The 72089-nt window shown below is 42.6% G+C and overlaps 3 protein-coding genes and 1 pseudogene across 9 annotated transcripts; 3 read left to right on the top strand and 1 right to left on the bottom strand.

Annotated features, from left to right (window-relative positions):
• Positions 1–13513: 13513 nt before the first annotated feature.
• Positions 13514–15059, top strand: LOC310855986 (E3 ubiquitin-protein ligase TRIM35-like; annotated as a pseudogene). Its single transcript has 2 exons — positions 13514–14564; positions 15035–15059. The product of its transcript is annotated as an E3 ubiquitin-protein ligase TRIM35-like (transcript).
• Positions 15060–16704: 1645 nt separating this feature from the next.
• khdc4 (KH domain containing 4, pre-mRNA splicing factor) lies at positions 16705–44358 on the bottom strand. 6 transcript variants are annotated; one of them, XM_083760973.1, is made up of 14 exons: positions 44211–44358; positions 40863–41067; positions 40041–40184; positions 36783–36862; positions 36412–36464; positions 34098–34315; positions 32700–32914; positions 30194–30254; positions 29031–29088; positions 25308–25519; positions 23609–23752; positions 21756–21880; positions 18645–18733; positions 16705–17605 (listed from the first exon to the last, which is right to left on the bottom strand). In XM_083760973.1, exons 1-14 carry the CDS (start codon positions 44237–44239, stop codon positions 17331–17333), a joined length of 1908 nt encoding a protein of 635 aa, XP_083617099.1. In that variant the 5' UTR covers positions 44240–44358; the 3' UTR covers positions 16705–17330. The 6 variants fall into 6 exon arrangements, 5 of the variants coding, with proteins under 5 accessions (XP_083617099.1, XP_083617100.1, XP_083617101.1 ...); XM_083760974.1 differs by having other exon boundaries at positions 21771–21880; XM_083760975.1 differs by having other exon boundaries at positions 18645–18730; positions 21771–21880.
• A 2012-nt stretch (positions 44359–46370) lies between these two features.
• LOC310855985 (E3 ubiquitin-protein ligase TRIM39-like) lies at positions 46371–48440 on the top strand (the record flags this gene model as incomplete). Its single annotated transcript, XM_083761201.1, has 1 exon — positions 46371–48440. The coding sequence occupies one exon, from the start codon at positions 46371–46373 to the stop codon at positions 47967–47969; it is 1599 nt and encodes a 532-aa protein (XP_083617327.1). The 3' UTR covers positions 47970–48440.
• A 4469-nt stretch (positions 48441–52909) lies between these two features.
• LOC310855983 (uncharacterized protein) lies at positions 52910–62026 on the top strand (the record flags this gene model as incomplete). Its single annotated transcript, XM_083761199.1, has 3 exons — positions 52910–54525; positions 58088–58155; positions 59509–62026. The coding sequence occupies 3 exons, from the start codon at positions 52910–52912 to the stop codon at positions 61122–61124; spliced, it is 3300 nt and encodes a 1099-aa protein (XP_083617325.1). The 3' UTR covers positions 61125–62026.
• Between the last annotated feature and the right edge of the window lie 10063 nt (positions 62027–72089).

Raw genomic sequence — 72089 nt, 5'->3', positions numbered from 1 at the left:
GTGAAGGCCTATTCATAGTCTGGATTTGTCGGTGGTGAGGTGACCACCGCTCCGGTGGTGAGGTGACCACCACCGGAGCTGAAATAACGTTGAGCGGTGGTGAGTAAAAACAGAGAGAAGGGCTGGAGCGGTGGCGGTGGTTTGCTCTTCACCACGGCTCGTGACGTCATGTTGTAGTTTGGTGGTCACCTAACCACCGAAAATCCAGACTATGTATGAGCCTTGTATGTCCAAGCTTGCCCCGAGTTTGACATGCCAGTGTTGAAAATCACCATGAAGGTAAAGCTGAGGACAAATTAACTCAAACTAACACAATTGTTATGTATTTAAATAGATGATGTTGTAATATTCATGAAATGCATAATTGTATGTTCCTTAAATATAAAAGAAAGATTGCCTGTTGATACATGGTACAAAGCCAAACTAAGAACATAATCGTCTTATTGAGAATAATTATGGATTTGAACCATATTATGTCACACAAAATGTATCAAAAGGCCACATTTCTGGTACCTGCAGCTAAGATGGGACCTCCGATCCAGACAGAATTTAGGCTCTGGTGGGTCAATTATGTTGATCTTCATTATTTGTGAACGTAATCTCCCTCTGCATCCTGTCAACAATGTGTAAACGGTGGTACCCTAAAGGCCTATTCATACTCCAGCTTTAGGTGATAAGGTGACCACCGAAAACTACAACATGACGTCACACCGCGGTGGTAAGTGACTCACATCTCATGAAAAGAAAAAACACAATGTTTTTCTACTCCGGCTGTGACATCATCGTTAGGCATTATTATTTAGATTTTTATTATCGTGAGAACGATGGCTTCCATTGTCTCATTGCAACTTTTCTAGAATAGAAGGCCTGCGGTTTCTATTATTATTATAATAGATGATGACAGTGGTAGACTGGTTTCTGAACTGCCCACAGCCCTCCCATGATGCGACCATAGACATAGAGTATAAAGAACTATAGAGACTGACCGGCACGATAGCCCCGCGGCCCCTGCTATTCATGTCAGTGTAATTTGCTCAGTGGCGTTTTTGAAGCACCCGGAAGAACCGTCTACTTCCGCATGTTCTACTTCCGGACACCAACATTTGGAGTCCAAAACGCGGAAGTGCAAACGAGCGCTCAACGTTAAAGCCCAGCTGCACAGGGTTTCCTCGTCATAACTCCACGGGTCCGCCTGCAGTCCCCACTCTACCACTAGGGCCGAGCGCCTCAACGTTGGAGAGCTTCACTGGGGCCTTGGATGAGACACAGACCGAGTAGAAACAAAATGGTGCTCATTCTATCTCAATGGGATAGTTCCAGCCATAGGAGCAATGTTTGGAACTATATCCCATAGGCACCCGCTTTGCGGCGAGATCAAAGCAGGTCACTACTCTCCTACTCTACACTCTGCTTTGGATTCATACTTTTGTGGGATCATATTATAGCAGAGTAGGCCTATATGTGGATTGCCTGGCTCCAGCCCATTGACCCTGCCAATGCCAAACAGTCTACATCAGGGCCTGGGTCTTCAACAGGTGCGTGCGTGGGCTGCGTGGCATGCGTGCGTGTGTTTTATTTAACCAGTAAAATCACACACGTGTGAACTGAGTGGTGCAATTCCCCCCCCCCCCCCCCCCCCTCTCTCTCTCTCTCTCTCTCTCTCTCTCTCTCTCTCACTCTCTCTCATTAGAGTCACTACCCCTCTCACTGTTTCTGGCGCCCCCTACTGCTATTATTAAGTCACATACTCGTGCTTAAACAGACAGACAGACACACACACAAACAAACAAACAGGTACGAGGACATTGCAAGCTGGTTGTAGGAGTGGTTTGCACCACTCAAAAAACACATTGAGACTAAAGTGTTAACTGGCCAAGAGAGGCAACATAAGTAACACAGCTGGGCCAGTAAGATGAGCCAGCGGGTAAGTTGTAAGTCTAAAATGTAATATCATACATGTTGGTGGTTTGCCAATGGATAGAAGCATGTGAATAATTTAGCTAATACATTGTATGAAGTATTATTCTAGTCATTGTTTTCCTAAATGGTGGCTGTGGGTAAGATGAACCAAATGTCCGGGGGTAAATTAAAATTGAGCCAATTTTTTTAATGTGAATCACTATTCATATTTTTTACTCAAATTATACTGAATGACCTTTAATTTGTTTGGTTCTGAATAACAAACTTTATTTAATTGTCTTTATATTGTTTAAATAAAAAATAAACAAATAAATAAGACTATTTGCAAAAGGTTATTACATTATGTGGTTCAACTTACCCCTTGACTTGGATCAACTTACCGCTTAGGCTACCTGGGGCAAATTGAGCCATTGAGCCATGACCATTTTTTTTTAAAGGTCATATTTTCATGGCCCTTTGTCATAGATGCTTACTCATCATTTCAATTGATATAAGACATCCTGACACATGTGTAGATCATTAGATTTTACTGCCATCTCATTTTGCCTTGCTTCCAGGACAACTTAAGCAAAAAGTGTTTCATATTACCCCGTTCTCCCCTACCCACTACTAACTAATATTGCGACCAACAAAAGCTAATGTCAAAAAAAGTGTGAATGAATGAATGAATTAATGAATTCCGTGTCTTGTCGTTAAGACCCATCCCTTATGGGATTATAAGACACCAACAACATAAATAAACAATATCACAAGTTCACTTCCCACACAGAAGTTTATATGATGAATTCCTGTTCTGTTCTTTAACTACATAGAAGTGTCTATTTGTATGTCTCTAAATGTTTTGATGAATTGAACAATGTGGACCCTGTTGTAAACAAGTGTAAGGCTTAATTGGGTCGTCCACTCACAGTTAAGTCTTTGTATTGAGTTTGTGCTTGAAATGTACTGTAATTCAGCTGTAAATAAATATTTCAATCAATCAATCAAAGTTACACCAAGTATTTGATCAAAACAAAAACTGAAAATTATCATAAAAATAAAATAAAATACGTCACATATAAGTTTTCTTTGTCAGTATGTCCCAAGCTTTCTCTATATATTCTGCTAATGCAAATATCTTTTGTTCGAAAATCCATCTCAGTCGCTCTGCATCATTTTTACATCTGTTAAATAACTTTTGACGTAGCTCATGATACAACGGGCAATAGAAAAGAAAATGGAACTCATTCTCAATATCATTTATATCACAATAGGTGCAGATACGTTCTTCTTCTGTAACTCCTCTATACCTCCCAGTCTCAAGGTGCAAGGGCAAGATCCCAGAACGAAGTTGGGCATGGGGATCTTTGTCTTTTGGATAATTGGGCACAAACTTACTTTTCACTAGCATAACAGCTTTTTATCGTAACAAATGTTCTCAGCTTTGGTTTGTACATTATGTCCTGTGACCATTTGCTCTGAAATAAACTGTAAAGTGTGTCTTTAACCGTGGAGATGTTTACAACCCTGTTATTTAGAAAACTGTCATGTAACCCAGTTCGTACAAGAGTGTCCTCTATTGCACTTGCCCATGCACCTTTTACTGATACATCCCAGTTGAAAATCTTCCTATAGCAACTCTGTTCTCTGGCATTCTGATTAGTTGGTTCCATAAGGCCATCATGCTGCCTCTCCACCTTATCTCACACGGCTCCCAACCCATGTCTCCTGTTATTGCCAATACAGGCGCAAATTTATGCACTCCTAGAAAGTACCGCATGGCTCTATTCTGAACCATTTGTCCCTTCATATTCATGTTTGAGCCCCATATTCCCGCCATATAATCCATGACAGGGCAGACACACGTGTGAAACGTGGAGTAGGAGTAGGCAGCATATCCCAAATCATCCAGCTGTTTAGTTTAGGCTATTATGCCACCTAGGGCCCTACCTGCAGATCCTGCCAATACCGATGTGCCATATTCATAAAGTAAATGTTCATCCAAGTTAAGACCCACATATTTTCAACATAGCCTACTGTAATTTGTGTTGAAAATGAAAACCACTCCTCTTTGTTCTGATTTGTCTGAAATGCATGATCTGGGTTTTACTATGAGATGTAATGTTATAAAAATGCATGTCAAGCTCTCCTGGACGAGAGAGGCTGACAAGAGAGTCTGACAATATCACTCCTTGTTTTCTTGAGACATATTAATGAAACGAAACATCCTACCTGCTTATATACAATCAACTTACACACAGTTCTAAATTACATCAATATGAGACTAGACATGCCACAAGACAAGAGGGTGCTATCAAGTCCCTAAAGCCAGAACAGGGTCTATGCAGCACACTGTATAGAGCCATGGCTGAGTGGAACAAACTGCCAGCTATAATCACAAAAGAAAAAACTAAATCAAGTTTCAAAAGACAATTGAAGAGGCATCTTGAAACCCAAAAACTGTAGGGCGCTCGAACGCGCACGGACATGCACACACGCACACACACGCACACGCAAACACACACACACACACACACACACACACACACACACACACACACACACACACACACACGCACAGCAGTCATGATCATGATTAGGATAATATTTTCAAATTTATTTTATTTTATTTATATATATCCTGTATATGTCCTGTAATGTATGTCCTGTAATGTCATGTTGAATGCCATGTTTTTATGTTCTGTGTGGACCCCAGGAAGATTAGCTTATGCACCAGCTAATGGGGAACCTAATAAAACTCTAAACTCTAAACTCTAAACTATGATTAACTGTCAGTTTCCAATTTTTACACCATGTCGTGTATTTGCGCCCAGACAACAGACAGTAAAGGCATATTTGTAAGACACAGAATATAGAATAAGTGGTAAATAGCCACACACATTATTTGGATTGTGCCAGACAAGACAGAGTACCATGTTGACCAAGTGTAACCGGAGTGTGCACATCTGGGCCCTGACATTCAGTGGACCACCGCCCTTTCCCCATGGAGAATGCAATTACCAAAGCTTAATCTGTCTTAAGATGTTCCTGGTTTAAGTTAGTCATAAATACACATAGAGAATACCTGTACTTACATCCACAAACACAATGTTATATGACATGACATGTATTCACATTGAGCGATGAGCTGTGGCTCAGATGTTTAGTATAGTCATGTTAATGAGTCAGCTATGATCATCAGAGTTGCACACAGTTAAAGATCCATACTGAAAGGTCTAGTGAGAGACATTCCTAAAACCTGGGTACCCCACAGGTCAGACAGGTCAGCTCTGGGAGGGCTAGGAAACAAAGCCTCTGTTCATTATAGCATGTGAATACTGATGTGTCCAGGGAGAGACATTCCTGGCCTGGGTGCTGGACACAGGTCGGACGGGTCAACTGCGGGAGGGCTAGGAAACAAGACCTCTATTCATGCAAACATGTGTTTATGATTTAGGTTTAACACACACATCCATCCTAACACACAATGTGTCTTAGACTCCTGAAAGTCTACTTACACGCACGTACACGCACGGTGTAGACTGTTGATTCATATATGAGCTGTTGGACAAAGAGAAGGCACTTGAAGGATTCATCTCGCCTTGAGAAGTCACTATTCGGCTAATCTGCAATAAATGAAGGTATTGGAAACAAAGAGATGCGTGGACCTCCGTTCCTTTAAACCTGCACTGCAATATTCTCCACCATATCGACATCGATAAACAACAAAACTGGCGAGCTAGCTACGGACGCTTTCAGCCTGTTATTTTTTAATTTTTTTGGGGGGAATTCGGTAAGTGATATTTGCATATTTGCATATACTTACTTACGGCTTCCATGAACAGGTTAACGGAAAGAACCTATTGGGTTTGGCGTCGGTTGTAATGGTGGGAAATATTGCAGTTATTGTGGGCAGCGAGGATCCATATAATGTTACTTTATTGCTAGGAATGGTGATTCCTAGGAATAAAGTAAATTAATATAAAAATGTAAAACTAAATGAGAGTGAAATTTAATTAAATTAAATTAAAGTGAAGCTAAATGAAATTGAATAAAAGTGAAATGGAATGAAATGAAATAAAAACAAAAAACAAACAAACTAAAATAAAAAAAAGGAAAACTATAAAAGGGGTGAAGGGGGGGGCTGCGCGTGAGCATGCATGCCCAGGGTTTTTTTATTTTTTTAACAGATTTGGGTGCGATATTGCGCCGACAGGAGTTTTTATGGCGAGAGCTGAAGTCAATTAATTCCATATACATCGTGCGGTGCGTGTCTGCGGCAGACCTGTTGTGGTTATGCAAATCTAATCTGGGGACTACACCCTATCATCCGAAAAAAGATTTCGCTGGAACGTGTTGATAGCGTCATGCCATGTGACTTTTATACATTCATTGTACAGTTTATTTGGATTTGTTTATGATGGCCGCATCATTCTAATGTGTTATGCTTGTGATGAATGAATGGTGTGTGTATAGGGCCATGTGTTTGTTAATGTTGGGATGTATTTTGACCTGTTTCATATAGGCTGTACAAATGAATTGATGTGGCATTTGGCGATGGTTGCATGCAGTGACGGCCATAAGCTCAGTATTGCGTTGTTGTACTACTGGGGACGTGGGATTGCGTCTTGATAATTGAACGATTATACAAGATAATCGTGGGGGGGGATTCCGTTCTAAAAAACCGATGACAAATAGCTAATGGATGTCGGCAGAACGGCGCGCGGGAGATCAAGGTATTTTCAGATGTTAAGACTAAATATGAAGGCTGGATGCCTCTTGGTGGACGAGTGTGAATTTGGCAAGTCCACGACTGGAGGTCCGCTTGCTGCGGGTCCCGTGGTGATGGCTGGGAGTAGCGTCTGTAATTGCCGTGGCCTCGGTTGAAGACGCGTGAGGGGGCGCCGGTGGTATTTGCATGTTTGCGTGTGTCTATTAATAATATATTTGACGGCGATTGGGTAGCATAAGGCTATGGAGAAGCTTTGATTCTCACTTGTGTGGAAAATGTCCCGATAATATGAATATGTAGGCAGGTAACGTGAGCGCCTTGGGGGTACATATATGGAGGTACCAGATAATTATGGATGTGATGATACTAGTTGAATTGAATTGAAATTGCAGTGGTAGGATGGGATAGGATGTTTTATGTTGTGTGGTGTCAAATGTGTGACCAGGTCTGTCTGTCTGTTGGGGTGTGTGGTCTGTCTACTTTGTCTGTGTGTGCGTGAGGGTGGATCGGTGGCTACGACTCCTGTCAGCCTCTGTTGCCGCCGATAATGGTGTTGTTTTCATATTTGGGATACTTGTATGTATTAGGCTGTTCAGCAAGTATGTTTTGTTGTTTTATGAATCTTGGAGCGTATGTCGGGATCCTTGTATTACACAGCAAGTGGTTCACACGGCCCTGTCCCTTTGTCTCTCTGTTTTTTTTCTCTTTTGTTTTATTTTTAGATATGATTTTTAGGTTTTGTTTTGTTCCCGCCCTGTCATTTACTATGGTTGAGGTGGTGGTATGCTGCGACTGTTGATCATATGGTTGATGGTTGTTATATTAAATAGGGGCTAGTGAATTGAATATTAGCCTGGAGTGGCATGCAGTTGTTGCTCTCTCTCTGTGTGCGCTTCTCTGTGCGTATGCCCCTCCGGCCGATGGGGTAGTGCCGAGGGGGGTTTAGGAGAGGAGAGGAATGTATGATCCACACACGCTCAGCAGTGAGAAGTAGAAATACTGGATTACTTTTTGCTGCATGCATGTGTGTGCTGCTGCTTCTCCCTGCCCGCTCTCCTCAGTATTGAGGGGGGTGGGGTGGGGGTGGGGGACCTGTCTGTCCCTCCCAGCTATGGCAACGCATGGCGCTGATGGGGTTGTGTTGAATGGTTTACTCTGTGTCGGAGTGGCCTGGGTACCGTTGCCTGGGTGGTTAACTGAGGGTTAAGGATTGGGGGTACAGTAAACTAGGGTTAAAACATGTTTCACAGGTTTTAAAAGGGGGATGGTATATTGATGGTATATTGAGTTGGGTTGGAACATTAATAATAACAATAATAATAATAATAAAAATAATAATAATGATAAAAATAATAATAATAATCTGTATACACGTATAAGGGAACAACATAATGAAACAGGGAGTAATTAAGAATCTCATTTGCATCCTTGTATGGAAGGGATGGTCTATTAAATCTACGATACATACTACTAAATTGTGGTGTCATTTTGAATCAACTTTGTGAGGGCTTATGTGGTTGAGTGAAGTGTCTAAAGAAGTGGAAAATTAATACTAATGACACTATTTTTGTATTTTTAGAAGAAAGAAAGCTGGATGCAGATCCAGAGCAGAAAAAGATCTCCGGTGATTTGAGGACTGCATGCTGCAGCATAAAAGAAACATATTAAACCTTTTTGGAAGTTTAGTAAACCACATAACCTACATCACATGTTAAAGTTGAATAGACCCATAAAATAGAGTATCGATAACAAACAGTGTCGTGGTTGGTTGTTTATTGTACTGATTCAGTGTTCAGGGTGCCTTTGGTGTTAATTATGAGTCTAAGGACTGCTGAAAAAGGGACACAAACGTCCATCAACGGAGCGGGCTGGCTGGATCTGTATGATAGAACTGTTCTAGCCCCGCTCGGAGAAGATGAAACACCAGGCATTTATGTGAATAGGATTCAACGGTGTTGGCTAAATAGGACAGGGGGAGACAGCTTAAACCTGAGTGTATTAGAACAGATGCTTATTTGGGATAAAATTGAAGAGGGTTTGCCATGGCCCTTGCAAAAAACAATGCGAACAATTAGGGATCTGGATAGCCGCATTACAAGCGCAGAGTATTCAGGGCATATTGTGGAATCGGTCGGTAGATACCGCGAAGAAATCCGTGAACAGAAAGACCAGGAAAATGCAGAATTATACGTTTTACAACGCACCCGTTGTATTGCCCAAGTAGGGGCGGTGGCCGTGGACCGCCTGATCCCCTATTTTGGCCAGGCCGTGACCTTGCCACCTGGGGCTAGGTCGCCCGAACAAGACGCGCAATTTTCTGTACCTGGGGTGGAGCCGTGGTGGATGGTGAAGCGATATGAGCGTAAGAGCCTCGGGAACCGTAAGGATGGTGGACCGTGAGGGCATAGCTATTTTGCTTCCCATGTGTGAGAGAGGACGTGGCAGATGAGTGTGTGAGTGAGTCCAGGGGGGTCAGTCTCTCTTTGTAGGGGAAGAAACATAACACTTATACTTGTCCTATGTGTGATGTGAATGTCTGTGGCATGTAATTTCCTCATTTAAAAAGGCATATAGCGACGGTAGACTGTCTACTGTTAACATTTTTTATTTTGGTGGTGGATAATAATCTGGTACACCTACGGTGTCAGAAGAAACAGCAATGTTTGCCAGGTTATATGAAGCTTGAATTGGGTAGAATGAGCCAGGGGTTAAGTGGGAAAATTGCAAGCCTGTGTGAGTGAAATCATGAGGTGACGAAAATAATGTATGTGTGAGTGAGCAAATTAATGAATGTCTGAATGAACTTTATAATACTCACAATACTTATAATACTTACTTGGGGACCTCCTGTCCTGTCCGTATCTTCTATACCACTATGTTTAGAAGACCCATTGTGAGCTCAGAGCAGTGTTTGAGGATCGTTGCTCTAAAGGAGTGAGGAGTGACGGGAGGAGTCTGATGTCAACAGTAGATTGTGAGGGCTCTGTCGAGGGGAGAAGGTATCTTGGTGTGAATTTGAACAATTATCGGCTTTAGTCAGGGTGCCCTCTATGTGTGTGTGTCGTGGTGAAAGCGGCGGCGGACGCAGCGTCACATTTTACATATAGTGATCATGGGATTCGCAACCCTGTGATCTGGCCAGCTGACTATAAGCTAGTAGCATGACTGAAGGGGTTGTATCTCCAGGAAGTGAAGTATTAGCCGAGGGATGATCAACCAAGGTTGACCATTTTCAGGGTTGAAACAATCTGCCCTTCAGCGTAACCGCCAGTCCTGCCCTATCATAAATGAGCTTGTTGATATGACATCAGTGAATTATTAGGTAGTTCAGTGAGAGTAGGGGGCCTGCATGCTTCCCTTTTAATAGGTGTGGAAGGGAGAGGAGTCCGTCCAGTGATCTCCAGGTTCCAGAGGATGTCGACAGGTGACATCTGGCAGTGCCGACAGGAAGATGGAATCATCCCAAGAGGACGGAGAGTCCAGGGGTGGGTCCGCAGGCAACTGTCTATGCAACACTACGGAGGAGCTCCTAAATCAGCTTCTACCGGAAGAGAGGTCACAGCAGGTGACCTCCACAGCTACTGCTGCAGTCGCTACAGGAAGGTGTCGGGAAATAGTACTATTCTGTGGCCAGGGCCTATGGGCTCATGTTACAATGGAGGAGGGCAGAGCATTCCAATGATCATGCTGCGATGGAGAAGAAGAGAGTTTCAATGCTATGGCTTTCATGATTGACATGACTGCACAATAAGCTGTCTACAGAGCCTTGTGATTGCTCAAGAAGAGAGTCTACTGTCAACGACAGGGCAGCTGTGGTTCACTTGTGCTGAAGCAGATGGTGACAAACTGTCTGCTCTGTATCTACAGATCTGAAAACTATTCTAGCTCTGAGAATCAAGAAAGATTTTCCAAGCGTTGTTAGTCTGTAGGCGAAAAAAGAAATGTGGGAACCATTTCCTACCGCGTGTCTGAAAGTCTGAACAATTTGTGTCATGAAGAAAAAGAAGAAATCGTGGTTCATCTGAATTGTGATTAATGTTGAGAAATCGTTGTTTCAATGAATGTTGAAAGATGTATGTTTTCATGTCTGTTGTTTTCTGTGCTGATACAGGTCAAATAGGTTTAACAAAGTATTGAAATAATACTCTTTTTAGGGATATTAGTTTTCATTTTGCCAGTACAATCAGCTGCAAGGCCAGCTAATGAGACAGGCCGTCTCTCGGATGGAATGAGAGAGGTATTTTCACATGTACGGACTGGATGTGTACTCAGGGGACCTCAACCCCATATGGTAATAGAGGATAATAGATTATTGCTCTAAACAATCAGGTTTAATACTGAACACTATTGGCATAGTTATACAATGAAGGAGAACTATAGGATACTCCGAGAATGAGGGGTTAATATGGCCCCAATGGAAGAAGCTCATCACATGCCCCCGCCCACGTTGGGCCGATGTGTGCAGGTCAGTGTTCACAGGTCAGTGGGGGTAGAAGGGCAGGAAACCGCTGTCAGTGGAGAGTTTACATTTCAACTGAGATGTTTTCACTTCATTTTGTGTGCTTGAGTGCATGTAATATTCGGTGATGTGCATTTTTGTCAATTAGTTATATTGTTTTCAGGTATTATGTGTTGAGTTATTGTTTGATGTTTATTTGTTTGTTTTATTATTTGTGACAGGTTTTGAGTGTCAACTTTTCATTTACAGGTATTTGAAGTCAGTCAATATAGGAATTTGATTTGGTTTAAATAGGGTTTCAGGTATAGGAGGAATGTCATTTCTGGGTTAACACATGTTTCTGTTTCAAATCTATCTACAAAGGGTTTGTCTGTTCTAATTCTGATTCAATGTAGGTGATTAACAAGACGCTCCTGTGTCAAGGGGGGTCTGAAATTAAGGTGTGCCTATCACGTCAAACTAAGGTTTAATGATTACATTTTGAAAAAGGCAGGTGATGAATTCTGATGATGTAAGTGTGTATATCTGTTTATACGATCAGAAATTCTGCCCTGCTCAGTCTGTTAATATAGCATGAACTACTGTTGCTCTATCTTTTCTACCAAATCTATCCCTCTATCTTTCTGAGGAAACGGTTGTCTATCTTTGAAACTGGATTTTGGGCGCTTAACATAGGGGTTTTCTACATGTTTTTAGATACGTGCCGCATGTGTCATGGGCTGCTGTGCATGGTATGATTGGTTCATGTCAGTTCTGAATGATAATCATGTAGTATGGATCAAGTTAAATAATAGCTCATGTAAGGTTAATAATGTTAATGTGTTTTTATCGGCTAATACTGTCAGAAGTTGCTGTAGTTTATGAGTAAGGTTAAATAATAGCATTGGTTGAACAGTATTTTGTTATAGTGTGTTCATTTATGCTTAGGTTAGTTTGTTTTTTAATTGTTCTCTATTTTACTTTTTGATTTACTCTTATGTTACTTTTTGAATTATCCTTATTTTACTTTGTGTAGTAGGCTTTCATCTCTCCAGGGGGGTCAGGCGGACACTGTGGTTTGTGTGGGTCAGTGGACGGGGGTCTGATAAAACATTGAGTCATTTAAGGGGCCAGATATGTAAATTGATGTTTAAATTTTGGCGTATCTGGGCTCCTCTGTCTGTCCTGGCACGGGTTTGTGCCAGGAGGGGGGTTTCTGTAGTTTATTAGAGCCCAGATCATCCCAAATGGACAACGTAAGATACAAGATATATATAATAATTGGGAACATGGCCACAAACGTAATTTGGGCTGTGCCAGACAGAGCTAACTGGGGGCCTGAGATGTTCACTGACAAACCACCGCCCTTCCCCCCATAGGAGAGAGGAGAACAGCCTAGATATGTGTTAGTAGGTCTTATAGTTTGAGTTAGTCATAAATACACATATAGAATACCTGTACTTACATCCACAAACACAATGTTCTATGACATGACATGTATTCACATTGAGAGATGAGCTGTGGCTCAGATGTTTAGTATAGTTATGTTAATGAGTCAGCTATGATCATCAGAGTTGCACACAGTTAAAGATCCATACTGAAGGGTCTAGGGAGAGACATTCCCCAACCTGGGTACCCACAGGTCAGACAGGTTAGCTGCGGGAGGGCTAGGAAACAAAGCCTCTGTTCATTATAGCATGTGAATACTGATGTGTCCAGGGAGAGACATTCCTGGCCTGGGTGCTGGACACAGGTCGGACGGGTCAACTGCGGGAGGGCTAGGAAACAAAGCCTCTGTTCATTATAGCATGTGGTTGTGATTTGGGTTTGAACACACACACATCCTGACACACCGTTCAATTAAGACTCTTGTAATTCTACTTACACGCACGTACACGCACGGTGTAGACTGTTGATTCATATATGAGCTGTTGGACAAAGAGAACTCACTTGCGAGACCTCATCCACCTTGTGAAGTCACCATTCGGCTAATGTGAAATAAAGTACAGTGATTGGAAACAACGAGATGCGTGTGGACCTCTGTTCTTTTAAACCTGCACTGCAATATTCTCCACCATATCGACATCAATAAACAACAACCACTTTGCTGTACACATCAGCATTGTCTGCAATTCATTTTCATTTTCTGCTACTAGAATGATGTGGTTTTTTTCCGCTCTCTCTGGCACACGCGAACACGCGACAGCCGAACACATGTAGCCTACAGTTGTACACCTTTATTTACGGAGAGACTCGCCTTCACATCAAACTAACAACTTCCAGTGAGAGTGAGGACCGACCTCCACAGCCACGCGAGCGGATAATTATTACTTAGACTTGTTGCTGGAGTTTAACGCAACAGTTACAAGAAAGAACCAGGATTCACGGTGAAAGTAAACTCTGGGTTGCATTCTAGACAGGAGACCTCAGACAGACTCACCACGATGGCTTCTTCCACCCCCACGGAGTCTGTTGCAGAAGATTATTCCTGTCCTGTGTGTCGAGACGTCTTTAAAGATCCCGTTCTCCTGTCGTGTAGCCACAGCTTTTGCAACGTCTGTGTGCAGGAATGGTGGCGAACTAAGAACACGGAGGAATGTCCACTTTGCAAGGAAGTCCATTCCACCACGGGTCACCCACCACCCCGTAACCTGGCGCTGAGGAACCTGTGTGAGGCCTTCGTGCAGGAGCCAGGAGGGAGGTCGTCAGAGAGCTTCATCTGCAGGGCCTGAGGATCTCTGCGGTCTGCACGCCGAGAAACACAAGCTGTTCTGCCTGGAATGTCAACAGCCAGTGTGCGTCGTGTGTCTCCATTCGGAAAAACACACCAGCCACAGTTTCAAACCCATCGACGAAGCTGCTCTGGCGCACAAGGATGCAGTCCAGAAATCACTGAACACCTTACGGGGAAAAATGAAGTTATTTGATGACGTTAAAAGAAAAAGTGACAAATCGGCAGCACACTTTAAGGCCCAGGTCCGTCACACAGAGGGATTAAGGAACAGTTTGAGAAGCTGCATCAGTTTCTAAAAGGGGAAGAGGAGGCCAGAATCGCTGCACTGAGGGAGGAAGAGCGGCAGCAGAGTCAGATGATGAAGGAGAAGATCGAGGGTCTTAACAGAGACATATTAACGCTTTCAAACCACATCACAGCCATGGAGGAGGAGCTGAGAGCCGAACACGTCTCATTCCGGCAGAACTACAAGTTCACCCTGCAGGACCCACAGCCGGTCTCGGGACCCCTGATAGACCAGGCCAAACACCTGGGCAACCTGGCCTTCAGAGTCTGGGACAAGATGAAGGGCATGGTCTCCTATGCTCCGGTCATCCTGGACCCCAACACTGCCCATGCGATATCCTGGGCTCCGAGGGCTTTGACTCGGGGGCTGCCGCTCACAGCTGGGACGTGGAGGTGGGAGATGGTGCGAGCTGGTTCCTGGGTGCCGCTCAGAGATGGGGAGACGGAGACCGCCAGTGGAACCACTGGGGAATAAGGTTGTTCAAAGGGGAATACGTAGCCCGCTTCACCCCGGGGCCAAATCAACACGGAAATGCAAAATATTGCTCATTGAAGATCAGGATCAGAGTCCAGCTGGACTGGAATGAAAGAAAGCTGTCATTCTCGGATCCTGATACTGACACACACATACACACCTTCGAAGACGGACTCACTTTCACCGAAGCACTCTTTCCATTCATTACCACTGGTCAGTGGTCATGTCCCTCTGAAGATACTACCAGGTCAGATCAGTGTAACTGTGGAACAATGCAGTTAGTCACGATGATGGATATCTTGTTTAGATAATGACCGACTGTCTATTTTAATCAATAATAACATTTCAATGTACGTTAGTAGTTACATTTCTTGATACTTCATTGTACAATAAAGAGAACTTATCCATATTTCCACTTATTTTGTATTTTTCATAAATGAATGCCCTATGTGATCATTCTTCACTCTACAGCATCACACACAAGTACCAAAGGTAGTCAGATCTGAAAGCTCGGCATGTGGTGCGAAGAGACTAATTTTGAGCTTGTAGATCTTATGTTTGCTATTTTGTATTTTGAAATCCTGAAACATAACAGTTTTGGACATTTGAGGTTTCCACCTGACCGAGACAATACTTACTTACAGTATATAATCAGTGTTGGGTCAGCTACATTGCTAACCCAAGTTTAACCAGTGTTAAGTTTTAGCTTAACTTGCTTAAAACACTGGTTTTAATTAATTGTTATCTGCAGTATTGGGCAAGTTTAGCTACATGTAGCTGATAATCAATTATATCAGTGGTTTCCAAACTTTGTCATGTCAAGGACCCCCAAATTGACACTAATCAGGTTGCAGACCTTCCATTTGAAAAGATATGCCAGGGACCCCCATAAGAGAAGATTTTTACGGCTCTAGCAGTGATTCTCAACCCGTTTAATTTCAAGGACCCATTTTGACATGCATTAGTCTACGGACCCCCATTTAATGGCATTTATTTCTCTGAGACCCCCCAATTTTTTTTTTTTTTTTAATTGTTGATGCCAAGACTTTTTGAACTTTGAATGACAATTGTGAGATTTAGAATTGTTTGGTATTGCTACTTGTATGCAATTAAACAAAACAGAAACAAATTGTCACTGATGGTAATGTCTAGAAATTCTGTTTTTTTCATGTCAAGGACCCCCAAATTGACACTAACCCTCATTTGAAGAGATATGCCAGGGACCCCCAAGAGATTTTTACAGCTCTGGCAGTGATTCTCAACCCATCAATGTGACAGCTGCTGAAAGTTGGGGTACCATTCATAACATTGTTCTGATAATATTCCCATCACAATAATACATATAGCTACTGTTGTATCTGCAGACAGCTGATGTCTCCCAAATGTCATGTTTTAACTTTGAACTCCTAAAATTAAAAGGGCAGGTGCCTAGGCAGTCTATAGGAATTTACATAGGCCTGAGATACTGTAGCTCTCCGACATCAGGAGTTTGAATTCCTTTCATCCTAATAGTTACATCTTCAATGCTCCGTTTAGCATGTATTCAAAAATTCAAATTCCAGATTTTAACCTGGATTGCTGAGCAAGTGCTGATTTGTTTTTAAACCATTGAGCTAGCCTGGGAGGCATACCATTTTGGGTTTATGATCTCATCATCTGGTCGGGAGTGGATTCTAATTTACGTTATATTGTAGTCTGGTTTGTAGTCATCAGGCCAGAACCCCCAAACCGGAACCAGAATGACCAAAAATAAATCCCAGCGATCAAAATGACCCAATAAAACCCTTGATATGGCGTATGAAGACAAGTTTCAGCGTAAGCTGTAAATGACCGACTGTGTGTTTTAACATGGCGGTCATGTTGGAAACGGCAGTAAATCAAGCAGCAGGTGCTCCAAGGGTTTGATTAGGCATCGGGTCTGTTATAGAGCAGAGATTATCCAGAAATTGAATGAATGAATAAGGCGATTGACCAATCAGAATCAAGCAGTCAACAAAGCCGTGTAATAAATTGCATTAACATACTCTACCATACGGATTGGACAAAATTACATTTTATTCATTTAAAAAAAAGAGAGAAAGTTAGTGCCGCTTTAATTTCCTTATAATCATAAGAACAATTAATGCAGACAAAAACCACACCATGCCAGAGATTAAAATGCAGCAATAAATTACGTTTATTCCACAAAAGTCAAAGTCTTCTACATAGAAGTCCAATCTGATCTGTACAAAAACACTACGTGACGGTTAAGGAAATGAGAGGTTCTAGAGATAAGAAGGAAAGTTAACAGATGTACAACATCGTGTTTGGACTTCTCTTTCTTTCAGTTTTGCGCTTTCCTTTCCCCCCATCTGGGAAAGGTTCATTATTCAAAAAAGGAAAAAAAAGGAAAAACTAGCCTAGACTGAAACCAGCTTCTAAATCCTCGAACACAATTGTTTAACCCATTTTGGTGTTAGCATCATGTCATGCTTTAGCTATTGAAAAATAGCAGATCTACAAGCTCATAGCACGCCACCGAGTGGCGCGCTACGAGCTTGTAGATCTGCTATTTTTGAAAAATCGAAGAGCGACTGACATAGAAGACATTTTTAGAATCTGATCTCAGGTCAGAATGAAAACTGTCAGGATGTAGAAGACATTTTTTAGAATCTGATCTCAGGTCAGAATGGGTAAAAGTGGTTCGCTCAAAATGCCTGCGTTGAGAATACAAGAGGTGCTTTCACAATGTCGCGGTTAGGGTTCGTCGTCGTCATCATCATCATCATCAGGGCGCCATCCAGAAAGGCATGGGCTGCTGCTGGGGGGTGTTGTGCGTTTTGGGGCGGGGGTGCGGCGGAGGAGGCGGCGGGAGGCCGCGGTAGGCCGGGGTCCAGGCTGAGGAGGAGGAGGTGGGGGGAGGAGGAGGGGGGCCGTGCCCCCTCCTGGGTGGCGGTGGGTTACCCGACCCTCCCCCCCCTGCCGCCAAGGGATCCTCCTCCTCGTCGGAAGAGTCCCCGGTGTACGCGACCAGGCCCGCCTTCATCCTCTTGGCTGACAACTCTGAGAGAGAGAGACGGAGAGAGACACACAGAGAGAGAGACACACAGAGAGAGAGAGACACACAGAGAGAGAGAGAGAGAGACAGAGACGGGGGAGACAAAACCAAACGGACAACGGACAACAAAACAAAACAAACAGAGCATGGCGTTGTGGGAGAAACGGGTTCCGTTAATGATCAAAAAACATTCAATCAAAACGTTAATTAAAACGTCACAAAGGCGAGCAGCCATTGGTCGGTAGGGGCGGCCGCCGTCCAATGGGAGAGCGCGTGTGTGGGCAGGAAGGCGTCGCGTAGGGGCAAAGTGCAGGCCCCGCCCCCATGAGGTCACATGGTGTCCACAGAGAACATGGAAGAGAAGGAGAAAACACAGAAGAAAGAGAAAAACACAAGAACAGGAGAGAGCCCGTGGTTAGCGAGGAAAGGAACGCACACTGATGATGTCATCACGGAGGACGGTACGGTGAGGTACAGGGGGGCGTGGAGGAGGGGGGGGGGGTGTCCGACCGAAACCAAAGGCAAGGTCCTATTTTGTCTTTTATTTGTCCGTTTATTTTTTATTAAACAGAACAGAAAAATTATAGTGCAACCGTTTGCTTTACGTATTTCATTTTTTACCGCAATTGTATGATTTGCTTTCTTTTTGCAATTTGTTTTGTTTCATGCAGTACGGTGCGACATTATATTTTAGTATGGTATGATTGTTTTAATAGCTGGATGCAATTGAATAGACTAAAACAAATGATTAATATATATACACCGGATGATTCATATACATATTTACAACTACCAATGTATTCACATTATTACGAGTATATTACCAGTAGATTTGCATCACCAGACATACTCCAATACTTTTACAACAACCCCAAATGGAGGCTGCGATTTTAGATCTAGTTTGCTAAGCATCTTCCAAAAGTCGTACAAGCCGATATCTTTCTGAAAGGCAAACGGGACTATAATATGAGGACTGATTTTATAGACTCTTGTCTGGGGTCGGGTTTGAGAGGTCAGACAAGGCCAAGGACATGAGGCCCTTACCCAGAGGGCTTTGCAGCACCCTCCTGTCGTCCATCATCTTGGGTCTCAGTCCTCCACTCCCAGGGATGGGAGGAAGCATCATCTGTCTGCTGGAGGAGGAGGAGGAGAGAGATAGCATTACCTTTTGTCAATCCATTTGAAGATAAATGGATCATTACATTACACATAATAATAATACATATTTTGTATAGCACCTTTCATCACATGAAATGCAGCTTAACTCATTCTGACCCGAGATCAGATTCATACGAGGTTTCCACTGGACACACACTGGTCTGATTAAAACCCATTCTGACCCGAGATCAGATTCTAAGGTTTGGGACATATCTAGGCAGGCAGTCATGTAGGTAGGAAGGTTTGGGACATATCTAGGCAGGCAGTCATGTAGGTAGGAAGGTTTGGGACATATCTAGGCAGGCAGTCATGTAGGTAGGAAGGTTTGGGACATATCTAGGCAGGCAGTCATGTAGGTTGGAAGGTTTGGGACATATCTAGGCAGGCAGTCATGTAGGTAGGAAGGTTTGGGACATATCTAGGCAGGCAGTCATGTACGTAGGAAGGTTTGGGACATATCTAGGCAGGCAGTCATGTAGGTAGGAAGGTTTGGGACATATCTAGGCAGGCAGCCATGTAGTTTGGAAGGAGTGTTGTTTTTGGCAGCAAATTTCTATTTTAGTTTTAGTCATAGTCTCCTGAATAGTTTTCACTTAGTCTTAGTCACATTTTAGTCACCTGGAATGTATTAGTGTTAGTCTAGTTTTAGTCGACTAAATGTCATAAGATTTTAGTCGACTAAATCTACAGGTGATTTAGTCGACTAAAATGTATTTTTGTGGGCCTTGTTGCCGTCATAATGACTTATTTTAACTTGCTGAAAATAGCCGATCTACAAGCTCACAACGCGTCGCAGCGCGACACGTTGTGAGCTTGTAGATCTGCTATTTTCAGCATGCAACCAAGTGTAAAATGACTTATACTGGATCTCATGTCCACTAGTCCCTTCCTAACATTTTAGTCTAGTTTTTATTTGTTGACGAAATTATCAGTATATTTAGTCTTAGTTTTAGTCACCATAGCATAGTTTTAATTTAGTTTTCTTCAGTGGAAAAGGTAGTCGACGAACATTTTTCGTCTTAATTTTAGTCGACGAAAACAACACTGGTTGGAAGGCTTGTGTTGTTTTTTCGTTATATGTGAAAAAAGGAAAAGAAATTCACACATGTCAAATGTCAAAGCAAATTCCTATGTGTTTTACACAATGGCCAATAAAGGTATCTGAATCTGAATCTTGGGACATATCTAGGCAGGCAGTCATGTAGGTAGGAAGGTACGAGACCATTGAGAGCTTTATATGCATGGCATATTAAGTAATAATTATTTTCCGTTTGTCTGTACCTTTTAAGTAGTCACCGAATATTTTATGTCCACTAAGATCGATCACAGGATCGTTGATAATTACAGTGCCGTTTGTTGGGCGTTCGAAGGAAAAAAGCCAACTCTTGTCCTGACAAATCATGACAACAAACACAATTTGTTGGGCCGAACAAATAATTAGAAAGAAGAAAAAAACGGCAGATTACAACACATTTGTTTGTTGTTTTTCTTCTTTGTAATTATTTGTTTGGTCCAAAATATTGTGTTTGTTGTCATGAGTTGTCACGACTCGAGTTGGCTTTGTCCGCGGTGTAACCGTCTTTAAATAAATACCTTTTGAAATGTCTATGGGAAAAATGCATTGTGAATCATTTCCTGGGCCTGGTGTCATCATGAAAGGGGGTGGGACTGCGACACTATTGAAAATCGGTATTTGATGGCATTGAAAGAAAATTGGAATTGGAATGGAAAACATGATATTTATTCCCTTTTGCAGACTTTTAGAAATCTTATTGGGATTTGGACAACATTATTATTATAATTGTAGCGACTACTTCTTCCCAATTATCAAACCAATTTAAAAGTAGTGCCATATGAGGCTGAACTTCGGCAGGAACTGCGTGGCACGTTTCCAAAAAAGACCAGAAAACCTCTTGCTGTTACGGTGATGTATTGAGACAAAAACATAAGGTCCAAAAGTGTTTTACGGAAATTATAGACAAAACTGAAGGCAAAAAATAATAATTAACGGCAAACTTTAAACATAGGCTAAACGGTCAACAGAAGATTTTGAGCCTAGCTCACCCCCATTCCCTCGCTGAATGCCTAGCTGCCTGAGACACACACACACACACACACACACACACACACACACACACACACACACACACACACACACACACACACACACACACACCTGACAGACTAAAGATAATTAGCAGACACCCTACGTTTTTAACAGCGACTCTGTGCGATAAAGTTTTAATAACGGTATGTGTACGTTTACGTTTGTATGTACCCTTTTTTCCTTTTATGGACCAAAATAAAATCTATCTATCTATAAATCTCCTAGTGGGTGTTGTTGTTGCCCGTTATTGTCCTTGTTTTGAAGCGCATGTTTAAAAGAAATAAAAGTACAGTAAATGCTGTAGTCCAGTACACCTCTCTCAGTTAAAGTCCAGTAAACTTTTCCATTTCGAAGTGGAACTAGGAACCACATTCTGGTGGCATTGTTCCGGGTGGAGGGTAAACAAACACATGAATTTGATTGGCCATTGCCGGACAATGTCATCCCAATAGATAAAATAATGTCGTGTTTTTGAACGACGTTCCTCCGCCCACTTTGACTATGGGCCTCTTCGCCCGTTATCGCCAGTAGCTGCCAGTTAACCCATTCTGACCTGAGATCAGATTCTAACGCACGGAAGAATGGTGGTTCTTTAATGCATTTTGACCTGAGATCAGATTCTAAAAATGTCTTAAAGCCTGACAGTTTAAAAAAATAACAGACCTACAAGCTCGTGCCACCGAGCGCGCTATGAGCTTGTAGATCTGCTATTTTTAAATAGCTAAAGCATAACGTAACGCTGTTAAAACGTATCGTCACACAGCAGGAGCTATAGCCCCTTCAACAGGGAGGAAGTGGGACACCGGACGTAGGAAAAAACTAAACAACAAAAAATCATGCAGTATATATATATATATATATGTATATTATTACAAAAAAACTATTGTTACCAATTATGAACTGACCTGTCCCTCTCACTCGGTGTGCCAGAGGAACTCTGTGTCGGGGGTCCTGAGGCCTCAGGGCTGTCCACTGGGAAGCCTGCACCTAAATGAGTCATATGAATGGGTCCATGCTATGAGCAAAAAGACACACAGGCAGGATTAGCACACAGCACTATATCCACGCACCGAATATAAATCATACCAGCCTAATTAATGTTTGAGAACACCACAACATGCCACTATTAAAGTCATTATTATGCACTGAATATAACCAGCCTAATGCTTGATGACAACACAACATCGACTTATATCCTTGTAATGGTTGCAAAAACACATTCGTTCCTGAAGCTTCCAGATTGTAGAGCTGATTATCAGTAGGGTGTAATCTTGGTAACTTGGTAAAGTCTACAACATTACGTCTCTATTGGAGGAAGAACGACACAGGGGTTTAACTGTAGACAAGGCAATGAACCAATAAGAGGTTAGAGGAGGGAAAATGCAGGAAAGAACAATATGAAGAGTTTCTTTCTAAAAAATCAGAGATCGGCTTTTAAATAGTTCAATTTACAACACTTTGACCATGATTATGTCCATCACCAAGCTAATGGTTAGAATCCCATCTACACAGCATTATCAGTTAAGACACCCTTATCAGCTCATCAAACGATTCAAGTTACAAACACTATTACACATTTTTACACACTTTCCAGAAGTTAGGGATCTTAGAATAAAAAGCACCATACAAAAGCAATTAAGCAACCAACACATTTACTTAACTAATGCTTGCATAAAAGGACTTTTCAACCCATCTTCGCTTTAACTGGTCCTCACTGAAGCTCATACAAATGGCATAGTTTAACAGTTCGACGGCCGCCAATTGTTTAATCCAGGGTTCAATGGTGCTTTATACGACATTCCCGCCTTTTGTTTTATGTGTTTAATCCGCCGCATTGTAACAATTAAAAAGAAACTCCGTCTTTGCCGCGGAGCTGGAGACGAGATGGTTTCGTTTTGACGACGAAACCGGAAATCAACACATGCTGTGGGCTGGTAGGGCTTCTGGGAAATTGAGGCCAATGCAAAATTAACGGGGTACAACGCCTCATGGAGGAGGGTCTTGTGGGGGGTCGGTCTTGCGGCGCACCAAGATGGCGGGCGGTGCGATCGTTCGTAACAAACGGAGGAAACTTTTTTCGCCGGATTTTCACAGATCAAAAGCCCAAATAATTCAGCGTATGCTCTCTAAAGGTAATAAAACAATCTCGGCAGCGTAGGATATTTGATTAAAAAGCGTTTTATGGAGTCACAACTGTAAATGGGCTGTGGAACTGGAAACCTGCCGACCAGTAAACATAATTGCTAGGCAGGTTTCGTCATGTCAAACAATATGTATATATATATATATTTTTTTTTATTCCATTTGCAAGGAATCCCTGTAGACGGCGTCACCGGTAGGCAGGTTTCTGAACCGTCAACAGCACCAATTAGTAGAGGGGAAAGTAGGGGTGGACATCTCTAGGTACCCAAGGATTCGATTTACGATCCAGAGGGCCACGATCCGATTATAAATCGATTGCCGATGCATCTCGATTCCAATATATATTATTTATTTCATTCCTCTCACTAATAAACAAAGCTTTCTAATGTTCCGTAATACAAAACAGAACTATGAATCGTTTTTTTTTATCCAACCTTTAAGGGAAAGTGTGCTATCGTATAATGAGCTCGAGTGAGGACCAATTAATTGAACATGAGGTCGAGTGAAGCAGAGGCCTGGACGCTTTTAGATGTCGACTCTTCGTATAGACAAGACGGTGAGAAAACTAAAAAGGTCAGGGGTCAAAGACGTGATGAATCACCTGATATCCCAGAAGTCCACTGTCCTTCTCGTCGTCGTCCTCCTCCTTGAAACGTCTCTTCTGAGTGGCCAGGGCCGGTGGAGGCGGGGCTTTGGGCTGGGCTGGGTGCACGGGACCGGACGGAGGGAACGGAGGAGGAAGAGCCTAAGGGTGGTGGGGGAGAGAGAGAGAGAGAGAGAGAGGAGAAACAGAAAGGGTGTCATAAAAACTCTCCTTGTTGTTCCAAGTGGTTTACTAACTAGTAATAACACCAAATATTAATAACCTAAATTTATATATATATATATATATATATATATATATATATACATATACATATATATATATTCAGAAAGCCCATAAGGATCAGCTGATTGGCTGACAGTACCCCTCAATAACAACCACTTATGAAGAGATTAACCCATTTAATCCAACTGCATTTTCATTGGAAAGAAAGGCTCGTTATCTCCTAATCTAGGGAGCTCTCCGTGGTTTTGACCAGATGGATATACTGAGCTCTTCATTTCTGACTTCAACATGCCTCTCGTTCAAAACATGGAGGCGAGGGATTATCGAGCGACTTTATCGTAATCATAGCGAGGCAAGCAAGCAGCAATATTTCTCCCGGCATTCAGAGTAAAAGCTGCCATATCTGCAGCACCCCGAGCTGCTGATTTTCAAAAATCCCGGCGCTGATTGTGTTTTAACGGTCCATGCTTCATTGAGCCATTTCTAAAATGCAGCCGAACTAAAGTGGATGCATCCTTAACATTGTTCAGAGCTCTAAGTGCGTGCGAGGATTTAAAACAGCACTCCGGCGAGCTGCCAACTTGCGCTTCGCACACACAAGTTGGCCACGGATGGCCTACTTGTGTGCGAGCAGAGCACGCAACTAACCTCAACCATATTATTGAAACATCCGACTTATGCGTCTATATAGATCCCGTTCCAGATATCCACGACAACGGGTTCTAAATGTTGTAGTGTATATAGAAGTTGTCCTATATAGAAGTTTGAAACTCAAATTGGTGACATCATCCACATAATGTACCGTACATACATAGTGTATTCTTGGTGGCCCCCACTGTCAATCAGGGATTGGCTGATGACGTAACTATGCATGTTTATGTAAAAAGGGTGGTTCCTGATTGGCCGAGGGACAACACCGACATATGCCCCTCGGCCAGTCAGGGATTGGCTGATGACGTAACCATGTATGTTTATGTAAAAAACGGTGGTTCCTGATTGGCAGATGGTGTCAACCAAACAAGCCCAAATTGATTAAATCAATTAATTACCAGCTGCATTATTATTATCTGTGGGTCTGCTGTTGACGTTATGCCACTTTTTAGCTGCGCTCCGCTGTTATGCTCAAATTAGTGACCCTAAAGAATTCCGAGGCAACATGGCTGGAGACGAGGCAGCCAATCAGAACTGCTCGACTAGCCATGCCGTGTGCAGACGATGGGATGTTATGGGTTGTTGCCAGTGGTGGCAACTGTCGTGACAGAAATAAGCTAAGCAGCCTCCAAAAACCAAACCAGGCAAGCAACTGTGAATCCACGTTAGGCTGGAAATATGCAGGCTTGGCAACCAGTAGCAGAAAATGATCTCCAGTGTGTACTACCCGGTCGGAACTATGGCAACTTGCAGCTGGTAAAAAAATTCACAAATCCCCGATAAAGTAAAAAGTAAAAAAAAAAAACAAGCGGGGTCTCACCTGTTGCAGGGCGGCCGCCGAGACCGGAGGGCCTGGGAGGGGGTACTGGTGGGGCGGGAGGGGAGGGGGGACAGAGTAGGGAGGAGGTGGGGCAGGTTGGGGGGGCTGTGTAGGGGGAGGAGGGGGCATGGGGAAGCCCGGCTGGTAGCCGGCGGGGGGGTAGTACGGAGGCTGGGGGGGCATCCCGTTCAACAGCGGGGGCTGCATGAACCCTGAGGAGGAAGAGGAGGAGGACGATGATGATGATGGGTTGCTCTCAAAGACACTCATTATTAACCCATTCTGACCTGAGATCAGATTCTACAAATGTCTTCTACATCCTGACAGTTTTCTGAACAAGCCGTTTCCGTGTCAGTCGTTCTTAGATTTAAAAAAAATAGCAGACCTACAAGCTCGTAGCGTGCCACTCGGTGGCGCGCTATGAGCTTGTAGATCTGCTATTTTTCAATAGCTAAAGCATAAAATAATGCTAACACCAAAAGGGGTTCCCACCCAAAATGGGAATAATGTCTTCTAAATCCTGACGGTTTTCTGCAAAAACCTCGTGTTTCTATGTCAGTGGTTCTCAAAACTATTTCATGTCAAGGACCCCCAGAAACGATATGCAATTGGCCGCCGACCCCCATCTGAAAATATGTTGTTCTCGGTGACTCCAAGAAGCAAAGATTTGAGTAAAAAAAAAAACGTTTGCTCTGAAATAATATATATATTAAAAGATCTGCGCCACATTTTCACGATTTTGCAAAAATAGCAGATCTACAAGCTCGTGTATGAGCTTGTAGATCGGCTATTTTCAATAGCTAAAGTGTAGCATAATGCTTAAAACACCAAAAGAGGTTCCCGCCCGGGAGTTAAACACTCCACACAAGCTCACAACGCGTTGAATATGATTAAGGATTACTGTGATCATGGTTGGTAAGCTCACATTTCATGTCACACACACAAACAATACCGTAAGAACTCCTATATAACATAGTAAAAAAAAATCACACTCGTGTGAAGTGAGCGTCATCATTTCGTCATGATGATGAATGTTGTATGATGTACGTACGTCCTTCCAGCCAATCACAGCGGACAATTCCATGCTCAAACGGACATACAAATTAAATATACATAATAATAAAATAAAACATTAAACATAAATATATACATTCAGAAATCGATACTGATATTTTTGATATTACATTGTTATGCTTTTATCGGCCGATAATATCAGGAGCAGTGTTGGGGAAGTTACTTTTAAAAAGTAAGGAATTATAGTTATCGTTACTTATCTAAAAAAGTAATTTGTTACTTTACTTTACATTAAATTATGAAAGTACTTAGCTACTTTACTTTACTTTAAAAAATAATATAAAAAACGATTTAAAGAAGGTTTTTTGTGATTAATTAATCTCAATTAATCGCATATCAATAGGCCTATTTGACCTGATCATCAGTGAGCTTTTTTTTCGAATGGATTTGGATACGAGTGAATCAATGAATAGTGACTACATACGCATAGGCAATTAAAAAACTAGTAATAATAATAATAGTGATATTATTATTTATATAATGCTTCTCTGAGTACTTAAAGACGGTTTTCAAGGGGAACATGAGAAAACAAATAAAAACTACTTTATTATAGAAAAACTAAGACTATGGAATAAAATAAATGAAAGTGGAATGAGATAGCTGGGGAAAGAAATATTCTAGAGGTGTGTTTGAACTTATAGGTGGTGGCTGGCATGTCTTGTGAGTTTTGGGAAGTGCATTTTGACAGGTCTGCCTGCTGTGGACAGTGAAACCCTGACCATTAAACATAGTTTTGACAGGTCTGCCTGCTGTGGACAGTGAAACCCTGACCATTAAACATAGTTTTGACAGGTCTGCCTGCTGTGGACAGTGAAACCCTGACCATTAAACATAGTTTTGACAGGTCTGCCTGCTGTGGACAGTGAAACCCTGACCATTAAACACGGGCAGACGCAACGATACCGTCTAACTATCATTAATTGTGAAGCCAGCAACATGTTGATGCAAACAGACGTGTACAGTAGCTGCTCGGCCTGCTCCAAATGATATTCCCATTCGTCTGTGTCTGCCCGTGTAAACGCAGCATCGAGTGTGAGGGTTGGGGAACGGATGGAAAGTACCAGTGTTATTAAGGAGGACTCCTTGGCTTCTAACGATATGGACCAGAGTTAAACTAATGTTAGCTCCCATGCTAACTAGTTGCTACTTGCTACCCTCGTCAGAAACAACACCACCATCCAGATCGGGTGGAAGCTGCTATCACTTTGCTTGTGCCCGTGGATGGGAAATGAGATTTAAAAGGCTATAGAAGCGTGGATGAAAGCACAGACACAGTTGTGTCGTGACTCGTATTTGCGTGTGTGTATTCCGTCTGACGACGAGTGGTTTATGCTGCTAGTGCGTTGTTGTTGCTGGCTGCTGAGTGCTGATGCATATTTAAGAGCGTCATAAGCATGCGCCCGTCCTGCGCTGGGAGTAGCAGATCTACAAGTTATCTACCGGTCGCAATGCACAGCGCTTTGGGCTTGTACATCTGTGTTTTTCCCGCAGTTAGTTGAGAGGCAGAGCACAAACGAAACTGTCAACACAGAGAGCGCTCTCTAGTCTCTGCACTGCAATCAGCAGCACAGGGATGCCTGTATGATACTCACGGAGCTGCGAGACTTTTCACTGATCACATAAGTTGACATAACGCCATAACGCGGGTAACGCTCGCACAATAACTATAAGGCCGTTATGGAATGGGGAAATGTAAAGCGTTAGGTTACAAGTTACTGCAAATAGTAGTTACGTTATGTAACGTAACGCGATGTAAGGGCGTTAGTCACAACACTGATCAGGAGGCCAATAATATATAGGACATCCCTAGGCAGAATGTTTGAACTCGCTTTAACCCATTCTGACCTGAGATCAGATTAAAAAAATGTCTTCTACATCCTGACAGTTTTCATTCTGACCTGAGCTCAGATTCTAAAAATGTCTTCTATGTCAGTCGCTCTTCGATTTTTCAAAAATAGCAGACCTACAAGCTCGTATGAGCTTGTAGGTCTGCTATTTTTCAATAGCTAAAGCACGACATGATGCTAACACCAAAATGGGTTAATTTAGTGATGCACCGAATATTCGTCTGCAGAAAATATTCGGCAGAAAATGTCTTAAAATAATTGGCCCATTCGGTTTCGGCCCCAAATAGGCAGAATATCACAGAATAGTGTAAATGCAATTAATGCATTCAAGAGAGCTGAATACATGTTTTATGGACCCATAAGAGTTATTATTTTTAAGTTAAGTTTTGCCATAACCATTTATTTTAATAAATCAGGTAGCTTTAAGGTACGGCCATGACAATGGTAGGAAAAAAGATATAATATTAATTATTCAGTTTTCAGCCAACTTTTTCCTATATTCAGTATTCGGTTTCGGCCAAGAATTTCCCTTTCGGTGCATATACCTACTTTAATTTAGTTATTTAGTAAGCCACGGTGCTCTTCATTAAGACCAGAAAAAGACAAGAGACCGACTGAGAGAAAGACTAGCGCAATAGTTCTCAAAGTGGGGTTGTTCCATTTTGCACAGTCTCGTCAAGTCATGGAGGTTCCTTGAAAGAACCTCCGGACTAGAGAGAGACCCCACAGGAGAGGAGAGAGAGAGAAGACGACAGACACGTATGAGAGAGGGACCTGTATGTACAGTATGAGGTGTCTGTACCTTGCGGTGGCATCATTGGACTCATCTGACTGAGGAAGCGTGAATACTCTGCATGGACCTGGAGAGACCACATGAAAGAATCAAACGTGAAAACTTCAATTTAAGTGAATGTTAAGAGTGTATTCAACCAGACTTTAGCCGAGTTTTGCGGGGTCTATCAGTCCAATAAGAGACTCCCATTATCAGCTTGTTAAGACAGTTCAGTCAAAGGACCTTTGCCTGCTATTTTAACATTTATTTGGCAGTGCAGAAAGTGTAGGAGACAGTAGGGAGGCTGAGAGGGAGACAGTGTAGGAGAGACAGACAGTAGGACAGCTGAGAGGGAGACAGTGTAGGAGACAGTAGGACAGCTGAGAGGGAGACAGTGTAGGAGAGACAGACAGTAGGACAGCTGAGAGGGAGACAGTGTAGGAGAGACAGTAGGACAGCTGAGAGGGAGACAGTGTAGGAGAGACAGACAGTAGGACAGCTGAGAGGGAGACAGTGTAGGAGAGACCGTAGGAAGGTTGAGAGGGAGACAGTGTAGGAGAGACAGACAGTAGGGAGGTTGAGAGGGAGACAGTGTAGGAGAGACAGACAGTAGGACAGCTGAGAGGGAGACAGTGTAGAGAGAGACAGACAGTAGGACAGCTGAGAGGGAGACAGTGTAAGAGAGACAGACAGTAGGACAGCTGAGAGGGAGACAGTGTAAGAGAGACAGACAGTAGGACAGCTGAGAGGGAGACAGTGTAGGAGACAGACAGTAGGACAGCTGAGAGGGAGACAGTGTAGGAGAGACAGACAGTAGGACAGCTGAGAGGGAGACAGTGAGTGTAGGAGAGACAGACAGTAGGACAGGTGAGAGGGAGACAGTGTAGGAGAGACAGACAGTAGGAAAGCTGTCTGTCTTTCGTGTAATGACAAGCTGTTAAAATATCGTTTAAGTCAATTCAAGGTCGAGATGATTCGTGGTTCACGTCTTGTCGATTACACCCGGCAGACTGGGTGTAATGAATATCTGTCTGTCAGTGACAACTGGGCACAGTTTATATACGATTTGCATTATTATTAATTTTTTTATCTCTCCGAATCATCTTCTAGTTTAATCAGACCAGTGTGTGTGTCCAGTGGAAACCTCGTATGAATCTGATCTCAGGTCAGAATGGGTTCATTCTAATCCTCACCGTCTGAAGCAGGTTCTCACACAGAGTCTTGGCTGCTGCCAGTCCTTCAGGTTTAGGATGACTGAGGGGAGAGAAAACAAAAAGCACAAATGTAACATTTACATGGATTAAAACAATCCTTATGTTCAACTACTAACTTCCTTTTATAAGCCAAAACCTGCCAAAAAAAAAAGCTCACAGCACCCAACTCATTGGAGGCCATTTTTTAGGGTTCAGTGTCTTGCCCATGGACAGGAGCTTGTAGATCTGCTATTTTTCAATAGCTAAAGCATAACATAATGCTAACACCTAAAAGGGTTCCCTCCCAAAATGGCGTAATAGTGTCTAGAGAAGTTGCAAAAAATAAATAAATAACAGATTCATGCGGAATGGTTATTGTGAAAAAAATGACAACGGAAAGATTAAATGAAAAACCTTTGTTTAACCCATTTTGGGGGCGGGAACCCCTTTTGGTGTTAGCATCATGTCATGCTTTAGCTATTGAAAAATAGCAGATCTACAAGCTCATAGGGCGCCAACGAGTGGCGCGCTACGAGCTTGTAGGACTGCTATTTTTCAAAAAATCGAAGAACCACCGACATGGAAACATAGCTTTTTTCAGAAAACTGTCGGGATGTAGAAGACATTTTTAGAATAAAAATGGGTTAACCCATTTTGGGTCGGGAACCCGTTTTGGTGTTAGCATCATGTCATGCTTTAGCTATTGAAAAACAGCAGATCTACAAGCTCATAGCGCGCCACTTATGAGCTTGTCGGTCTGCTATTTTTGAAAACTGTCAGGATTTAGAAGACATTTTTTAGAATCCGATCTCAGGTCAAAATGAGTTTAAAAAACCACCATTCTTCTTGTGCGTTAGAATCTGGTCTCAGGTCAGAATGGGAACCCGTTTTGGTGTTAGCCAATGTTCCCCCTAACGTGCGCCCGTGCGCGCGCGCGCACATGGCCAAATGCTCTCGCGCACAACTGAAATCTGTCGCGCACAGACACCAACGCTGGTGTAAAAAAAAGTTTTCTTTAAAAGAAAAAGGTGTTCCCCCCGAGTATCATCTACATTACAGTAATAATACCTATCCCGAGTCGACATTTGCCCACACTTTATTTCTATTTACTACAGTTTATTTAGATTACACACACAGGCGAGGCGACACAGGTCTCCTCCCCTCCTTTTTTGACTCTTTGCTCTCCTCTCCTCTCCTCCTGTATATACTGCGCCCAGTGCGCCGTCTGAGCGGCGAGTGAAGACCTTAGGTGGAGACGTAAGGAGCAGCAGCACTGCAGTGCAGTCAGTCAGTGTGTGAAACCCCAAGAACCAGATAAGATCGCGTTGCGCCTTGGAACCGTGCGTTGATGGGACATTCAGATTTAAAAGGCGAACGGATGGAAGTGCGGCTGTGCGCAACAAGGAGAGGGGGAATAACGTTAGCTTCGCATTAGCTGGTTAGCTAACGTTGTTATCCCTACAGCACAACAAGCCTCCAGTCCAGTGTACTTGTGAATGAAACAACATGTGGAAGTTAACATTAATCTCTCTAGCGGTCTAGTCCCATATGGAACCTCTCTCTGTAATTATCCAATCTGTTAATACAGCTTTCTTCAATCAATCAATCAATCCTTCTGCTATGTAGAGCTACATATAATAATATATTATCTGGCGTAGTAGGGGCTGCTGACGTTCGACAATCTGAGAAACTATAGGAGTTGACACACCAACAAACTCGGTCTTAGTGTGTGTGTGTGTGTGTGTGTGTGTGTGTGTGTGTGTCCCAATAAAGTTTTTACGGTTTCTCATGCCCCCCATGTAATCGTTCTCAACCTGTGGGACCCCAGATGACAGTGAAGTGACAATTTAAGGACTTTTAAGACTTTTATAATGCCTCAAAGGCTCTAAAAGAAAAAATACCATTACTGCATCAAAAGTAATCAGCAAACCATGCTATAAAAACTGGTGAAAATAGCCGATCTACAAGTTCACAACGAGCTTGTAGATTGGCTATTTTCACAATATTTATCTGTGGAACCATTCTGTTGCTTGTCTGGGTGGGGGATCCCCAGTTCAAATATGATTACTTTGGGGGGGTCACAGCCTGAAAAGGTTGAGAACCACTGATAACTGAATATTTCTAAAATTGCTAGCATACCACCTTGATATAAAATAAAAATGTTGTAACTTGCGTAACCTTATGTAACTATTCATTGATTCACTCGTATACCAAAATCCATTTTGAAAAAAGATCACACCTGTGTGAAGTGAGGGGCGCTCACTTCGCATTATCTAACGTTTGGATAGTTGGTGTCAAGGTGTCGTATGTTTGCTCAGTAGTTGCTGATGTCTGCTCAGGAGGTTTGAGTGTTTGCTCAGACCGATTTTTTTTTTTAGAGGGAACATTGGTGTTAGCATTATGCTAGGTCTGCTATTTTTTTTAAATCGAAGAACGACTGACATAGAAACAGCTTTTTCAGAAAACTGTCAGGATGTATGACCGTTCCAACACACCCCCCCCTTACCTGATGTAGATGTACATGGGCTCGAAGGCCTCCCGGCCGGAGGTGGGCTCCAGGCACCCGGAGCCCTTCCCCCGGAGGAAGACCTTGGCGCCGGTCTCGGCCTGGATGTGCTGCAGGTAGGAGCAGCCTGGCCCCTCCACGCGCTCCTTGACCACGAAGCCCGGGATGGCCACGTGCTCCAGGCCCACAAACAGCTTGTCCTGGACGTAGTGCATCTGTGACGACCGCAACACACACACACACACACACACACACACACACACACACACTTTAACCCAGTCTGACCTGAGATCAGATTCTAAAAATGTCGGTCGTTCTTTGATTTTTCAAAAATAGCAGACCTACAAGCTCGTAGCGCGCCACTCGGTGGCGTGCTATGAGCTTGTAGATCTGCTATTTTTCAATAGCTAAAGCATAACATGATGCTAAGACCAAATTTGGGTTCCCGTTCAGAATGGGTTAAATCAATTAATTAATTACCAGCTGCAGTATTATTATCTGTGGGTCTGCTGCTGACGTTATGCCACTTTTTAGCTGCGCTCCGCTGTTATGCTCAAATTAGTGACCCTAAAGAATTCTGAGGCAACATGGCTGGAGACGAGGCAGCCAATCAGAACTGCTCGACTAGCCGTGCCGTGCAGACGATGGGATGTTATGGGTTGTTGCCAGTGGTGGCAACTGTCGTGACAGAAATAAGCCAAGCAGCCTCCAAAAACCAAACCGGGCAAGCAACTGTGAATGAATCCACGTTAGGCTGGAAATATGCAGGCTTGGCAACAGAGCAGGCTCACCAGAAAATGATCTCCTGTTGGGACTTTCACAAGCTAATATTGACCAGCTTGCAGCTGGTAAAAACTAAATTCAAAAGCTTATTTTTTCCAGATTCAAAACGATTCTCTATTCAAAATGATTCAATACATAGGATTTCATCACAATCTACTCTACAGTCTTGAACTGAAGATGACTACAGTAACTTGGAAAATGACTGAAGACATGATGTTTTACTGTGATTAGGGTAAGCTTACATTTCATATCACAAAACACCATGTAGTGAAAACTCCTGTAACTGTAACCAGAATTTGTGGAAATTCTGAATTTCGATTCTGAATCGTTCATAACGGGAATCGCGATTCTAATTTGAATTAAAACAAAATTGACACCCGTACACACAGTGCTCAACGTTTTTGGCCGGGGGGCCCCCTGGAAATGCTTTGGCAATGACTCGGGACCGCCGCCCCGCCCCCTCCCATATAAATTGACTGCTACAATAACCTTAATAATAGACAAATGAATGCTGAAATCATATAATAATATATCATATATATAATCATTAGGGAAGGTGTATGCATGCACTGTGTACTATGTAAACACGAACACAACAAACAAAAAGGTTCTCACTCCAGAGTGTCCGTGTGGTTTATGGTGGTGTGAGACGGGAGGAGGAGGCATGGAGGAGGAGGAGCCGACGGGAGGAGGAGCGTTGTGTTGGTGGACGGACAGCATGCCTCCTCCTCCTCCTCCTCCTCCTCCACTGGGACCGTACGGCGAGGAGGAGGAGGCCGTGGCCGCCTTCACCACCCCGTTGGTTATGATCTCCTTTATTCGGTTTACTGCTTCTGGAGAGAGGAACAAAGACAAACGTCATTAAAACCCATCCTGACCTGAGATCAGATTCTAAAAAAAATGTCTTCTACATCCTGACCGTTTTCCATTCTGACCCGAGATCAGATTCTAAAAAAATGTCTTCTACATCCTGACCGTTTTCCATTCTGACCTGAGATCAGATTCTAAAAATGTCTTCTAAATCCTGACTGTTTTCTTGAAAAAGCTGTTTTTCTATGTCAGTCGTTCTCAAACACTTTCATGTCACTTTTCACGATTCTTCAAAAATAGCAGACCTACAAGCTCGTAGCTTGTAGATCTGCTATTTTTCAATAGCTAAAGCACGACATAGTGCTAACACCAAAAAAGGTTCCCGCCCAAAATGGGTTAAATCATGACAATTTTCTGAAAAACCTCATGTTTCTATGTCAGTGGTTCTCAATATTTCATGTCAAGGACCCTAACAATTTGATGTAACATGCCGCCGACCGCCCATCTGAAAATATGTTGTTTCAGGGACCCTCCCAGAAGCAAAGATTTGAGTTTAAAAATGTTCACTCTAAAAGAATATATATATATATATATATATATATATATTCAAAGATTTGTGCCACATTTTTCACGATTTTTCCAAAAATAGCAGACCTACAAGCTCGTAGCACCGCACTCGGTGCCACGCTATGAGCTTGTAGATCTGCTATTTTTCAATAGCTAAAGCATAACATAATGCTTAAAACACCAAAAGGGGTTCCGGCCCAAAATGGGTTAAAAATATATATACTACACAATTTATATTCTCCACAATGTCTGACACCTATATATGCAATCTCATTTCTAAATTTGAGCTAAAATCATGCAGCACTGGACAGGTTGTCTGTCCAATTAATTTTATAAACTCATTATGTTTTTGCTACAGCTACAAGACAGAGACTTTAAAAGCATTAGCAAATAGAAAAGTAAAAGTTCACAGAGTGCTAACCGATAACACGTGTATTAGAGGCTATCTTGCACCTGTATTCATAAAGGTTCTGACTGGTGTGCCCTGGACACTACAGTGGTGTCGGTGTTTCTTTTACTGGTACCACACTGCGTTTTAACGAGGTCACGTGCACGTGCAAGCGGGGTGGAGTACGTTGTTCAGACTAGTTATTGGTCCGACAAATGACAACCCACCTCATCCCCTAACCTAACCATGACCGCAGGCACGGGAGCAGACGCTAGTCCGACATGCTAGTCCGACATGTTCGAATTACATGAATTACATGCGGTCCCCCGCACGAGAGTTTTAGACACAAACACAAAAGTCTATACTACTACTTACTGTAGTCAGACAAACATCTTTTTACTAGCGAAACTAAAAAGGTTTGTGCACGTGCACGCACATGCACCGTTCCGTCCCTGTGTGTGCGTCATAGACTGTAAAAAATATGGACAAAGCGTTCCCCGGGTAAACATGAACGTAAAATGAAGCCTGTAATAATATGCTAATTCCTGATGTAAGTCGCCATCTTTGGTACCAGCTGGCCATTGGCTGGCTCCGTTTTGTATACCAGCTGGTCATTGGCTGCCCAGACAACGAGGCGGGACTTCCCCCCTTCTTCTCCGTTGGTTTTTATTTTGACTCGAGTGGGAGGGGAATCCCGATCATAGACTGTAATGGTAGCCACGCCCCTCAGAACATACGCGATGGGTTTTTTTCTTTATGGTCATTTTTTTAATTAATGGGACCATAATTTTCCAAAAAGAATATTATGACATTAGAAATGAGACTTTAATCTAGTGACTGGAAGAAGAAAGTATTCATGACCATGTTTATTAAGGTAATACAGTCTAGGTGAAGTTGGGCCAAAATACATGGGCCTCTATGGAGCTATGGGGCTTTTTGGGTCCGGTCCAGCGCCACAACAGGCCATTATATGAACTACCGATTTCAAATGAGGCTTCACGAAATATCTGGCTGACTGCCCCCCTGGTGTGCGTGCACGTCAATAATGTACTGGTGCCACGGCGTGGTGCTGCGTTCTACGAGCATGACACCACTGGCCCTGGGATGACAAAACGTTTGAAAAGCACTGGTGTAGATGTAGAGTAGATAGATAAGGTAACTTACTGTCCACTAGTTGTCTGGTCTGTCCCTGGACGTGCAGGTACAGAGGTCTGTCCCTGTGGGGGAACACACAGCATTAAAGAAAACCGGGCGACTATGGCCAAAACTCAATCGAAAATCAACGACCGAAAATCAGCAAAAGTGGCCGTTTTTAATATGTTTTGGCCATTATCTCTGGAATGGAAGGTCAATTTTTGTTCAGGTTTACAGGCCTTTAAAAGTATGGTAATCGTTTGTGCCTATAGCCTTGGGCTGGCCTAGTGGCCCCTTACTTTCAGGCCAGCTGAGAACTCGTTTAGTAAACAAACACAAGTGATTCCAGTACCACTGTGCACACAGGTGTAATAATGAGACAGGATTCATCATAGACTCACCCTGACAGGGCTTTGCCCTTCTCCTCTGCTGCCATATACCGCCCCCTGGTGGACACAGCGGCGCCACTCACTTTACTGATCTGTACAGAGACAGTAAAAAACAGACTTTACTGGAAACGGTCCAGAAACATCAGAAATGAGTACAGTTAAACATAATCCACCCATATGACATAGAGCACCGAAGTCTGACGTCAATGTCGGTAGAGGGCGCAAATCCACGGGTTCATGTACTTTTTATTTGCATTGTAATCCCCATAGGGGGATTTTTAGATAGCCTCATATAAGAACTGTGTTTGAAAAATAAAGTTAATAAACATGTCATCCCGGCCGTTTCACTCATATGGATATGAAGAATCAACTGACTGAGAGAAACTGCTATTGTTACTGATACTGAATTAGTTACATTTTCGCTAGAAACAGACAGTATCATAATATGAGTGACTGACTGTCACAATTGAAAACGATACAGAGACACCTCCCCGACAATAACGCCGAGACAGCTCGTTCATGTTTGGACCACATTGTGGTCCAAACATGAACGAGCTGTCTCTTATATGAGTCTCTTATATGAGACGATTTTAAGATGAGCCCATGTTATTCTCCATAGAGAAATTACTTCCGTGAACCAGGGTGGATGTCACGGGATGAGCGAGTGACGTCAGGACTTTGTGTTTGCCATTACTAGTGTACAGCCACTGGAATATGCTGGGCAATATGAGAATACATATTGACCGAAATACAGATGGATATGAAACGCAAGGTTCACAAGTTTGATAGTTGTCCACTCTCTCACAAAGACGCCGTCTCATATTCTCTGTACAGGCAGTGATGTAAATATGTTTTCAATGTAATGAGTCCCGGGATGCAGGGATGGTCTTTTAGAGGAGTGCCAGGGACATTTTATGAGTCCCATATTTTGCCATTTTCACAAATTGCAGCATTTAACTCTCATTTCATTTTATATGGTTATAATGTGGTTATATTCATGTAGAAAACAGAAGAAGAAATGGTGATTATGACTAAAGCCAGCAAAATTAACTAGAATATAAAAAAAAACAGTACAGTAGTGCATCCCGTGGATGCAGAGGTCGTTTTTATTTTATTGCATCCCTTAACTATAAACTGCTATATTAATCTCTGATCTGTTACACTTCTAGACAGCATCAATGGTATTGCTGATCCGGATAGTGTCGTGGGAACAGTTGGGTCTATGGTCCAAATGGAATTAGAACAGAAATGATTCTGCACAGATTGGCAATCTAACAATGACCAGGTCAGTGTGTAGGAGATTCAATTGAGCCTCTTCCACCGGAGATCAAATTATTGGCTTAGGAATGTGACAAAAACAAAACAATCTCCATGAATACCATGAGGTGTGTGTATTGCGTAATAAGATTTTTTTTTGGGTGAACTGTAGGCATGACCTGATGAAGATCAAATAGATTGAACGTCTTGCTATTACCTGTGGTGTGCGGGCTCCATCAAATCTACTGAACTGTAGGGGTAGAAATCTGTACCTTGTTTGTATTTTTGTATATTTAAAACCCATTCTGTACGGGAACCCGTTTTGGCGTTTTAACTAAGCATTATGTTATACTTTAGCTATTCAAAAATAGCAGACCTACAAGCTCATAGCGCGCCAACGAGTGGCGCGCTACGAGCTTGTAGGTCTGCTATTTTTTGAAAAATCATGAACATGTGGTGCAAAGCTTTGAATGTATACTCTTTCAGAGCGAACGTTTTTAACTCAAATCTTTGCTTCTGGGACGTGGTCCCTGAAACAACACATTTTCAGATGGGGGTCAATTTCATATATTGGGGGTCAATTTCATATATTAGTTTTTTTTTCATATATTAGGTTTTTCTGGAAAAACATTTTTAAAAAGACATTTTTTTAATTTCGACGTCAGGCCTAAACAGGTTAAACCTGTCATGTTTATTATTATTGTGATATTGGATAATTGGTTTGGGCTTAGGTGGCATTAGTCACCGGCCATCGTTATATCCAATCATTTGTACCCCTTCCTGTATATAAGGTGCACAACCATTCCCCGTCACAATATTCCTGAAGAAGATCCACAGTGATCGAAACGTTGGATCAATAAACCAGTGGAGCTGAGTTTTTTCTACCAGTTGTTGCGGACTCTATTTCTTCCTCTTGTACTGCCATTTGTCCAGCAGCACCTGGGCTAGAGTGGAGATGCGTGCTCTTATTACCGTTGGAAATCTGTAGGAACCGGATGATTCGATTTCCGACTCAGGGCTACGAATCGATACAGGATTTATTTCGCTCTCACTTTGTGTGCTCTCTATAAATCCATAATGAAAACAGATTATTTTCTTTTATACACCACAAAGAAAAATATGAGCCAGCTTTCTTTCTTTTTTTAAATAGTTCTGTACCAACATAGAAAGAAATATAAACAAAAAGACCTGTGAAAAGATTTGTGAATCGATTCATAATCCGATTATGTCCACAATCGGGATTAATCTATGAATCGATTTCGATCTATGATCTTTTTAAAAGTCCTGTTGTTCTGACGTGACCAAACTGTGTGAGCGTTGTTGTAACGTGCGTGTTTGTGACCAAACTGTGTGAGCGTTGTTGTAACGTGCGTGTTTGTGACCAAACTGTGTGAGCGTTGTCGTGTGTGCGTGCAAGACCAAACTGTGTGAGCGTTGTCGAAACGTGCGTGTTTGTGACCAAACTGTGTGAGCGTTGTCGAAACGTGCACGTTTGTGACCAAACTGTGTGAGCGTTGTCGAAACGTGCGTGTTTGTGACCAAACTGTGTGAGCGTTGTCGAAACGTGCGTGTTTGTGACCAAACTGTGTGAGCGTTGTCGTGTGTGCGTGCGAGACCAAACTGTGTGAGTGTTGTCGAAACGTGCGCGTTTATGACCAAACTGTGTGAGCGTTGTCATAACGTGCGTGTTTATGACCAAACTGTGTGAGCGTTGTCGAAACGTGCGCGTTTGTGACCAAACTGTGTGAGTGTTGTCGTAACGTGCATATTTGTGACCAAACTGTGTGAGCGTTGTCGAAACGTGCGCGTTTGTGACCAAACTGTGTGAGTGTTGTCGTAACGTGCGTGTTTATGACCAAACTGTGTGAGCGTTGTTGTGCGTGCGTGTTTGTGACCAAACTGTGTGAGCGTTGTTGTGCGTGCGTGTTTGTGACCAAACTGTGTGAGCGTTGTTGTGCGTGCGTGTTTGTGACCAAACTGTGTGAGTGTTGTTGTGCGTGCGTGCGTGCTGACCTCGTCCTGTGTCTGCCCTCGGGTCAGAAGGTTCCGACAGGTCAGAGGAACGTCGTTGATCTCCACCTCGGCCACCACCAGGTCGTCTTTGGCTTTGGTCGGAGCCGGAGCCTTACAGACGCCGGACAGGTCAACTCCTAGGACCTGGACACGAGATATCAGAGGTTTATTAATACATTAAAGGTCAACTCCTAGGACCTGGGCACGAGATATCACAGGTTTATTAATACATTAATATATTAAAGGTCAACTCCTAGGACCTGGGCACGAGACACATCACAGGTTAATCATGACTGCCACACACACACACACACACACACACACACAGCATGTATTTAAACTAAAGCAACACGTGTCCACAAGAACATGTAGAGCGGCGATGGATTCCATAAATCACTGACCATCATCACATCCCTAATAGTGTGTGTGTGTGTGTGGGGGGGGGGGGGAGATGTCACCAACACCATTACAAAATTAAGTTGACAACAGTCACACTAATAATTGCGATTAATGATTGAATTTGTGCTTCCATTTGCCTCTAAATATACTGACAATTTTGTCAACAAATAAAAACTAGACTAAACTGTTATAGGGAGGGACTAGTGGACAAGAAGATCCAGTTTTAAGCTATTTTCAGCATGCAAAACAAAGTGAAAAATCTGCCATTAGGAAACGACATCAAGGCCTGTCAAAACACATTTCAGTCGACTAAATCATTAGTGGACTAAAATCGTATGACATTTAGTCGACTAAAACTGGACCAACACTAACACATTCCAGGTGGACTAAAATGTACCGACAAAAAGCAACACGGACGCCTACCAGAGGGTGTCTGATCTTGTCCGGGTGTCCTCCGGGGGGGCCTATCTGGGAGGGCTTGAGCTTCCCCTTGGCCACCAGCATGGCGTTGATCTTGGCCGCCACCGCTGCCGCCGCGTCCAGCGCCCCGGTGGGGGCCTCCGCCTCGCCCCCCTTCCCGCCGGCAGCGCCCGTCCCTGGACCGGGCTGGTCCCATTTACTGCGGCGGCTATACGAGCCGGGACACGAGCAGGACATTGGGTCAGAGGAACTAATATTGGTCCGACTGTCTGGGACACAGTTGTTGATTTCGTCGACTAAAACTTAAAGGACAACTTTAGTTTTTTTCAACCAAGGTTCATGTTTTAGGTTGTTATTAGAGAAAGTAAAAGATGAGTGTTAATCTTTTTTCGTTTGCTGCTTTTTTTAGTTTTAGGGATTTTAGCTGTTTTTGACAGGGGGGCTAAATATGTATTTTTTTTACAAAACTTTATAGCGATTTCTTTTTTTATTATTTACTATAGTCCTACTAGACCGCAAGAAATTACATCTGGCCACAAAAGATCACAGGATCTACTGAATGTGAAGGTAACCTACTGGGGGGGAAGCCACACTGTGTGTCATAGGCTCAATATGTCAGTTTGACACATTCAGTAGATCCAGTGATCTTTTGTGTCCAGATGTAATTTCTTGGGGTCTAGTAGGACTATAGTAAATAATAATAAAAGAAATCGCTATAAAATATATTAAAGAAATACATATTTAGCCCCATGCTCGAATGCCCCCACACAAAAACAGCTAAAATCCCTAAAACGAAAGAAAGCAGCAAATGAAAAAGAATTACACTCACCTTTTACTTTCTAATGACAACCTAAAACATGAACCTTGGTTCATGTTGACCTTTAAGCGTGATTCATACTCCTATTTTAGAGCCGAATAAAAGTCGGTTCGGCTTAATGTGACGTCATTTGCGGTTCGGGGGGGGGGGGGGTACCGTCCTAAAGTCGGCTCTTCGGTGCTAGTGAAAAAAAAGATTTCCGACGAGCCGAAATCATTTCGGCACTGCAGCGGTAAAATAGGAGTATGAATCGGTCATAAGACGACATTTTTTCGTCGACTGCCTTTTTCCACTGACGAAAACTAAATGGAAACTAAATGGAAACTAAGCTATGATTAAAACTAAACCCAAATATACTGATCATTTCGTCAGGAAATACAAACTAAACTATAATATTAGGAAGGGATTCGTGGACAAGAGAAGAATAAGTCATTTTACACTTGGTTGCATTCTGAAAATAGCAGATCTACTTAGATCGGCTATTTTCAGCAAGTGTAAAATCAGCCATTACGACAGCATCAAGGCCCGCCAAAATACATTTCTTTTGACAAAAACTAGACTAACTAAAACATTCCAGGTAACTAAAATGTGACTAAAACTAAGTGAAAACCATTCAAGAGACTATGACTAAAACAAAAACAACACTGTGACTGGGACAACACCACACATAGAGAGGGTATGCGGACTATGCGCGTGACATCATCATCATAGCCGGGGAAAAAAGACCTTGAGAGCCCATACATCCAAACGAAAAGTTCTATCTGATTGCATTAAACAACGTTAAACTCCCTTTGCCTCTCGAGTTGCCACTCACTTTACGCATGCACATAGCCTCTATAGCAGGGGTATTCAACTGGCGGACCGCGGTCCGCGACCGGACCGCGGACCACCTCTTTGCGGACCACCCAAAAAAAAAAAAAAAAAAAAAAAAAAAATTTTTTTTTTTTTTTTTTTTAAGTTAATAATATAAATAACATCAGATGGTACATTTCTCATGTGAAATTGCTGCAAAGGCCCCCAAAATGTCCAGCGCGCGCGCAGTGTGATTTGGATTTGGAGTTCCACTCCGGGCCTGCACTCTGCACCCCATTATTGGTTGGTTGGAAGGGGATCTGATTTGTATAAGCTTGGCTTGACCATACTAAACGGGCATAGAGCCCCGCTCTCCGATGGACGCCGCGCATGGGACCGGACCTCGGTCTTATTCAAAAAAATATTTGTGGACCTTCATCATTTCTAGTTGAGGACCCCTGCTCTATAGTCTAACATAATATAATATAATACTGTGCCTAAATGTACTGTTTGAATGGATGTTGCGTCTAAATCAGTGGTTCTCAACCAGTGGTCCCTGAGAAGGTTCCAGGTGGTCCCCAGCAAAATGGAGAGATGGAAACCAAATGGACCCTTATAGATCATTTAACTCTTGAGTGAAAATTGGTACACTCCGGAGTCCAAAGAGTTACATTATTGTTAACGTCCCTGCATTACAAGAAGTCTACACAATTACAGAATGTAGATTTGTTATGTTGTTCAACGTTTGCCCGTTATCTCTACTATATACCAACATCAGTACAGCATGGAATTGTGGACACAATCTTATCCAACGACAACTACATTTTCGGATTTGAGTGCGTGTCTAATGTGTCGCTCTGCTCTATGAAACGGAGAAGTCCTAACTCTGATTGTACTAAACAGATATTGCACCTGTATGGACACGACAGGACAACTTGTGTCATCCCCTCCTTTTCCCCCCATAGGCTACTGTAAATGTACATGTTTCTACTTTTTTATTATTACAATTTTTTCATATTAGTTTATATTTGTACGTTTTTAAACGTACTATTTTGAATATGGACGACCCTGATATGATCATGATGCATATTTCGAACTGTGCCAATTCTACAAATTGTTAATACAATTTTCAAGCAATCACTTTGCTTTGTATGGGCTGTCAAAGGCTCGTGTTGCAACTCTCGATTCAACATATTTAAAACAAAATGAAAATTGCGGCTACATGCTGTAGTAATGTCACAGACGTCGTCATGTCAATAGTGTATTTTAGATCAGTGGTTCCTAAAGTGGGGTCCGGGGACCCCCAGGGGTCCTTGAGGGAGTTCCAGGGGGTCCCCAGCTAAATGATAGTTGTGTACTCTCTCAGAGTTACATTAACATTGATTTTACAATATAAATTGGGGGTCTCAGAGATAGGAATGCCATTGAATGGGGGTCCGTAGCCTAATGCATGTCAAACTGGGTTTGCTTGAATTTAAACGGGTTGAGAATCAGTGCTATAGAGCCATTCTCTTATGGGTCCCTGGCATATCTCTTCAAATCGGCAGGCAGGCAAATAAGTGTCAATTTGGGGGTCCTTGACATGAAAAGGCTGAACCACTGCTTTAGACAAACCTTGTAACGTTACCAGACGTTACATAATCATGTAAAGACAGCATGCTAACGCTAGCCAGCTAGATAGCTAAGCTAGGCTGGTTAGCCTCGGGTGGCTATTTGTTACTTTTATTGCAACAGTCACTCACCCGCCGTTTTGCGTTCCGCCAAATGACATCAATGTTCCTCGATTTAAAACTTGATGGCGCACATAAAACTTCTAAATGACTATTTAAAACAGCGCTGCTCAGTGTATGTTGCTGCTAGCTCGCCCTGCTAGCTGCTAGCCGCTGTTTATCCGACTCTAAACAACTTCCGGTTGAAAGTATTCTTTTACGTCCGGGTGTCAAACGTGGCGAGAGGATGAGATCCACATAGCGCCACCTGCAGGCTCGCGGCTCGGGGATTAGGGCATTAACCATTTTCAACCTAAAATAAATAAACATTTTCAGTATATAAAAAAGAAACGTAAATTTTCAAACCATTTCAACAAATGTCAAAACATTTCAACAAATGTGCATGGCCTGACAGACAGTTGTACACTACAGGGATGGTACACGGACCCTCACTGTTAAAAGTCATTGAATCTGATGCAAGTGATGTTGAAATAAGCAATATGTTGAAATGAAAGTAAAAGTAAGTAAGAAATAGTAAGTTGTAGAAACACAACCTGTGCACAACCTTCGGAACACCGGCCCGTCTGTAGCCTATAGGCTACGTTATATCCACCCGTGTCTAAGGTTGCCTACCCCTGTGTTGTAAACTCTATAAGTACTGGACCCTCGGAGCCTATACGTTATATCCGGTACAATAACATTTTCCACTTTTCGTAGAAGGTTTTGATGTACGTGCTCTACACCAAAACGCCCAGAGTGGGAGGGCAGTTTGTTAACCAGCGTTGTTGCAATGTTTGTAAAGAAGATGTTTAAGTAGTTGGCTACGTCATGTTTGTCAGTGATGAGGGTGTCGTTCGATTTGATGTTTATAATGTTTGTAAACCTGGTTTTTAGTTTCTGACCGCAGCCTAGCTGGTTGTTTAGTAGTTTCCAGAGCTCCTGAGGATTGTTTTTGTTTTCCTCTGCTTTATCATTGAATAAAGTCATTATTATTATTATTTGCGGATTTGGTCATTATTTTTAGGAGGCCCAGTTTGGTTTGGAGATCACTTGGAGGTCCCTCTAAAGAGTTAACGTCAGGAGGAGACGACCAGGGAGTGGGGACTGGAGGAGGAGGAGCATCAGTAGTCACTACACAGAAACAAAACTCTGCTGCAGAAATCAACACCTATACAGAACCTACTGTATAACTGTAGTCTAGCCTCAACTGTACTGCTCTGAAAGGATTTTCACATCAGAGGACGATTGTTGCACGCTTCCAACTTTTGAAAAGGTAAAAAGAAAATGCCTATACGTAAAGATTTTCACAGAAAGAGGAAATTCTACATTCAAATTAATTAGTTCAGAATGCCATTCTTGTTTGTATTCAGATCAGGGAGTGGCTACTTGAGTGTCTAGTTAGTAACCTACTTATTACTGTAGTTAGACTTGAGTTGTTTGTGTTTGCATTTTACATTAATATATTGCAAAAATCAGACCTGTCTGAAGTGAGTGGTGCAACAGCGCCCCCTGTTGGTAACCTAAACATAGGGACTATACAGACATAGATGGACATAGGGACATTGCTGTTAAAAATAGGACAAGTTTACTTATAATTGCCAAACGGACGTTTGGGGTAAGTTGCCCTCTTCGGCTTGTGTGCTATACTGAAGAAAATGCAGTCATACCCAAATGAGGTTAATTCAGTACATGGTAAGACTATTTCCCGAATGCTTTATATGTGAACTTGTGAATTAGTGAGTAAAAGTTCACTATATGACTATTACAACAAGTAAAAGGTGCTGACACACACGCATGCACACACACACACACACGCACGCAAACATGCACGCAACACACACATTGTTGTCTTGGAGAGTAGATTTGAAGGCTGATTGGATATGAAACTTAATTTGCAGATTATAATGTAATTTGTTAGTGTCCATGTCAACCACTGGAAATTGCCAGTACACACAAAACTCTGTGGTAATTCAGTGCTTTCCTTATCTAGTGTTCTGATTAAGTATAATACAACAGCATCCACTTTTCAGACTATAATCGTGAGTTCAGCACATCATATTTTCTACATATGGCAGCCATACATGTATAGCCTAGTTTGTGTTCAGAGTGCTTCACAGTAAATCTTACAATATTAAAGTTTTTAGTGATATCTTTGGTTTACTAAAACATCTCCTCTCCTCTCCTTTTACAGCTATGGCCTCTGCCAGTGTGATACCAGAGGACAGTTTTCTCTGCTCCATCTGTCTGGATCTCTTCAGTCAGCCTGTAACTACTCCGTGTGGACACAGCTTCTGCAAAGCCTGCATCACAAAGTACTGGCACAGCACTGACGTCTGCCACTGTCCCATGTGTAAAAAGGCTTTCGACCCGAGACCAGATCTCGGTGTCAACAAGATAATCTCTGAGATGGCCGCTTATTTCAAGAAGCCTAACCTGGATGCTCCCATTCTATTTGAGGTGCCCTGTGATGTCTGCTCTGACACCAACGTTAAAGCCCTGAAGAGCTGCGTGACATGTGCGGCCTCCTATTGTGAGACGCATCTGGAGCCTCATCATAAAGTTGCAGCCTTGCAGACGCACAAGCTAGTCAACCCTGTAAAACTGTACAGGCTGTGTAAAGAACACGGCAAGATGCTGGAGCTCTACTGTAGAAGAGACAAAAAGTGCATTTGCCTCACATGTTTGAAGACAGATCATAAAGATCACGACACGGTCCTGATAGAGGTAGAGTACAAAGAGAAGCGTCCGCAGCTGGACAAGAAAAGGGATGAGCTAGAGAAGATGATCCGGGAACGACAGGAAAAGATTCAGCAGTTCAGAGTCACAGTAGAGAAGAACAATATAATGGCAGAGAATGAAAAAGCGGACACTGTTCAGGTCTGCTCTGCTCTGATGTCTTCCATTAAGAGAACAGAGGCTGAGCTCATCGAGGTGATAGAGTTGAAGTCTCGGTCGGCAACGCGCGAGGCCGAGGGCCTCATCAGAAAGCTGGAGGAAGAGGTCACTGAGCTCCAGAGGAAAAGGACTGAGCTGGAGCAGCTCTCGCACACCGAGGACCACCTCCACCTTCTGCAGAGCTTCCCGTCTCGCTACAGCGTAGCACACCTGAGCTGGTTGAGTAACGTTAAGCTATCCTGTGAGGTGAGTGTGAAGAATATACACACAGCTATCGCTCAGCTGCAGGAGACGCTGGATGGAGAAATGGAGAAGCTCCCCGAGGTCATGCTGAAGAAGATCCAGCAGCAGTATGCAGTAGATGTGACTCTGGACCCTGACACAGCACACCCCAACCTCGTCCTCTCTTTGGACGGGAAGCAAGTGAAATATGGAAAGGTGAAGAAGATTCTTCCTGACAAGAAAGAGAGATTTGAAACAGTTCCCTGTGTGCTGGGAAAAGAGGGCTTTTCTTCAGGGAAAGTTTATTATGAGGTTCAGCTTAAAGGGAAGACTGCGTGGACCATTGGGGTGGTTCCTCGGGACATCATCCGAAAACATTGTCGTCTGCCTGAGTTTTCAGATGCCAGGTTGTTGCAGGTGGTTAATGGAGGAAACTACTCAGCGAAGAACAAATGTGTGACGTCCTACTCTGTAAAAGTCGATGTCCAGGAGATTGGTGTGTTTTTGGATTATGAGAGAAAGCAGGTCTCCTTTTATGATGTTGAAACCAGGGCTCTTCTCTGCTGCAAACGCTTTTATGATTGGAAAATCTATTTCCCGTTTTTCTCACCACTCATTCCTAATGGTGATGTGAAAGCTTCTCCTCTGATCATCTCTCCTGTTAAGCAAAGATGAAAACACTTTTTGTATCAGTGTCATGCTTTTGAGTGTCCTAGAAGGGAGTGGATTATTGTGAGCTTCTTTTGTGTTGATTTTTACACAAAAAAAATTATGATATTATATATAATATTCAATAGTTAACTAAATATTACTCAGACCACTGTGGTTGAAGCACTGTAACAGATTGATGCAACATTTCTTTTTAATGTGATGTGAGATTATTAAGCATTCTTTCGTTTTAAAATTGACTATTTCTCTGCTCTATAGCCTATACTTTAAGGCTGGTATAGCCTATAAATCCAAATAAATAAGTGTTTGACCTGATGTTAAATAAACAAGCAGTTAATGTTAATTCTTTAAGTTTTATTTTTTTAGTTCATACACTACATCATAGTCACTGGATTCCAATTCATTTTAGGGATTATAAGAATTCAGAATATCAACAAAATTACTGGTGTCTAGAAACAGTATTGATCAGAAAGAGCAGAGCAGTCAGACTCCATGCCTATGTTGACGAGAGCACATAAACAACTCTTCTCATATGGTCTGATTACAGCAAAAAAACAAATTTTGACACACTGGAAAAAGGAGGTGGCTCCTGCATTTAAGCATTGGCTAAATGAAATGACTAGTACACTTCATCTTGAGAGAATAAGGTATTTATAAGGTTTGGCTGCCCCTTGTCCATTAATTGAGTAGAAACGATTAATAGACAGGATACCACTGATATGGTTGACTGTACGCCATTTTCTTTTCAGATGTTTTCCATTTTTCAAATTACTATTTTTATTCTATAGTACTGAGCAGTATGGGTTTTCTATAAAATAAAAATGTAATTCATATCATAATGTTTGTGTTACAATGTATAATCTGTTCTCAATAAAAACCTATTTGACAAAAAAGAGAGCAGAGCAGAAAACTGCTAAATAAAATAAGCTGCATGGGGCAATGCATGTGGGCAGGTCATCAATGCCACTGGCCTCTGGGCATAGATTCTTTGACGGGCAGAAAGAAGGCCTAGCTGAGGGTCACAGAGGCTGCACGGCACTCATGGCCTCCATGAAATCCCTGCCCTGACAGTAACAGTAATATAGGCCTAGTATTTGTAGTTTTGTGAGTCATGTGATAAATTGGTGAAAAACTAAACACTTTTAAAAGGAACTATACACAATTCTCTGTTTTGCACAACCTTGAACACAATGCCATTCAAATGACATCACATACTACAATTACAATTACAATTTAGGCATTTAGCAGACGATCTTAATCCAGAGCGATTTACAATACTGTAGCTGGCACAGAGCAGTCTAGCCCAGGGATCAGCAACCTTTTGGACATGAAGTGCCATGTTTAACATCTCTTGCCAGTCAGTGTGCCACATCGACACTAACTTTAATGACACCACATCGAAAATGTAATATTTCTTGTTGTTTTTTTTTGTGGTTGTTGCTCGTTTTTGTTCATGGCTTTTTTTCCTCAAATAAAAACTAAGTGGAAATAAAGAAATAAATATTTCTAACTGATTTTGTGTAAAACAACCTTCTTCTTTAGAAATGTTTTCTTCACATCAACATAATGATCATTACACTTAACCCAACTATTCTCCCATACTCCCTCCCAGTCTCCAGTCAGAGTCATAGGAGTTTGAATGAACATATAGAATCATGTGCTTTTGGAACTTTAACATTTAACTGACTAAACGTTATTGAATAATTCATTTGAAAAGAAAACCCCTGTCTCTCACACTTATGCCAGTGTGCCACTAATCACACAAGAGATGGGCAAATGTATTTTGTTACAAAATATAAATAGCCTACTGGGTCAAAAAATGTATCTAAATACAAAATACAAATACTGGTCTGAGAAATGTATTTGAGATACAAATACGTATTTTGTATTTTGAAAATACATGAAAATACATTTTCATGAACATGTGTATAATGATAAGTAAATTCATAATTGATTGCCAAATATTAAATTAATGACCTGTCAGAATGTCTAATACATTGAAGATTATTAAGAAGAACTTGAAGATGTGAGCCTTGTGAGGTAAGTCTCCAAGAACTGAAGGCCCGCCCTACTCTGCCTCTCATTTGTCGTTCAATTTGAGTGTGTAAGCCAATCAGAAGGCGGAATAGAAGTGACATCACACATTGTGTTGTGTTGTGTTGTGTATGGCCGCAAGCACACTGTCGCGCGTGGGTGGACGCGTCAGAATAACCTGAAGCTCCACCTCCGCGCCCGACTGACGCGACGGACAGCTTCACGGACGCGTTCTCCTCCGTGTCAGTCGGGCGTGGAGGTGGAGTTTCTTTTCCATCCACCAACTGTCTAAAAATTGTGCGCAGCTGCTGTGCGCAACCGAAAACGTGCACGACCACGCGCAACAGTCTGCCTCCGCTGTATGGGTGCGTGTGTTTTGCCCCTACAGTGTAAATGTTTAACATTTGTCCATTTGAGAATAAAATTACATTAAAACAAAAAAAGTATTTTATGTATTTTAAATACAGAAAATACTCAATCTGAAAGTATTTAGATACAAAATACATCTCATTTCTTCCATCCCAGCGAAATACAAATGACAAAATACAAAAAAGTATTTCAAATACGTATTTCAGATACATGTATTTCAAATACTGCCCCTGTGATAATTAATGTTGGCACCCTAAGGTTGCCTACCCCTGGTCTAGCCTATACGTTATATCTGGTACAATTACATTTTCCACTGTCCGTAAATGGTTGACCGATAAAAAAAACTAAGTTTTGGTTATTTATTTCCAAGCTCTCAAATTCTCAATCCAATCGAAGAGGTTTCTTTTTCCCTACTTGGTGTGTGAGTTCAGTCCACATGATGGATGCAATGCAGGAGAACTGGAGGAGGAGGTGTGTCTCACCCGTTATCACTGTATTAAATATACTAAATCAACCGTTATCAGGACGTTGGAATACGGTGGTGTTTGGCTGAACGTGTCATTTCCAACTCTATTGTCGGCACATGGAAACTAGGGGCTACTAATATATACTATTCTCTGCCTATCGGGACGTAGCTCGGACGGCGCTGAGTCGGGTCTGGGGGCCTTCGTAACGCTCGGCACGGCGCCTCGCTCGGGGGTCCCTCACGTGGCGCCTCCGTCATTGACATCAGTGACACAAAAATACCATTATCACCACCCGTCACAATAGCTGATAATGACAAACTGAAACAGTGAGTATGTGGAAAATGTCCATACTGGGCACATTGCATGGTCCTAACGCATATTCTATGCACTGAAACAGTCGAATGGGGTGCCTGGTGTATATTTCAGGACTGGATTCAGAGATCATTCTTCTGCTGCTTGTCTGCTGTACTGAGAAGATATTGCCTTGATGATCAACATCATAGGCAATGACCACAGGGCCTCTTAAGAGTCAGACAAGAACTGAAGTCTGACAGCTGGATCATGCTGCTTATTTTATGACTAGACTTGTACGTGCCCGTCGGCCGCTTTTGTGCCCATACTGTAGGTTATATGGAGATATCTGTAGTATGCAATACCTGTTGTCATAGCACCCATTTTAACTGTCTGTCTGTGTCCCACATGGAGATCTCTGTATCTGTCTGTTTGCCTGTCAGCGCAGGCACACTTGAGCTTCCATGTGCGGCCAAAAGCCGCTCGTGGACGGCGTCTCTTCCTGGTTTTTAGACAGCTGGTGGATGGAAATGAAGCTCCACGCCACGTGGGTGGAATCCTAGGTGTGCTTACACCCTGTGTGTGAAGAGTGCAAACTGACTGTAAAAAGTGGAGTGGTTAAGTAATCAATTTGCAGGTGTGGGGTTACCATGGCAATCAATTGGCTGAGGCAGAGGCTGGAAATTGCACAGGTGAGGGGATTTCTAGGCTGATTATAGGCCCACATGGCAGAGCCTGAACAGATCATTTTGTGGTGTCTATAAAGAGTTAAACCGAGTTAACTATAATATCAGGAAGAGAAGACCAGAGATCGGGGAGGAGCATTACTGTAGTGCCATTTCACAGAAACTAAACTTATACTACAGTCATTAACTCTGCAGAAACAAAACCTTTGCCTACTGAAGACTCAACTCAACTGTAACTGTTCTGAAAGGTTTTCACGTCAGAGGAAGATCATTGCACGCTTCATTCAAACAGGTTAGTTCAGAATGCCATGATTCTTGTATTCAGATCTTATAAGTGGTTGTTGTGATGAAATTGCTTAGCCTGGGTCGACACTAGCCGCAATTTGCAACTCTACAATGGGATGAATATAGTGTTGCAATACCCTCCATTGACTCTCCATTCATCCAATTTCCTTTTGCGATTTGCTTGTACTAAACAACGTTAAACTCACCAACATTAATTGCAGCTCTAGGCCAAGCTTGAATTATCCTCTTTCAATCTGCCAAGCGTTTGTTTAATAAAAATCCACTGTAGACATGTTATGAGCTACTTTCTGTCAAGAAATTCTCTGCAGGTGATTATTTTTCGAGTTTGGAAGCACTCGTTTTTATTAGCGGGTCGCGCTGCTGCCTCCTGCATTATGTGCAAATACACACACACACAAGCATGCACACATAAAGACACCTTTGTCTTGGCCAGGAGAGTGGATTCAAAGCCCAAGTACTATATGAAACTTACATATTGATAATGTAAATGTCTTAGTATCCTTACACCTACAATGGAAAGCCAGTGAACAAAAATGTCTGTGTGGGAAGTCAAAAGTAAACTGGGAAATGCTTTCCTTGTCTATAATTCTTATGAAATACTTTATGCAACAACAACACCCACTTTTCCAACTATAATTGTGAGTTCCGCTCATCTTATGTTCTACATTTACAGTATATGGCAGCCATTTAGTTTGTGTTCAGAGTGCTTTACAGTCACTATTACAAAATGTATGTTTTTCGCTATGATATATTTGGGTTAATACAACATCTCCTCTCCTCTCCTCCTACAGCTATGGCCTCTGCCAGCACCAGTGCGATGTCAGAGGACAGTTTTCTCTGCTCCATCTGTCTGGATCTCTTCAGTCAGCCTGTAACTACTCCGTGTGGACACAGCTTCTGCAAAGCCTGCATCACAAAGTACTGGGACAGCAGTGACGTCTGCCAATGTCCCATGTGTAAAAAAGCTTTTGACCCGAGACCAGATCTCTGTGTCAACACGCTGATCTCTGAGGTGGCTGCTCATTTCAAGAAGTCTAAACTAGATGCTCCCATTCCCATCCCAGAGGAGGTGCCCTGTGATGTCTGCTCTGACACCAAGTTTAAAGCCCTGAAGAGCTGCCTGTCATGTGTGGCCTCTTATTGTGAGACGCATCTGGAGCCTCATCATAAAGTTGCATCATTGAAGACGCACAAGCTAGTCAACCCTGTAAAACTGGAGGACAGGCTGTGTAAAGAACACGGCAGGATGCTGGAGCTCTTCTGTAGAAGAGACGGAAAGTACATTTGCATCACATGTTCGAAGACAGATCATAAAGATCACCACACGGTCCTGATAGAGGTAGAGTATGAACAGAAGCGACCGCAGTTGGACAAGAAAAAGGCTGAGCTAGAGAAGATGATCCAGGAGCGACAGGAAAAGATTCAGCAGTTCAGAGTCACCGTAGAGAAGAACAATATAATGGCAGAGAATGAAAAAGCGGACACCGTTCAGGTCTGCTCTGCTCTGGTGTCTTCCATTAAGAGAACAGAGGCCGAGCTCATCGAGGTGATAGAGTTGAAGTCCCGATCGGCAACGCGCGAGGCCGAGGGCCTCATCAGAAAGCTGGAGGAAGAGGTCACTGAGCTCCAGAGGAAAAGGACTGAGCTGGAGCAGCTCTCGCACACCGAGGACCACCTCCACCTTCTGCAGAGATTCCCGTCTCGCTACAGCGTAGCACACCTGAGCACGTTGAGTGAGGTTAAGCTGTCCTGTGAGGTGAGTGTGAAGAATATACGCACAGCTATCGCTCAGCTGCAGGAGACACTGGATGGAGAAATGGAGAAGCTCCCCGAGGTCATGCTGAAGAAGATCCAGCAGCAGTATGCAGTAGATGTGACTCTGGACCCTGACACAGCGCACCCCAACCTCGTGCTGTCTTTGGACGGGAAGCAAGTGAAATATGGAAACGTGAAGAAGATTCTTCCTGACAAGACAGAGAGATTTGAAACAGTTCTCTGTGTGCTGGGAAAAGAGGGCTTTTCTTCGGGGAAAGTTTATTTTGAGGTTCAGCTTAAAGGGAAGACTGCGTGGACCATTGGGGTGGTTCCTCAGTCTATCAACAGAAAGAATAGTCAGCTGTCTTGGTATGGAGGCGCCAGCTCGTTGCAGGTGGTTAATGGAGGAAACTACTCAGCGGAGAATAAATGTGTGACGGCCATTGTCTCTGTCAAAATCGATGTCCAGGAGATTGGTGTGTTTCTGGATTATGAGGGAAAGCAGGTCTCCTTTTATGATGTTGAAACCAGGGCTCTTCTCTACTGCGGAGGCTTATATGATAATAAGAGTATCCATTTCCCGTTTTTCTCACCACTCATTCCTGACGGTGATGAGAAAGCTTCTCCTCTGATCATCTCTCCTGTTAAGCAAAAATGAGTTTTTATATCAATGTCATGATTTTGAGTGTCCTAGAAGGGAATGGATTATTGTGAGCTTCTTTTGTTGATTTTTACACAAAAAAATATGATATTATATACAATATTCAATAGTTAAAGCTGCTATAAGCGACCAATGACAAAGCTTCTAGGAAAATCTTTGAATACAGATTGCAGCCCCTAGATGTGTCACAGAGACTACATTTTGTTTGGGAGCGTTCTACAAAAAGTCATTAAAATGTTGACATATTATTGCTTATAGCAGCTTTAACTAAATATTATTCCGACAACTGGTTGAAGCACTGTAACAGATTGATGCAAAAAATATTTTTAATGTGATGTGAAATTATTAAGCATTCTTTTGTTTCAAAATGGACTGCTCTATACTGTACGGCTGGTATAGCCTATAAATCAAAATAAGTGTTTGACCTGATGTAAAATAAACAAGCAGTTAACGTTAATTCTTTAAGTGTTGTTTTTTTTAGTTCATACACTCATCATAGTCAATGGATTCTCATTTTAGCGGTTATAAGAATTCCGAATCTCAACAAAATTCAGATGGTGTCTAGAAACAGAATTGATCATGAAGAGCAGAGCAGAAAACGGCTAAATAAAATAAGCTGGGGCAGTGCATGTGGGGAATACCAAACGACTCGCCCCTTTAACAACTCTCCCCCGCAAACTGTTTTAATGAAGTAAACAGTTATTTTAGTATTTCCTTCCCTCTGTGAAATCTGAAATTATCTTTTATACAGATTTATTTGATTGTATAGTAGTCAATCTCTATTACTAAGAAATTAAGAAGGAACATCATGACACAGAGACGGTGACTGCTTAATTAAGTTAATTTAGGACCTTCTAGCAGTTCGTTTTATTAAACATTTCTTCCATGTAGCCCATGTTTTGTAATGGCATCATCATGACATGCCCGTGGATATAGAGTGAACTTCACAACGATAAATGAATATGATACCTTTTATATAATCACCAACATGAATTATGTTACTCAAAATACAAAACGAAAACGACACACAATTCTCTATTTTGCACAACCTTGAACACAATGGCATTCAAATTACATCACATAGCTGGCACAGATCGAGCAGTCTAGCATTATACGTTACAGTATATCTGGTACAATTACATTTCCCACTGTCAGTAAATGGTTGACCGATAAAAAAGAACGAAGCTCTCAAATTCTCTCTGTCTGAGTTCAGTCCACATGGATGCAATGCAGGGGGACTGGAGGAGGAGGTATGTGTGGTGTATATTTCAGGACTGGATTCAGAGACCATTCTCCTGCCGCTTGTCTACTGTACTGAGAACATTGACTTGATGATCAACAGACAACATCATAGGCAACTAGATAAAGTGCCCATCGGCACAGGTCTCCATCAGGGGAGGTCAGGTTGTGGCCTCCTGGTGGCGCTATAATAGGCAAATGTGAAAAGGGTGTCATTTCTTCTTGCCTTGGGTGATTTGAGGCTTTTTGTTCAAAACGGGCCAATCCTGCAAACGTTGAAAGCCAATGTTGGCCAATTAGGATGTTAAATGATATATCGGACAGATCCGTCTTTGACACATGACTATAGAGCGTCGCAGTCCCGCCCCCTTTCAGAACGACGGGTGGCCCAGGAAATGATTCTCCATTCATTTTCTCCATAGGCTTTTCAAAAAGTATTTATATAAAGACGGACAAAGCGGACAAAGCCAACTCGGATCGTGACAAATCATGACAATAATTACAATGTTTTGGGCCGATCAAATAATTAGTAAGAAGAAAAACAATACAAATAGTGTTGTATCCTGCCTTTATTTTCTTCTTTCAAATTATTTGATCGGCACAAAATATTGTGATTGTTGTCATGATTTGTCACGATCCGAGTTGGCGTAACCGTCTTTATATAAATACTTTTTGAAAAGCCTATGGAGAAAATGAATGGAGAATCATTTCCTTGGCCACTCGTCATTCTGAAAGGGGGCGGGACTGCGACACTCTATAGAGATAGTGTGTAAGCCAATCAGTGTAGAATCTGAGAAATCCAACAGACTCGTCTTGATCACATGACTACGGAGATCATGTAGACCGATTTGCATGAGATTTGGATGAAATCTGTGCGACTAACATAAGGAATGTGGAATGTGAATCGGCCTCATGGTGGCGCTATAACCGGCAGATGTGGAGGGATGCAGGGACAATGTTTTTCCATGGCCTCTAGGGAGTGCGCATACATAAGTTGTATACAGATCGATGCAGTTATAGCTAAAAACAGGAATTGGCCTGTTATAGCGCCATTGTGAGGCTGATTTCGGGGAAAAGATTGTGGCATGTCGTCCTCGGCCTAGTGGAAATGTGCGTGTATAATTTCACGGAAATTGCACACTGTGTTTGTGATTTGTGGCATTTTTTAAACGGACCAATCCTGTGAGCTTTGGAAGCCAATCTTAGCCAATAAGGATGGAAGATGGGAAATGGTGCCGGTACGTGTTGATCACATGACTATGGAGATAGTGTATACCGAATTGTGTGATGTATGGATAAAATGTGTACGAGTAATCTACAGAAATGTGTTTTGCCTAAATCGGCCTCATGGTGGCGCTATAACAGGCCGTTGAGGAATATTTGGGGCAGAGGTTCGTCGTTGGCATCCAGGGAGTGTGTGTGCAAAGTTTGGCATGGATCGGGCCAACGGTGACAGAGATTAGCTGATAACGGACGTGTGTTTTGCCTAAATCGGCCTCATGGTGGCGCTATAACAGGCCGTTGAGGAATATTTGGGCCAGAGGTTCGTCGTTGGCATCCAGGGAGTGTGTGTGCAAAGTTTGGCATGGATCGGGCCAACGGTGCCGGAGATTAGCTGATAACGGACGTGTGTTTTGCCTAAATCGGCCTCATGGTGACGCTATAACAGGCCGTTGAGGAATATTTGGGGCAGAGGTTCTTCGTTGGCATCCAGGGAGTGTGTGTGCAAAGTTTGGCATGGATCGGGCCAACGGTGCCGGAGATTAGCTGATAACGGACGTGTGTTTTGCCTAAATCGGCCTCATGGTGACGCTATAACAGGCCGTTGAGGAATATTTGGGGCAGAGGTTCGTCGTTGTCATCCAGGGAGTGTGTGTGCAATGTTTGGCATGGATCGGGCCAACGGTGCCGGAGATTAGCTGATAACGGACGGGCGGAAGGACGGACGGACACACACACACGGACGGACGGACCGAGTGCAAAACATACTCTCCCCACAGCCCTTCGGCCTGGTGGAGACAGTGACCACATGCAGGACCTCACCAAGAGTCAGACAAGAACTGAAGTCTGACAGCTGGATCATGGCACTTATTTTATATGACTTGTCCCTAAAGAGTTAACTATAATATCAGGAAGAGAAGGCCAGGGATCGGGGAGGAGCATTACTGTAGTGCCATTTCACGGAAACGAAACTTATACACTACAGTCAGTAATTCTGCAGAAACAAAACCTTTGCCTACTGAAGCCTCAACTGTAACTGTTCTGAAAGGTTTTCACATCAGAGGAAGATCGTTGCACGTTTCTATCTTTTTAAAGGTGCACAAAAAGGGGGAGAACAAAGTCTGCATTCACAGAAAGGGAAATTCTAGGCTACATTCAAACAGGTTAGTTCAGATGATTCTTGTTTGTATTAAGATCTTATAGTAATAGGGAGTGGTTGTTATGATGAAATTGCTTAGCCTGAGTCCACATGAAGACTCCACACCAGTCTCTTTCACTGTCTAAGTACCCGAACTATTATTACTGTTTTGTAGTTAGACTTGACTTGAGTTGAGTTGTTTGTGTTTTCATTTTACATTAATATAGCAAAAATAGTGAAGGACACTTTTACTTTAATTGCCATGCGTTTGGGGTTCAAGTTACCCACAATTATTCCTTATTTAGTTAACTTTGTTTTCAAATATGATGCTTTGTATGGTCCCGTTAATATTAAACTTGCAGAAATACTTTTTTTAAAGATGCATAATTTAGTCCTCTTCGGCTTGTGTGCTATTAAAAGATTCCCAGTGCTTATAAGTAACTAGTACCTAAAGTAATTAGCTCAGAGGTCGGAGAGATTAAGTTTTATGTTAATTTTAAATCATTAACCCTGCCTGCATGTGTCATTGGTTGTAAAATAACCAGCTGTGGCCCAGGCCGTAGCGTAACGGTCTGGGCACCGGACTGGTAATAAAGTGTGCCGCGGGTTCGACTCCCGGACCCGACACGGCCTTTACTGCATGTCATCCCCCCATCTCTCTCCCGTTTCCTGTCAGCCTACTGTCTGTCCCTTCAAAAATCAATAAAAGGCGTAAGCCGCAAAAAAATATCTTAAAAAAAAAAAGAATAATAACCAGCTGTGGGCACACAATGACAAGACAATATATATACCAATATTACTCTGTATTAGCCTGACACACACATGCAAGAATGCGCACACACACACACTTTTGTCTTGGCCAGGAGAGTGGATTCGAGTACTATAATTATGAAACTTACATATTGATAATGTAATGTGTTACTGTCCTTACACCTTATCAACGAATGGAAAGCCAGTAAACACAAATGTCTGTGTGAGAATTCAAAAGTAAACTGGGAAGTGCTTTCCTTGTCTAGAATTCTTATAAAATACTTTAAGAATACAACAAACCCACTTTTCCAACTAATTGTGAGTTCAGCACATCTTATTGTCTACATTTACAGTATATTAAACCATTAGATATGTATGTATGACGGGAGGTCTGATTTAAGAGCAGTCCCCTGACATCTCTGGTTTAATAACATATCTCCTCTCCTCTTCTTCCTCCTCTTATAATAGCATATAGTTCAGCACATCTTATGTTCTACATTTACAATATATGGCAGCCATTTAGTTTGTGTTCAGAGTGCTTTACAGTCACTATTACAAAATGTATGTTTTTCACTATGATATCTTTGGGTTAATAAAACATCTCATCTCCTCTCCTCTCCTCCTACAGCTATGGCCTCTGCCAGCACCAGTGCGATGTCAGAGGACAGTTTTCTCTGCTCCATCTGTCTGGATCTCTTCAGTCAGCCTGTAACTACTCCGTGTGGACACAGCTTCTGCAAAGCCTGCATCACAAAGTACTGGGACAGCAGTGACGTCTGCCAATGTCCCATGTGTAAAAAAGCTTTTGACCCGAGACCAGATCTCTATGTCAACACGTTGATCTCTGAGGTGGCTGCTCATTTCAAGATGTCTAAACTAGATGTTCCCATTCCCATCGCAGAGGAGGTGCCCTGTGATGTCTGCTCTGACATCAAGATTAATGCCGTGAAGAGCTGCCTATCATGTGTGGCCTCTTATTGTGAGATGCATCTGGAGCCTCATCATAAAGTTGCATCATTGAAGACGCACAAGTTAGTCGACCCTGTAAAACTGGAGGACAGGCTGTGTAAAGAACACGGCAGGATGCTGGAGCTCTACTGTAGAAGAGACGGAAAGTACATTTGCATCACATGTTCAAAGACAGAACATAAAGATCACGACACGGTCCTGATAGAGGTAGAGTATGAACAGAAGCATCCGCAGCTGGACAAGAAAAAGGCTGAGCTAGAGAAGTTGATCCGGGAGCGACAGGAAAAGATTCAGCAGTTCAGAGTCACAGTAGAGAAGAACAATATAATGGCAGAGAATGAAAAAGCGGACACCGTTCAGGTCTGCTCTGCTCTGGTGTCTTCCATTAAGAGAACAGAGGCTGAGCTCATCGAGGTGATAGACTTGAAGTCTCGATCGGCAACGCGCGAGGCCGAGGGCCTCATCAGAAAGCTGGAGGAAGATGTCACTGAGCTCCAGAGGAAAAGGACTGAGCTGGAGCAGCTCTCGCACACCGAGGACCACCTCCACCTTCTGCAGAGATTCCCGTCTCGCTACAGCGTAGCACACCTGAGCGAGTTGAGTGACGTTAAGCTGTCCTGTGAGGTGAGTGTGAAGAATATACACACAGCTATCGCTCAGCTGCAGGAGACACTGGATGGAGAAATGGAGAAGCTCCCCGAGGTCATGCTGAAGAAGATCCAGCAGCAGTATGCAGTAGATGTGACTCTGGACCCTGACACAGCGCACCCCAACCTCGTCCTCTCTTTGGACGGGAAGCAAGTGAAATATGGAAAGGTGAAGAAGATTCTTCCTGACAAGAAAGAGAGATTTGAAACAGTTCCCTGTGTGCTGGGAAAAGAGGGCTTTTCTTCAGGGAAGGTTTATTATGAGGTTCAGCTTAAAGGGAAGACTGCGTGGACCATTGGGGTGTTTCCTCAGTCTATCAACAGAAAAACTAGTCAGCTGTCTTGTTTTGGAGGCGCCAGCTCGTTGCAGGTGGTTAATGGAGGAAACTACTCAGCTGAGAATAAATGTGTGACACCCAACTCTGTCAAAATCGATGTCCAGAAGATTGGTGTGTTTCTGGATTATGAGAAAAAGCAGCTCTCCTTTTATGATGTTGAAACCAGGGCTCTTCTCTGCTGCGTAGGCTTAAATGTTCAGAAAATGTATTTCCCGTTTTTCTCACCAGTCATTCCTAACGGTGATGAGAAAGCTTCTCCTCTGATCATCTCTCCTGTTAAGCAAAAATGAAAACTCTTTTTGTATCACTGTCATGCTTTTGAGTGTCCTAGAAGGGAGTGGATTATTGTGAGCTTCTTTTGTGTTGAACTTTACACAAAAAAATATTGATATGATATTCAATAGAGTCAACTAAATATTACACCTGGTTGAAGCACTGTAATAGATTTATGCAATATTTCTTTTTAATGTGATGTGAGATTATTAAGCATTCTTTCGTTTCAAAATGGACTATTTCTCTGCTCTATACTGTAAGGCTGGTATAGCCTAAGAATCCAAATAAATAAGTGTTTGACCTGATGTGAAATAAACAAGCAGTTAACGTTAATTCTTTAAGTTTAATTTTTTTAGTTCATACACTCATCATAGTCACTGGATTCCACTCATTTTAGGGGTTATAAGAATTCCGAATAGCAACAAAATTACTGGTGTCTAGAAACAGAATTGATCAGAAAGAGCAGAGATGCTAAATAAAATAAGTTGGGGCAGTGCATGTGGGCAGGTCATCAATGCCACTGGCCTCTGGGCATAGATTCTTTGACGGGCAGAAAGAAGGCCTAGCTGAGGGTCACAGAGGGTGCACGGCACTCATGGCCTCCATGAAATCCCTGCCCTGATAGTAACAGTAATATAGGCCTAGTATTTGTAGTTTTGTGAGTCATGTGAGAAATTGGTGAAAAACTAAACACTTAAAAAGAACTATAGCCTACACAATTCTCCGTTTTGCACAACCTTGAACACAATGCCATTCAAATGACATCACATAGCTGGCACAGAGCAGTCTAGCCCAGGGATCAGCAACCTTTTGGACATGAAGTGCCATGTTTAACATGTCTTGCCAGTCAGTGTGCCACATCGACACTAACTTTAATGACACCACATCGAAAATGTAATATTTTCTTGTTTTTTTGTGGTTGTTGCTCGTTTTTGTTCATGGCTTTTTTCCTCAAATAAAAACTAAGTGGAAATAAATAAATAAATATTTCTAACTGATTTTGTGTAAACCAGACTCCCTCCCAGTCCCCAGTCAGAGTCAGGAGTTTGAATGAACATTATAGAATCATGTGCTTTTGGGACTTCATTTAACTGACTAAACGTTATTGAATAATTCAAATTAATGTTGGCACGCACCCGTGCCTAAGGTTGCCTACCCCTGGTCTAGCCTATACGTTATATCTGGTACAATTAAATGTTCCACTGTCCGTAAATGGTTGACCGATAAAAGAAAAAAAAGTTTTGGTTGTTTATTTCCAAGCTCTCAAATTCTCAATCCAATCGAAGAGGTTTTTTTTTCCCTACCTAGTGGGCATGGCCGTATTTAGCCCAATGAGCTTGTAGATCTGCTATTTTTCAATAGCTAAAGTATAACATAATGCTTAGTTAAAACACCAAAACGGGTTCCCGTCCAGCATGGGTTAAGATGATGATGTTGGGGCCCTAATGACAAGATGAGGGTGGGAAGGAGAAGGAAATTGTCAAATGTTAATTTGAATATAAAATAATAACATGTGGATGTACAAACATGAACGCTGGTCTTTGGCTTTTTTATTCTGTTGGGAGATGAGGGGTTCCATTTCCGTCACCGCTAAACCCCTTGTACTAAATTGAAAAACTTTTTTGAATAGTTCAACTAGCCAATCTACATTGACACATGAGCTTGTAGACTGGCCATTTTAACTATTCAAAAATGTTTAGCAAAATAGTAAAACAAAAAAAAAGGCAAAGAAGTTTAGCGGTGAAAATGGAGCACATAATCTGTTTGCCTAAACTATATAATTATTATAACCTTCTCTGCAGCAGTGTGGCACTTTTGTTAAGAAAAAAAATCACACCCGTGTGAAGTGAGGGTCACTAATATATTAAAGTCTAACTCATGTTGATTAGGTGATGTAATGGTAAAACAGACGGTGCCAACACAAACATTAAACGCCATTAACAATACAGAGACAATATGACGTAAGGCACATTATGACTTACATTTTCCCTTCATTGTGAAAACAAACATTGAACTAAATACAAATATTAAACCTTGTGTATAGGAGGGGCCGATCACTTTTGTCTTGCATTTCAGAACGGATCCTTCACGGAAGTGACCGGATCAGTTTCGTTCACCAAAAATAAATAGTTATTTTGATTTGTTCGTTCATGACCGACTCATCACTCTGAGGGACACAGAAGAGAACCACGAAGACCTCCAGACGGACGCGGGCGAGGACCCAGCCGAGCTGGTCCGCGTTCAGGTTTAAGTAGCACGTTAATAACATTGATTGATTGATTGAAATATTTATTAACAGTTTGTAGAATTTACAGTACATTTTAAGCACAAACTCAATACAAAGACTGTCAACTGTGAGTGGACGACCCAATTAAGCATTACACTTGTTTACAACAGGGTCCACATTGTTCAATTCATCAAAACATTTAAAGACATACAAACATTTAGAGACATACAAATAGACATTTCTATGTAGCTAAATTCATCATATGGGAAGCAAAAAAGGGAAAAGATACAATATACAGTGAGGGAAAATGGGGTGGGGGGGGTGGGGGGGATTCAGATTTTACAGAGGCCAGTTTCGAATTGCAGCCATCCGTAGGTGCCCTTTGAGAGCGGTTTTGAAGGAGTCAAGGGATTCACATGTCTTAATGACTGTTGGTAGGGCGTTCCACATTTTGGTGGCATAGGAGCGAAAATAATTTAGTCCCTTGTTTGTGCCGAATCTGGGTTGTACATGGTTTGTTGCACTCCCTCTGGTGTTGTGGGTGTGGACTTCGTTTACATTAAGGAAGTATTTAGACAGGTACATGGGTATCTTGGTGGTGTATCGAATCTTGTGGACCAGACCCATTGCAAGATGCTGTACTCTGTCGACGACCCTAAGCCATCCCAGCCTGTCAAAGTGGGCAGGGGTGAGGTGGGTTCGGGGGGTGAGGCCAAGTAGGAGCCTGACCAGTTTGTTTTGGGAGGTCTGGAGCCTTGTTTTAAGGGCCTTTGAGGTGCTGTGGTACCAAGAGGTGGATGCATAGTCAAAGAAACCTTGTACGAGGGCTCCTGTTAAGGTCTTCAAGGTGTTTTTGCTGACCAGTGAGGAGATCCTGTAAAGGAATCTTGTTCTTTGATTGACTTTTTTGATTACGTTGGTGGCCATCTTATCACCGGAAAGATTGGCCTCCAGGATGGAACCTAGGTAGGTAATTTGATCTTTTCGTGTGATAATATTGTCACCCACTCTAACCAAGAAGCCATCTGCCTTGCTGAGATTACTATTTGATCCGAAGAGGATGGATTCAGTTTTTCCCAGGTGTAAGGATAGTTTGTTATCAGCGAGCCAGGTGCAGATTCTACCGAGTTCAGAGCTGAGGGTCTTTTCAACCTGCAGTTTGTTCCTGTCCGAGACCAGCAGTGCTGAGTCATCTGCGAACAGGAACAAGTTGCAGTCACAAGCTGAAGTCATGTCATTAACATATATTAGGAACAGTAAAGGCCCTAGTATGCTTCCTTGTGGGACGCCACAGCTCACTGGGAGGGGAGGGGACAGTGTTCCGTTCACCTCCACCATCTGTTCTCTCCCCTCCAGAAAACAGCTGGGGAGTAGTGGGGGGGAGAGGGATGGGAGTGGTGTTATTTTTGCCGCCACCACCACCACCACCAGGGCCTTTATTAATCCACCGTTCGATGGCGTGTAGGCGATGCCGAGATTCAGAGAAGACACCGCCCATAAGACGACGCTGGCCATATTGGCCGCGTGGGCGCGGCTTGCGGGCCACGTATAGTACCCGAGGGGGGGAAGCCACGGCCAGGTAGCGGTCCACGACGCTCACGGCCGCCAGGAACAGCACGCCAGTTCCAGACGGCGAGACAGGACGGGAAGCTGGAGAAGGTATACACGTCAGGAAGCAGGGTAGGCTATACAGGCCAGGTCGTCCGACGACCCTGCAGCCTCGTTCATTCGTTTCATATTATCGACAATGATAATGTTATATAATGTATGTATGTATGTAATGTTCAGTTATATAAAATGAAAAAAAATGACAGGCAATGTAAATGTTCCACATACAATGCATAATAAAAAAGACATATAAATGTGATAAACATGAAAAAACTAAAAACAGTTAAACAATGACAGACAGTGTGAACAGACAAACAAAACAGACAACAGGACAGACACTCTTGCTCTCAAACTTTTCCAACATGTTGTTGTAAATGAAGTGAATTACAGACATTATTCTTTTTTAAATGAGAAAAAAATAAAATAAAGAAAAAACACTCAGTTCCTTTTTTTTTTCTTCTTTTCTTTCCAATTTTCTATTCTATTGTGTAGGAGGGGTTAGCGTGCACCTATTGAAATATTCAATGAAGGGTTGCCATGTCTGGTAAAATCTATCTTCACTCCCTCTCAATTCAAACTTTAGCCTCTTTCATTTTTAACGGAAGGAGCGTGAGGTTTGAGGTGGCGAGGTTGAGGAGGACGACGTCGTCTGCGGGGGCAGGGTGGCGCCGCCTGGCCGCCGCACCTGGCGGAGGAGGGCGTGAAACGCCAGGGCGTTGCCGGGAAGCGCCGTTAGGAAGGTGGCGATGTAGACGACGGAGAGCAGCAGGTGGCCGATCTTTGGCATGGTGGTTAGTTATACTCTTGTCGTTTATAGACACTGCACAGAGAGCATGCCATCGGTGAGGCAGTGAGGAACGTTTCAGTTTAGGTTCTATACGCACACAGAATAACTCCCAACTATATACTTCCGGGCCCCTTCCCTATTATACTTCCTTTACAGGTGTTACAGATGAAGAGTCCGGTAAAACTCCCGAATTGTACCATCACACCTGTATATTACCGTATGTTACTGTATAATTATGCCCGCTAAACTTGAGGTTTACAGGCACTGTAGGTGGTATTTAAATGATAAATACAGTGCCCGTAAACCAAATCAACCCCTGAATGGGTTGATTTGTAACGCGCAGCACGGGTTGATTTGTAACCCGCAGCACGGCTCAGACAAACGAGAGGTCTGACTTAAGGGCAGTCCCCGTTCTGAATGGGGGGTGTGTAACTTAGGGCTCCATTTTCGTCACCGCTAAACCCCTTATCCCTAAACTAAACCGTGTTTGTTCAAACATCATCTCAGCCCGGTAGGCAGACGTTTGAATGAATGGCGTTATCAGACAGAAGCAAACAGATGTGAGCCTGGCAACCAGTGGTGGTAAAAAGTACTCACAATTTTGACTTAAAGGACCACTTCACCACTTTTCAACCTATCTTCATATAATATGTCCTCACTAATAAGCATGAAAAACATTTTCTTTTTCCTACTCGGTCTGTGTCTCATAGGAGGGCTGTGGGCAGTTCAGAAACCGTCCTCCAGTGACATCATCGATGGGGAATACAAGCTAATAGAAACTGCAGGCTTTCTAGTCCTGAAAAGTTGCAATGCGAAAATGGAAGCCATCGTTCTCACGATAATGAGATAATTTCTTTGTAAAATAAAATAGTTAAAAAAAAAAACTGCCTAATGATGTCACTGGAGGACGTTTCTAAACTGCCCACAGCCCTCCTATGAGACAGACTGAGTAGAAAAGAATCGTGCCATTTTATCATGATTATTAGTGAGGACCTATTATATGAAGATAGGTTGAAAAGTGGTGAAGTGGTCCTTTAAGTATCAATACTGCAATATAGAAATACAAGTAAAATTCCAGGGACTGCAATATGACTTCAGTAAAAGTACAAAAGTATTGGCCTCAAATGTACTTAAAGTACCATTATGACATTGTGATGCATTAGTGAGCTTGTAGATCTGCAATTTTTTGGAAAGAAGCTAGGTTTGGTGGTCCATCTTAGTATTATATATACATTAGCCTCGACTGAAACCCAGACGTTTTTATTTCCAGACTATAGAGGGTCTACACTAAGTGGTTAAACAGAAGTGATATGAATGAATTCCAAATATTATCAAAGTATCCCATGGACATGAGTTATGTGTCATTATCTAGTAGTACCCACCAAAGGGTATAGAATAAAATTGATTTGGCCAATTGTACAAACTTAACACTAGCATGTCTGAGAGGTCATTTTGACCGTCTTTTTGAAGATTTTGAAGTCGATTATCTTTGCCCATGAAGCTTTCAGAAGGTTCCCCTTCCATGACCATCATCATCATCATCACCATGCTATCATCTCAGAAATGTTTGACATCTGAAACATTTTCTAAATATGAATTTGTCTGTCTCATTTTACTTCAGACATGCAAGGGCCCATATGAAAAAAATATATATTATAGTCAATGCACACGTGTATGCACACAGTAAGTATGAAAAGTTGCCTCAACTACAGCGGTTTTGTTCTTAAAGGTTTTATGACATTCATTTTCATTTATTATTCTTTTTTCTTTTAGGTTTTATGACCTCAATTACACCCAAAAAACCTGAACTTTGAACATTCAGTGGATTAGTTCTGTGGTCTGAAGTTTTCTTTGGGGTTTGGAAGCCTTTTGAGATACAATGAAAACAGGCAACACAGTGAAAACAGCGACATCTGCTGGCAAATCCCATTGACATATATGGGATTTGCAGGGTCTTACATCACTTACTGCCGGCAAATCAGAGCACCTGTTTGAGCCAGAAAACCCCAGATCACAGAAAATCTACTGAATGTTAAAAGTTCATGCTTTTTGGGTTTTTGGGGAGATTAGAAAACCTAAAAAAAATAAGAACAATTCCAAAACCTTTTTTTTAATGTCACAATCCCTTTAAATTGGGACAATATGTATACTGCCGACTAAATATCTTATCTGGCCGACATAGACAGCCATGAGGTGTGTCTGCCCTGTTTATGGACCTCCCGCTGTTTGCTGTAAAGCGGGACCTCCCAGCCTGTGTATGTGTTTGTTGTTGTAGTACCGTACCATCTGCTGCCTGGGTGTGGCTGCATTGTCTCTACTGGACTTTGATGTGACACACACACACAACACACCCCATAATTCTCTCTCTCTCACGCACGTGCACGCACACACACAAGCACGCACACAAACAGGCACGCGCGCACGGACAAACCACACAGGACCACTGATCGGAATTTCTGGAAGGTTTATGAACAGCACACGGTAAACGGGAAGTCAACTGGGAAAATGATACAAAAAAAAAAGGCAATAAAATTACAACATAAAACATTTACAAGGTCTCGCATCTTCCCCCCCCCCAAAAAAATCAGACATTTATACAGACGATTGACTTTACTTAAAATATAATAAATCGGGCAATATGAGAGGGGGGGAAATGACAAATATATATCCTGCTGATTCTGATTTTGTTGTTGATGTTACGCTCATGGTGAATTCACACTGAACGCGATAAAAAAACAGTTGCTTGAATCGTAGGAAACTCAACACTTTGTTGCATTCAGACCGGATGTGATATTTTTGGCTTAATTTTCTCCACACACTTTCTGTAGTTCTCTTCAGCGAAAACCGCTTGAGGTGAAAACTTTTCGACATATCTATCTAAATGTGTGTCTCTCTCTCCGGGCGTAGGTGTAAAATATCACGTCTTCATATTTGAGTTCGTTCCTCCCCCCCCGGAAAAAATAAAATAAATGCATCGTATCCGGTGTGAATGCCATGTCTACAGATGTCTTAACCACTCAACCTGGCATCCTCATTTTGGGGCACGGCATTCGTTATACAGACGAACGATGTTCACAAATAGGATTATTGAAATGGAGCTCAAGTGGTTATAAGGCCACCGCCCCCCTAACTCCAGCTCGTGCTAATGGAGCCGAGACCGGACCACGGGCAGCTATACCGGATGTTATGTGTGGCATCAAAATAAAAATAAACCCTCGTTCAGTCAACTTTCCCAGGATTCTATCATATTAAATTAATATTAAGACTTATTGGCCAGGGTTAGTCTATATCGGAGCGCTATAGTCCGAACCGGCCCGCGATGCTTCCGTTGATACTTCCTCGCTCACGCGATGGCGTCGCGAGCCGAAAATAGCACCTCGATGAGCTCACAACGCATCGCAGCACCGACGCCGTGAGGAGAAGTATACAGGTAAGGCTCTAGGGGTTAAAGGTCAGTCGTTGGTGTAGCACACTACAGCTTTGGTTCCGAACGGCCCCCCCGACACGTCTTCATGTCGTCGCTGTTCGGGTGGAAACCTCCCCATCTCCGACATTTTAACTTCTGGTGTTTTTTCCCGTTAAATCCAGCTAGCATTTGCTGCGTGTCCCCCCCCCCCCCCCCCCCCGTCTCGCTCCCCCCCCCCTTTCCTGTCAAGCTACTGTAACCTATCAATAAAGGCCAAAAAAGCCCCAAAAATCTCTTTAAAATGAACGCCCTATACTTGATCACACAAGCTCGAAAACGCGACACGAAGCGACGCGTTTTTTTCCGAGCTCGTCGATCTGCTATACTTCTGAAATACTTGAAATACTAGGTTCCCACCCGACAAGTAATAATATAATTATTATTTATATATATATTAAAAAAACAAATGGTCCAAAGACTTCCCCTCTACTCTACTCTGATAACCAGGCAGGCAGTTTGGTTTCTGTTTGATACAAGTGGATTTTGATGTGAGCCAGATATAGGAACCTGACCCTGAGCCCTTTGGAAGACAACAAAAGAAAAGCAGGCACAAAGATTTGTAAAACAAGTATAATACACCCCCCACCCCACCCCACCCCACCCCGACCCTATTCAGTCAGTCTCAATGGAATGCCCCGCAAGAACCAAACGGCACTCAATGTCTGCATACTCAAACCGAAAGGGAAAAAGAAAAAAAAATAACTTCAAAACTATCTCCTGTCTCGCCAAAGGTACAGTATTGCTCACACGCAAGCAGATAGTTTACAGTTTTAGCAGTCAATTTACAGTGACTTTACGGTTTGCTGGTATGAAATCGGAGCCCCCAAAAAGAGAGGGGGCCCTTCTTGTTGACGTGTAATAACACGTCCAGACAGCAGGTGGTGCCGTTTGTCCTAGCAGGGCAGAGAGGAGAGGAGCACAGCTCTTTGTACATCATAAGTGAGACTACAAGTCAAGTTACAGTACATCAGAAATAACATACTTCCTTACCGCGCTCCGCGGAAACTCTACTGGCAATGCAAGGTAAAATCTACACGTCTAAATCTCATTCCATAAGATTACATAAAAAAGGTTTCAAGTTCTCCATTCTCGGGCGTCCCGACTCTTTGTCAGTACGTTAACGGATATATCGGTTTTAGACAGACAAAACGCTCAAAGAGAGTTTACAATAACATACAGGGATGGAGCCTTCATAAACAACATCTCAGGAGGACTAACATATTATCGTACATTTAGGATAGGAGGGCTCAGAACTTATCACATACCCCCCCCGGGCCCTGTATTTGTTTGCCTTGAGGGTGAGGCGGGTAGCAAAAAAAAAAACACACCAAGGGATGCTTGAGGGTGCCGACTGAGCCTTGTGCGCCAATTTGGTCAGCTGCCATAATGTCTCTTGAACTGGTAACGGGGAGGAGGAGCCGCCTCGCAACTAACGAAGCTCATGTCAAAGACAGTCAGACGTGAAACTCCTAAACGAGACGCTATACATACGGTTTTGGTAAAAAAAGGTCCGACAGCCCAACTCGAAAAACAGAGCGACTGTCGACGGCTGCATAGCGGCGAGAGTGGGCAGGCCAATTATCTTCTCCCCCCAACGTCGCACGTTGAGCCATTATTTGTTTTTCGACAGCGTTTCCTCGATCGAAAGGGGTCCGTTTTATGTCTCACCGTCTTTGTGAATAAATAAGGCCCTATGGGGGGTATGTGATAAACAAAACGGTCACCGTTCCTCTCGGCATCCCAACGCGAGGGACCGGGCGTCATCCCGCCGCCCTGTGTGCCCCCCGAGGTGGAATGCCAAATCGGATGATGATGATCCAACATTTATATAAAGAGGATAGATCATATATATTAAGGAGGATAGCTAAAAAAACATATCTAATTATATTATGACAGGTCATAAGTCTCATGCATGTTTTTTTTTCACTAAACCAAAGCAAAGAGAGTCTGAATTCTGACCGTCACTCCCGTCCCCATTGGAGGACGTGGTCGGTCGGTAGGTTGGCGGTTGGTGGATCCAGCTGTTAAAGTCATGGTTTTGGCGTTTTGTGACGGTTTTGTTGGTGAAGCTTTACTTGGGTTGTGAAAAAGCGGGCGTTTCGCTTCGAGGTAGAAAAAAAAGTTTCATTTTTCAACTTCTCTGGATGAGGTCCTCAACCTCGCCGGGGCTGCTGCGACCTACGCATGTTTATGTTCAGAATACTCAACTGCTACTTGAATGCTTTCTATATATACATCGTCCATAGTCACAGAGTATGTAGTAAAGATGTAGTCATATAGTCATATGTTTTATGTAGTCCGTAGTCATGGAGTGCATAATACAGTACAGTAGTAGAGGTGTGATTATTCACTGATTTGAACGAACGTAATCAGGCTTAATGTTTACAATACAGCAACATCGTTTCTGTCGGATTCTGTCAGGATGCATATCCAGATTCTAGGGCGAGTAGCGATCCAATCGATCTGGTTCACACTTCAATTCAATTGCCCCAATCTATGCAAAGCAAAACAATTGATTCACATTTAAAAATATATATATTAATCATTTCTAAACGTGTTTAAAAAGAAAAAATCAGATAAAAGACGCCATTTCGGAATTTAAATCCAAAAGCGACCATGGCGTTGTCGATGCTCACACGGCTCTGAATGTTTTCTATGTCAGTTGGTTCTCGGACATTTTCATGTCAAGGACCCCCAAACATATACGGTATGTAATTGGCCGTCGACCGCCGCCCAGAGCGGGTTAACCCATTCAGGCCTGACGTCGAAAAAGAAAACGAAAAAAGTTTTCTAAATCATGACAATTTTCTGAAAGATTTGAGGCGCATTTTAACGATTTTTTAAAAATAGCAGACCTACAAGCTCGTAGATCTCCTATTTTTCAATAGCTAAAT

The sequence above is a fragment of the Protomyctophum parallelum genome, assembly GCF_964188405.1.
Source record: "Protomyctophum parallelum genome assembly, chromosome: 3".
NCBI lineage: Eukaryota > Metazoa > Chordata > Actinopteri > Myctophiformes > Myctophidae > Protomyctophum > Protomyctophum parallelum.
This window is presented reverse-complemented; position numbering and strand designations above follow the sequence as displayed.

Excerpts from the sequence above, each read along its gene's own strand:
- khdc4 (XM_083760973.1), bottom strand. The coding sequence starts at position 44,239 with ATGTCATTTGGCGGAACGCAAAACGGCGG. Across the intron at positions 36,863-40,040 it reads GAGGGCAGACACAGGACGAG|ATCAGTAAAGTGAGTGGCGC; the intron begins GTCAGCACGCAC and ends GTCTCTGTACAG. Across the intron at positions 36,465-36,782 it reads AAGGGCAAAGCCCTGTCAGG|GGACAGACCTCTGTACCTGC; the intron begins GTGAGTCTATGA and ends GTTCCCCCACAG.